Here is a 72,089-nt window from a genome sequence, read left to right as displayed (position 1 = left end):
ACCTCCAGTCGAACATATAATGGGATGAGAAGTGACTCGTGCGACACGTCAAGCAACAACTCTTTCAGAACTACGTGAATAGGTCGAGCAGGTGCGCCATAACGTGTCACAGGACAGTATTCGCCACCTGTACGATCGATTGGACACCAGAGTCAGCGCCTGCATTGCCACTCGTGGAGGCTACACCACGTACTAAAATGAGTGTTTCAGCAAGGGTCGATACCTGATACCTCAGAACCGCTTGTGTCGTTGATCTCTAAATGAGATCATTCCATGTACTTCATATACACTGTTACAAAAATAATCTTGTGTGAATCGGTCACAGATAGTAATGTGACATAAAAAAGAAAATTCATTTCAGAGATGATTTCAAGAATACACTACGCAACTATATCCGAGCGCCAAACTACGCTGGATTTTCGAAACAGACATGTTCAGCATATCGACAGACATACAGATAAGAATTCACTACTGTTAAAAAATGACAAGGTGTCCGTATCAAAAGGACAGAATAATGCTACAGAGGTTTGGGAACGTAACTGTGAACTCCAACCACAAACAAGCTACACTGAGTGCATCTGTTATGTCATACCTCAAGGATTATCTCATTGTAAGCTACAGAAACTACCTGATGTGTACCTTGACCTCACTCTTGTACAAAGGAGTATTGCGAATTGCTGCTGTTTTGGGTGCCAAACAATGCCAACCGCCTTATTAGTCAGGTTGATATACTTTTCAGACCAATGACGTATTATGTATGTGTTTGTTGGTACAACTATCAAGATGGAACAAATTAACGCACTGGCTGTCATGCGTATCAAAGTGATACACAAGGTGCCTTCCCTGGGCGGCCATATGTATCAAACTGATACACATACATATTTCAGGCTGTGTGTACAGTTCGTATACACAGCTACACTGAATTAAAATAGATGTATAATTGTCCAGGCCTCCTGAAGAGGCCTGCGTTTTGGCTGCGAAATTCATTGACGGACCTTTCCATGCTTGTCACGTGATTACTGACACCTCTTTTCAAGGTGGGTAGCTATCTGTAAGGATTGCCCTATTGAAAAGTTCATGTGCTCGGAGAGTCTTTTCATTATTCACACTTGTAAAGTAAAACACACAACCTATTAATTAACACAAGTATGTTGTACAGCCTGTGAATTTGTAAACAACCCGTTGCAGTATTACAGATTCAGCGTTTATATTATTTTTTCTCTATTCTTACAAAAAATTAAAGGTCATTCGTCTGAAATGCTGAAAGGCGTCTTGTTTTGTTATTATAAGTGCTGCACAATTTCTATACATATGGCCTAGCAGGTATGATATTACAGAAATTAACTTCACAGGCCATGTGTCTAACAATTAAACACGCCTGGAAAAGGCCTCAGCCTGGTACATAATCTTGGGTGATTCTGGTCCGACAGCCAATGTGTTACCCATGAACAAATTATTTACTCTTAAACTTACTGGTTCCGAATATTTAACTGCGGGCCTGACGATCAGGCAGAATACATATAATAATATAAAATTTCTTGTTATTTAAAATTTCTTGTTATTCTTGTATATTATGAGCAATAATATTTGCAGAATTAAACACAAGCAAAGTCTCACAATGTATGTCAAAATGTGGCCGCCGCCGCTGAACGATTCCATCATTAATATACTTACAAAAACGTCGCAAAGAAAGAACTTACAGATACAAATACAGCAGTGGCCACGACAATTGTCGACTGCTATTCGTGCCATGGTAATTTCCGCTCGGGCGATTGCGAAAACCGCTATCGAAGGGAACGAAGAAATCCATTCTTATTCTGGAGACAAAAATCTAGGTGGTCTTCAACTGCAGCTGCAAGCATGCTTGCTTCTCAGACACTGACTAAATAGGAAAGCCGAACGCTGATTGACACAATGATGCAGAGTTCGCACTTTTCAAGTGGCTCACGTTAACGCTAATGACGCCAGTTTTCGGAACGGTATCATTATATTTTTTTATATTTTATTTTTAGTAAGGCGTAAGTTGTAATATTTCTCGTGGGGCAAATGTTCCAGAACGTATTTGGCGGTATAAACATCTAAGATGCGGCCGTTTGAAAGTACCAGTCATCGAGGGTTCTCAAAATAATGCTGAAATGTTTGTGACTTAACTTGGGACAGTGGCACACAGTCTAGTCCTTTGCAGATGTACGCGAACACACCTTCCCTCCGTCTTGCAAAAGTTCATATCTGTTACTTCCGGGCCTTTTCTGATGTGTAGCCGGAGCTGTACGAGTTTCACGACGTCAGTCCCTGTTATTCCACGTTGAGGAGGCATTACAGCACGTGAAACACGAAATAGCTTCTGCGATATTTCGGCAACGTCGAACGAAGCGTTTAACCAATAGGAGGCAAGAACTTGGGAGATGGCATATTGGATTTCGTCATTTTCTGTTGAAACCTGTTTATTGAGTTTTGTAGTATAACTTGCGTCCTTTGGATGTATGTCGTTTCAGAGCAGAGCAACAACACATTGAGGATATCTCGAAAACGTGTCGTTATTGGTACGATTCCTTGTAATAAAACGGCAGGAAACGTTGTATGGATAGTTAAAGAACTTTCGTCTTTGTATATTTTCATATTATAATTTGCGTGTTGTGAAAATATCCCGTTTCAGAGGGAAGGCAAGTTGAAGATTCGTCACAGATGGGTCGTTCTTTGTAGGATTTGTTATAATTACGTGTCAGTTAGTGACGTACTGGCGACTGAAGTCTTCAGCAGATATTAACATAAAAGACATGGTCATATGATACACAGGTTCAGCGAAGTGTATCGGATGGATTAGTGGAGTTACAAAGTAATGCGCAACTGAATCGTGTTTCGCTATAACCAAAAACGTTTTATTCTTCTTCTAAAAGGTTGTGGGAGTGTCTTATTAATTTCATGTAAGTATGTTCTATTCTGAAGCATTCAATGTTACCTAAATACAAGAACCCCCTCTCTCTCTGGAGTTAGTTTATTTGATTTTGAGAAAATGTCGAGGAACATGAATCAACGATTTCTAAGATTGTTTTCTAGTCATTGACTGATTGGATAACAGTTCAGTTTTCATTTATTCACCCCAAGTGCAAACATACACACATAATGTACAGAAAATCCAACAGTAACACCGCAGTAAATCAATGATTTCTTTTCTGGCACATTCTTATTTCAAGTCTTCCGTTTCACACGTTCTAAAAATTTGGCTACTGAATACAAAGAGTGTACAAATAAGAGTGACTTTTAAGATTTTACTATAAAGTGACAATCACGAAATAATTTTATCTTATGTGGAAGAATATTGTAAATTTGTATCTTACTATTTGTTATACACTCCTGGAAATTGAAATAAGAACACCGTGAATTCATTGTCCCAGGAAGGGGAAACTTTATTGACACATTCCTGGGGTCAGATACATCACATGATCACACTGACAGAACCACAGGCACATAGACACAGGCAACAGAGCATGCACAATGTCGGCACTAGTACAGTGTATATCCACCTTTCGCAGCAATGCAGGCTGCTATTCTCCCATGGAGACGATCGTAGAGATGCTGGATGTAGTCCTGTGGAACGGCTTGCCATGCCATTTCCACCTGGCGCCTCAGTTGGACCAGCGTTCGTGCTGGACGTGCAGACCGCGTGAGACGACGCTTCATCCAGTCCCAAACATGCTCAATGGGGGACAGATCCGGAGATCTTGCTCGCCAGGGTAGTTGACTTACACCTTCTAGAGCACGTTGGGTGGCACGGGATACATGCGGACGTGCATTGTCCTGTTGGAACAGCAAGTTTCCTTGCCGGTCTAGGAATGGTAGAACGATGGGTTCGATGAAGGTTTGGATGTACCGTGCACTATTCAGTGTCCCCTCGACGATCACCAGTGGTGTACGGCCAGTGTAGGAGATCGCTCCCCACACCATGATGCCGGGTGTTGGCCCTGTGTGCCTCGGTCGTGTGCAGTCCTGATTGTGGCGCTCACCTGCACGGCGCCAAACATGCATACGACCATCATTGGCACCAATGCAGAAGCGACTCTCATCGCTGAAGACGACACGTCTCCATTCGTCCCTCCATTCACGCCTGTCGCGACACCACTGGAGGCGGGCTGCACGATGTTGGGGCGTGAGCGGAAGACGGCCTAACGGTGTGCGGGACCGTAGCCCAGCTTCATGGAGACGGTTGCGAATGGTCCTCGCCGATACCCCAGGAGCAACAGTGTCCCAAATTTGCTGGGAAGTGGCGGTGCGGTCCCCTACGGCACTGCGTAGGATCCTACGGTCTTGGCGTGCATCCGTGCGTCGCTGCGGTCCGGTCCCAGGTCGACGGGCACGTGCACCTTCCGCTGACCACTGGCGACAACATCGATGTACTGTGGAGACCTCACGCCGCACGTGTTGAGCAATTCGGCGGTACGTCCACCCGGCCTCCCGCATGCCCACTATACGCCCTCGCTCAAAGTCCGTCAACTGCACATACGGTTCACGTCCACGCTGTCGCGGCATGCTACCAATGTTAAAGACTGCGATGGAGCTCCGTATGCCACGGCAAACTGGCTGACACTGACGGCGGCGGTGCACAAATGCTGCGCAGCTAGCGCCATTCGAAGGCCAACACCGCGGTTCCTCGTGTGTCCGCTGTGCCGTGCGTGTGATCATTGCTTGTACAGCCCTCTCGCAGTGTCCGGAGCAAGTATGGTGGGTCTGACACACCGATGTCAATGTGTTCTTTTTTCCATTTCCAGGAGTGTATAAACTTTATAAGCTCAAGTTCGTGCTGAGTGGCTCTGGAAGTATCATTTTACATCAGCAGATGTTCATGAACACTGAAGTTTTTATTTGTGTATACAGCAGACAAAACGTGACTAGTGTAAGGACAAGGAAGGAAATGTGCATTTTGAAAGAGCTGATGTAGGAATTTTAGAACTCTCAATTTTCGTAAGCGAACGTAATTCGTGAACCAGATACAGCCGAAAATTGCCGCCCGGGAATTCTGCTGTCACAAATAACGTTAACTAGCACGTCCAGTGTGACGCCGGCGCTGTGTCTCGCGCAAATGGCTTTAGCGTTCACGTCCACGTTGACGTCAGCTGCCTCGTGCGGCGTAAGGACGTCCTAAGGTTTCACTTACATCTCTAAAATTTTCTTTAGATATTCGATGACGTGCCCAAATCAAGACATGAAGTATTGAGTTCACTGTGCAGGACAGGCTGAGCTGCAGAACTGCTAGATAAACGCTGCCGAGTGAAGTGTCACAGTGTACATTCGGCACAGGTCTTTCATTCGGAAGGAGAGGATTTCATTCACCGCCAACCAATCAGAATTTGAGTTTCCTGTCGTTTCCCTACTTTGCTTAAGCCGAATGCTGCGATGATTCCTTTGAAAATGCCTAATTCCTTCTGCATTCTAGTCCATGCCGAATTGTACATCACATCTAATGAACTCGTTGACGGCAAGGCCTCGAATGACAAGATGATGAAAATTCTGAATTCTCCCACTCCCATCCTCCCTTTTTTTTCCTTACCTCACCTGGCCCCTATACTTAACGCAAAGCTGGTGAGAAATCTGTGGTGTAATTTCGCCCATCTATTTCAAAATTAGTTGGTGGGTGCAATAGGTGACGACCCGGAAATTTTTAGCTGCTTTACTTGCTCAACTACTGCAGCCTAGTAACAGGCGATGGAATGGCACTAAGGTTTTCCTCTTACATGCTGCAAAGATTGCAAAAGTAATTAACTCTACAAGGTCAGCCATTAATGAAGATTTGCAAACAACGCTGAATAAGTGCTTTACAAATGGACGTAACGCAAATGTACTATCACCATCAAGTTTGAGAATGTCCTTGTACTGCAAACCTTGAAATGAAATAGGGTAGTGATGAAATTATGAATACCTTAGGTAAATCCGAAGTGCTACATATCAGTCGCGAGTGATATACTGCAATGTCCATGCTAGTCAGATGACTAAAGATAGGCTGTGGCTCCCATAATGTTCCAGACACTGTAATGTCGTTGAGTGGCGTTTGAGAATATAGATTTCAATTGTCAATTTGTTCCATCGGACATCCTCAGCAGTAAATTGAAATTTTGCGCTATCATTTAAACACTATTCAAAAAGTGGCCTTCAAAGAATAAATATTTTACCACTGCTACGCATCTCCTTAATTTATTTATGCATTTGCGAAGCACTATTTTTACGGCTGCCTGTCTTTCCGGTCCTCACATTCCCCTATACGTCCAGTCGCCTTCCTGAAGCTTTATACCGTTGGCATAGCATAATCAATATCATTCTTTCAGCTACTTGCAAACTTCCACGTTTTAGTCTTGCTTTGGGATTCCATATCTTATACAACCTTTTTATCTTAACCTAGAATTCACGTCTTGAGATATCATTACTTTTTCTCCGAAAAATGTAAAGCAAGGATTTTGGTTTTCCTCAATTCTCATATTCTTTCTTCCTTGAGCTCGAGCAAGGTGATGCATTGATTAGAATACCAGACTTACATTCGGGAGGACGACGGTTCAAACCGCTGCCCGGACGTCCAGATTTACCAGATTTACGTTTCCCGGGATTTTCCGAAATAGCTTCATACAAGTGCCTGGATCGTTCCTTTGAAAAGACACGGCCGATTTCGTTCCCCATCTATTCGTAATCCGAGCATGCGCTCCGTCGCTAACGACCGTGCTGCCGACGGGACGTTAAACTCTAATCTTTCTTTCTTCCACCCTCCTCACTTGAATGTTTACTACCTTTATTTGTAGTCATCCTTTTATTATGCTTTGACATCTTCGTAGTAAGAAAATAAAAGTTAACTTCCAGAAATTGGAAAAACAAACATTAAGATCCTGGAACTCGAGAATTAATGATGTTTGGATATTTTCGTACTCTTTCGTCGACTTACCGTCAGTCAAATCACAGCAGTTTGTGCTTCCTTGGACATAATACGCCCCTTTCTTACGTTTTGGAATGTGTGTGTGCAGATGGTCAAGCCACGGACCCATACTCGTTTAACATTCGAGATGGCATAGTAAGCAGTTTGATGTAAAAATTACGCTGTCTATGATGAATCAATCATGCGCGAAATTTATTCTCCACTTACAGTGTTAAATTTTTTCTCCAGCTGTCATCTGCTTCTGACACTACCAATGAACCCCGATTCTTTAATGAATCCGAACTCAATAGCCTCAAACGTCTGATTGTTTTACAAATTAGTTAATGCATTAAATATTTGACGTTAAGCGTGTGAGAGAGAAAAAGTTTAGAGGTGCTTGAGATATTCATTAAAATCTGTCGGAAAGTAGCTCTCATTCTCAAATACTAGATAGTGGGCCAATCTGAACGTAATAAGCTATGCTCCCTCAAGACACATACATAGTCTGTAACTATAATTTTTGTTTTACTGTGTTTAAACTTTATGAAACAATTCTACCTCTTAACGAGTTCATTATTACAGCATTTAAATTTTTTAATCAGGTCAATAATTATATGAAATAATGAAAATCAAATTTTTGTTACTCCTGGCAGCCGTTATGTAGGCAACCTGCAACGACTTGTTATGAAGCATCGAAGAATCAGTGACGTAAGTGCTGTCAAAACATAGAAAACAACAGTTTCCGGAATAGCAGTTCGACGTGAGCTGCAAAAGTTGAAGATCCACGGCCAGCTTCAGTCGCATGCCTCTTTATCACCGTGAACACGTTAGTACTTGTAGGGTGTAAATGACGTTAAGACCGAGCAACTTGGACATCCTCTGGAAAGAAATAATGTAGATCAGTGACAATAACGAATAATATTTTGTAACGAAGGATACTGCAACTGCTTATTTCAAGAAATGGTTATTTTCGGCGTCTTAGTTGCATATATTCTAAATTTTTACTAGTTACAGTCATTCAATGAACATACTGAAAGTCGTCTGCTGTATTCATGCTCACATCGATAAGTACCTATCTGCTTCAAAGATGATGATGAAGTCCCATACTCCTTGACAGAGCGTAGGGGACGATGCGGGAGACTCGCGCCGCCGTACTAGGCAAGGTCCTGATGGAGGTGGTTTGCCATTGCCTTCCTCCGACGGTAATGGGGATGAATGATGATGATGAAGACGACACAACAACACCCAGTAATCTCGAGGCAAGTGAAAATCCCCGACCCCGCCGGGAATCGAGCCCGAGACCCCGTGCTGGGGAAGCGAGAACGCTACCGCGAGACCACGAGCTGCGGACTGCCTCAAAGAACCTATACTCATTTATCTGTCTGCCAGAGTAGCTAGTCTATGGTTGGTAATTGCAAGAATATTCTCTTTTCTTCCTCCTTGTTCCCTGAGGCTGTGCGGAGCTATTTAGTAAAGGCGCTTTGTCTTGCGATGAAGCAATGGGCACACCTGAAACGGCATCAAATGGCTCTGAGCACTATGCGACTTAACTTCGGAGGTCATCAGTCGCCTAGAACTTAGAACTAATTAAACCTAACTAACCTAAGGACATCACACACATCCATGCCCGAGGCAGGATTCGAACCTGCGACCGTAGCAGTCGCGCGGTTCCGGACTGAGCGCCTAGAACCGCTAGACCACCGAGGCCGGCGCGGGTTTGAACCGTCGTCCTCCCGAATGCGGGTCCAGCGTGCTAACCACTGCGCCACCTCGCTCGGTGAGATGGTTGGTTGCTTACTTGCTCTACATCTGCATAGCTGTACTTCGTGAGACATAAGATTTATTTACGAGGGATGGTTTGCAGTCGTATTCAACGCGGGCCAGTATTCGTCCTCCGCAGTTTCGTTAGAACACGTGGGAAACAATATTCAGTTTTTATTCAATCATCTGGGATTGTACGTTACTTATTCCACAGATTTTCCACTCACTAAATAATATAATTGCGCATTAATGTGATTATAGACTGATTTTCCCTGTCGTTTGTGAATGTATGATCGTGTAATGTGAACTGGTCCATTGAAGGACGCTGGTATGTGAAATATGAGACTTTGTATTCATTTTTTGAAGAATATAACAGATAACTCAGTATTCATGTAATCTGATATTCTTACGAACTGATTATTCACTCCTCTGATCTTTATTCAGATCATTACATGTGTACAGTTAGGAATTACGATCTCCAATAATGTACGTTTTGTTTTCACTATATTTAAAACATAGAGGGAATAAACTGTCTTCAGCAGTGACGGCATTTCCTCATTTTTAAATCATAATTTCAGCTAACCAAGTAAACTCGTGTTGCTGTGGAACTACAAGGGACGGTCACTTCGATATTTTGCTATCAACTGTATCTAATCTTTTCAGTTTATTAGGTGTTGTATGCAGGGTGTAAACACGTCTGCCTAGAAGGTGTAGTTCACATAGGCATATAGTGAGTACTGTAGTTGTTTGAAATCTGTAGTTGGGATTATAGTTTCAGCCCTGTCTTGGTTATCTTTGTTGAATCCCTCTTTCACTATTCCGTCTTGGTTTAGCTTCTGTTTAACTACTCTTTAATTATTCAGCTAAACTATGAGAAAGTTCCTAGTCACTTCGAAACCTAAAATGAAGTTTGACCGCCTTTGTTCAGCTAAGCGTCGTATTTCACGTAAAGCTGCACAGTTTCAGGACATCGAAAATAATGTCACACTCTTTTACTAATTCACAGGTTAAACTTTAAAATAACGAATGGCTTGCAATATAGAGATTTACAACAATATAAAGTAACAATTAGTGCTTGTCGAGAAAACATTTGGAGAAATTGTAATTTTGATCTAGAACAAATAGACCAATCAGAAATTTTTAAAGAAAAGAATTCAGCTAGATGTTATAGATTAGACGAAAATTCTACCATATTGGACTCAAACTCTTCGTGACAGTTTCTGATGGAAAGGGCGAAGAGACCTAGGAGGACGGAGAAGCTGAAGAGCAAAACGGGCACGTGCCGGACGGAGTCTATGGTATTAAATTAAAAAGGAAATCATACTCGAAGAACAAGACAAAAATTTAAAAGTAAAAAGCAAATTTTCATGAGTAAAGTTTGTAAGTAGGCTGTTTAGGTTTCCTTATTGGTAACGCCACGTAGTGCTCTGTATGAAAATCATTGGCTGTGCTGTGTGCAGTCTGTGGCTAGTTTGCATTGTTGTCTGCCATTGTAGTGTTGGGCAGCTGGATGTGAACAGCGCGTAGCGTTGTGCAGTTGGAGGTGAGCCGCCAGCAGTGGTGGATATGGGGAGAGAAATGGCAGACAACAATTCAAACTAGCCACAGACTGCACACAGCACAGCCAGTGATTTTAATACAGAGCACTACGTGGCGTTACCAATAAGGAAACCTAAACAGCCTACTTACAAGTTTAACTTTTGAAATTTGATACTAATACTCCCATCCGCTTGTCATCTCCAGTTTCCCTTTTCCCTGTTTAAATGGCTGAAGTAATTCAGCAGGAGTACGTACACTTTGGTGGGACATGGTTGTACTTTACGACGAATGCTGCATACACTTTTCACCTACAAACATAGCACTGTTACTACCTGCAGAGTCAAACCAGACGGTGCACAGACGCAGAGCCGGCCGGTGTGGCCGAGGGGTTCTAGGCGCTACAGTCTGAAATCGCGCGACCGCTACAGTCACAGGTTCGAGTCCTGCCTCGGGCGTGGATGTGTGTGATGTCCTTAGGTTAGTTAGATTTAAATAGTTCTAAGTCCTAGGGGACTGATGACCTCAGCAGTTAAGTTCCATAGTGCTCACAGCCATTTGAACCATTTGAACAGACGCAGACAGGCTTGCAGAGCGCTATCTGATCACCTATGACCATAACAAAAAAATCACCAACACCACAACTACTAAGTATGCACGTATAGTGCTTGAGGGTGTTACAGTTTTTTCACGGCAGCGTACTTTCTGCTGTTATAAATCTTGTCAGGTTAATTCTAGGGGAATTGGCTCGTTTTTCAGGCTTAACTTATAATGTCAGTTGTTAGTTTAGCATTTTATTTGTAACAGTTTAGGCATGAATACAACATTTGAGTTTACAGTCATGTTTTAGGTATCAGTCTGTAGGATATGTGTGTATCTGGAAAATAACATCGCAGTACATGATGTACACATTGCACCTTTTTGCGACACTGACGTATTTTTGCAGATGTTTTAGGACAACCATAATGGATGTGAAAAATAATTAATTTGAGGCTCTGTGGAGTCTTAAACCAAGTTCGGTATTCAGACTGAGGTATGAACACCACCACCTGTTAGTGATGACAAGCAACAGGAGCTTAAAGCAGTAATGATTTTATTTCAAGTTTTTGAAGGTTTTCGGAATAGTACTTAAAGTAAACTCATCCTCGACAACTACATATTACTAAATAATTAATTACACGGCCTAAGCGAATGTCGTTTTTAACTATTTATGGAAAAAGCTCTATGCTTGTTTCATATTCCATAAGATGTTTACCTGCCTGTTTAGCAGGCAAAAAGTTTCACAGCATTTGGATCTCTTGGAGCACCATTTAAAGTATTAAGAAAGACGGCAAGTCAGACACTTATATTTGGGATAAATGTGTGTGTGTGTGTGTGTGTGTGTGTTTGGATGTGCGCGATCGTGTGTGTGAAGAAAAGGAACTGAAGCGTTCCATACACAATTAGTGAATTATTTTGTGGATTTTCTCTACCTCGTGATGACTGGGTGTTGTGTGTTGTCCTTAGGTTAGTTAGGTTTAAGTAGTTCTAAGTTCTAGGGGACTGATGACCCTAGATGTTAAGTCCCATAGTGCTCAGAGCCATTTGAACCATTTTTGAATTATTTTGTAAGAGAGATATCATGTGCAGTGATCGTAATTTTTTTAAAAATTGATTTTATTTATTTATTGTAACTACATTCTAATTGGGCTGCCTCATTTTAGTACTACGCTGTGAGAAGCTGGAGAGGAAGGGAGTACAAAGCACAACTGGGATAACTACGTTGATTTTAAAAAAAATATATTTTATTTATTTGTTTACTGAAACTATGTTCTGATTTGGGTGGTCATTTTAGTAGAACGTTGTGACTGGCTGAGAGGGGGAGGGGGAGTGGGAAAGGGATGCTGCTTATTGTTATTAATTTTCCCTCTAGTACAATTGGGCTTGTTTCATTTTAACACTACGCTGTGATTGGTTGAAGAGGGGGAGGGAGAGGCGGGATGGAGTTAAGGGTAGGGTTAGGGGGAGAGAAGGAGTGTGGTTTGATGATTTCATGAATGCATTTGTCAAGTTTGTTGCTCCTATCCCTGCCCGTACACGATATAACTGACAATGGTCAAAGTGAGGCAGATAGTTGATAGTCATGCTGGCTGGCGTGGTTAATGTGTATATTTGGATTGTTTATGCGTTTTGGTTGCTTACCAACATGTAATTTCATAATCACCAGGCTACATGCAGCTGCGGAGTATTACAGCTACAGCGTTGTTTATGCTTGATAGAAGAAGAAGCTGAACAACAAGAACAAATATAATTTAGTAATACGTTTTACGAAAAGTATAATTTATTAAGTTTAAAATTAAACCGTTTCAGAGGACATCTCACGAAACACAAACCAAACTCGTTGAAACATCAACTACAGTTATGTAAGATAGTATAAAAGCTGCCTCTTTGACATACTGCCAGTAGACACCTGACTTTTTTGCACCAATGTAGTCTTCCTAGATGAGAACAAATGAAATCTCTCAAATATTCGCAATTGAAAACCCCGTCTGCACCGCTCACATCTCGTTGGAATTTTGTTGGAGTGTTTATCAGTTTCAATTTATTTCTGTAACACTGTCCAGTGAATGAGACCAATCTGTGACAAATGGCACTGCTTTCCTTTGTTCTGTATACTCTCAACTATATCTGTTGGTATAATGTGAAATGGACCCGAAACCTAAGTAATATTTCAGTATGGATAATAAAAGTGTGTTATGGACGATCCTTTCCTTAGACACATTCCAGCGCCAATGTGTCAGCGTTGAAACGAAACTCACTTTTGGTATAACCTTGTTTGAAATATTTGCAGTATTTTTCCAGTGATATTCCTGAAACGCCCTCTCTTGACAGAGCTCCAACTGGAAGCAGTGGCTGCTTTCAGTAGTGGTATGACGAAGATATAGATGCATTTGAACACCTCTCCTACCAAACACAGTTACCCAGCTCGAACGTGATTAACGATCCACGATGGAGGACTCCTGATCATTGCTGAGAGAATTAAGCGGTGCATTACGTCAATGGCTCAATAATCGTCCACAAATGGCAGTCTTATGCGGCTATTCCGAAAGAAAAGCAGCTGTACGACACGCTAAACATAAACGGACACTGTTTTATCAAGCGCGTTCAGGTGATTTCATCATCCTAATAATCACATGTCACAGTGACAAGCATGTGCACGGCATCTGGTTGGAGATTTAAGCTAAGAGAGCGGCTGCCGTTTGTGAAAGAGGAGAAATACTAGCCGTGCCATTCTTGATTATAAGAAGCACGCAGAATGATCTAGACCTTAATGTTACACTTAACTCTGCTCCTTTTTATGTTCACCTCTGAAGTCACTTAACTGCGATTCCATTAACGATGAATTATGGCTCATTTACGTACAAACATTGCAGTTTCTTGGAACTTAGCCGTTAGGCATGGACGGGGAAGTCATATTTACTGCATAGCGCCTTCATTTGCTGTAGGCAGCAATTCTGGTTTATAGTTTATAAATCTTGGGGCGTTTTGCAGGAATTTTCCAATCAAAAATCAATTGCCCCTGGTGCTCTTAATTTTCTTTCCCCGAAACTGATCTGACTCATAACCTTCAGTATGTGGAAGCCGTTAAGAGCGGGTCAAGGTGCTTGATTTACATCAACCTAGGTATCAGAATAAATAATCATCCTTTGTGATACTATAAACGTATACGTATTTCCAGTAAACTTTAGGACTAGGCTCTATCTATTTTTGCAAAAACACACATTCTTCTTTGTGGCCGACTCATAAGTCGGTTGACGCACCCATCTAGAGTCCCGTTATCAATATCCTATATTTTCCTGCATTATTTTTTTTTTTAACCTGAGAGCGATATCCTTACCTGATTGTTATCTGTGCCGCTGTCTCTTTTCAGGAACAATAAATATATAAGAACGAAAAACATCTGAGACAATCATATCACCTCCATGGTGATTGGTAATGCAAGATGACGTCGCCATTGAGATTATAAGAAATTTTAACTTTAAAAAATAAAGAAATGCTTCATATTTCGTCGTCATTTTTTTACTATTCAAGCTACGTTTGTAGAAAATTGATGAGGGGATGTGACATTGGTTTGTTAAATATTTTAGGGTGGACACGAATGGATAAACGAAGTGAGTTCCATATTCTGTGTTTTCTTGATCGGTGACGCTGATGTACTGGGTACCTCTCCTCGCATATCAAATAACTATCATAATACGTTCAGCGTCTTGTCTGTACCCAGCGTCTTGTCTCCTTCTCCATTTCACCCACACGACGTAGGAACAAACTACCCATAAATATGCTCTGAACCTGTACCCCACTGTGTTAGAGACGAGATTAAAGTTCTATCTGTTATCATTGGTGTAACTCCCCACTAGCCACATAACAACATTCTTCACCGTGCCATCAGCGAACAACATTTATGCCACTTTATTCCAGCTTCCCTCATCCTCTAAAGCTTCCAACCGTCTAAAGCCATGCTCACACGGGACGTGTTTCCTATCTTTGAGCACACCAGACTGGTTTGCGTCGTCGTTGGAGCGCGGTTAGAAACGAGTTGGTTCATGTGGAACGTGCTCATCATCATCATGATTTACGACTGCAGAGCTCTCCAGTTGTTGGCTGTATTTGGCTCGCAAATCACACTTTCTTTTCGAAAATGGACGGGCATAAACTTCCTACTTTAGGAGAATTAAACGCACATTTTCTCTCTTGTCAATATCCTTGTCTTCTTCAGTATCTATGAATATGTTATAAAGCAGAAAGGGAAGTTCCAAGTCCAGTACGGTAGGATATTAGCTTAAAAAGTTCTATCACAAATAGTGCGGTACAAATTTACAACAGTCTTCCACACACGATGGAAATTATTTTATCATTGTCAGTTTTTAGTAAATCCTAAGGGCACACCTCAGTTTCTGTTCACTTGCATAACTTCTAGGACATGTGAAATACAAGACTTGAAACAAGAAACTGCAAAATGTCCTCCGTAAAGTTGTCAAACTTGTAGATAAAACAAAAAGATGATTTATTTATTGCAGTATTACTGTTGCTTTCCCCCCCATGAACCATGGACCTTGCCGTTGGTGGGGAGCCTTGCGTGCCTCAGCGATACAGATGGCCGTACCGTAGGTGCAACCACAACGGAGGGGTATCTGTTGAGAGGCCAGACAAACATGTGGTTCCTGAAGAGGGGCAGCAGCCTTTTCAGTAGTTGCAGGGGCAACAGTCTGGATGATTGACTGATCTGGCCTTGTAACATTAACCAAAACGGCCTTGCTGTGCTGGTACTGCGAACGGCTGAAAGCAAGGGGAAACTACAGCCGTAATTTCTCCCGAGGACATGCAGCTTTACTGTATGATTAAATGATGATGGCGTCCTCTTGGGTAAAATATTCCGGAGTTAAAATAGTCCCCCATTCGGATCTCCGGGCGGGGACTACTCAAGAGGACGTCGTTATCAGGAGAAAGGAAACTGGCATTCTACGGATCGGAGCATGGAATGTCAGATCCCTTAATCGGGCAGGTAGGTTAGAAAATTTAAAAAGGGAAATGGATAGGTTGAAGTTAGATATAGTGGGAATTAGTGAAGTTCGGTGGCAGGAGGAACAAGACTTTTGGTCAGGTGATTACAGGGTTATAAATACAAAATCAAATAGGGGTAATGCAGGAGTAGGTTTAATAATGAATAGGAAAATAGGAATGCGGGTTAGCTACTACAAACAGCATAGTGAACGCATTATTGTGGCCAAGATAGACACAAATCCCATGCCTACTACAGTAGTACAAGTTTATATGCCAACTAGCTCTGCAGATGATGAAGAAATTGATGAAATGTATGACGAGATAAAAGAAATTATTCAGGTAGTGAAGGGAGACGAAAATTTAATAGTCATGGGTGACTGGAATTCGTCAGTAGGAAAAGGGAGAGAAGGAAACATAGTAGGTGAATATGGATTTTGGGGAAGAAATGAAAGAGGAAGCCGCCTTGTAGAATTTTGCACAGAGCATAACTTAATCATAGCTAACACTTGGTTCAAGAATCATGAAAGAAGGTTGTATACATGGAAGAATCCTGGAGATACTAAAAGGTATCAGATAGATTGCATAATGGTAAGACAGAGATTTAGGAACCAGGTTTTAAATTGTAAGACATTTCCAGGAGCAGATGTGGATTCTGACCACAATCTATTGGTTATGAGCTGCAGATTGAAACTGAAGAAACTGCAAAAAGGCGGGAATTTAAGGAGATGGGACCTGGATAAACTGAAAGAACCAGAGGTTGTACAGGTTTCAGGGAGAGCATAAGGCAACAATTGACAGGAATGGGGGAAATAAATACAGTAGAAGAAGAATGGGTAGCTCTGAGGGATGAAGTAGTGAAGGCAGCAGACGATCAAGTAGGTAAAAAGACGAGGGCTAATAGAAATCCTTGGGTAACAGAAGAAATATTGAATTTAATTGATGAAAGGAGAAAATATAAAAATGCAGTAAATGAAGCAGGCAAAAAGGAATACAAACGTCTCGAAAGTGAGATCGACAGGAAGTGCAAAATGGCTAAGCAGAGATGGCTAGAGGACAAATGTAAGGATGTAGAGGCTTGTCTCACTAGGCGTAAGATAGATACTGCCTACAGGAAAATTAAAGAGACCTTTGGAGAGAAGAGAACCACTTGTATGAATATCAAGAGCTCAGATGGAAACCCAGTTCTAAGCAAAGAAGGGAAGGCAGAAAGGTGGAAGGAGTATATAGAGGGTATATACAAGGGCGATGTACTTGAGGACAATATTATGGAAATGGAAGAGGATGTAGATGAAGATGAAATGGGAGATAAGATACTGCGTGAAGAGTTTGACAGAGCACTGAAAGACCTGAGTCGAAACAAGGCCCCGGGAGTAGACAACATTCCATTAGAACTACTGATGGCCTTGGGAGAGCCAGTCATGACAAAATTCTACCATCTGGTGAGCAAGATGTATGAGACAGGCGAAATACCCACAGACGTCAAGAAGAATATAATAATTCCAATCCCAAAGAAAGCAGGTGTTGACAGATGTGAAAATTACCGAACTATCAGTTTAATTAGTCACAGCTGCAAAATACTAACGCGAATTCTTTACAGACGAATGGAAAAACTGGTAGAAGCGGACCTCGGGGAAGATCAATTTGGATTCCGTAGAAATGTTGGAACACGTGAGGCAATACTAACCTTACGACTTATCTTAGAAGAAAGATTAAGAGTAGGCAAACCTACGTTTCTAGCATTTGTAGACTTAGAGAAAGCTTTTGACAACGTTAACTGGAATACTCTCTTTCAAATTCTGAAGGTGGCAGGGGTAAAATACAGGGAGCGAAAGGCTATTTACAATTTGTACAGAAACCAGATGGCAGTTATAAGAGGCGAGGGACATGAAAGGGAAGCAGTGATTGAGAAGAGAGTAAGACGGGGTTGTAGCCTCTCCCCGATGTTGTTCAATCTGTATATTGAGCAAGCAGTAAAGGAAACAAAAGAAAAATTCGGAGTAGGTATTAAAATTCATGGAGAAGAAGTAAAAACTTTGAGGTTCGCCGATGACATTGTAATTCTGTCAGAGTCAGCAATGGACTTGGAAGAGCAGTTGAACGGAATGGACAGTGTCTTGAAAGGAGGATATAAGATGAACATCAACAAAAGCAAAACGAGGATAATGGAATGTAGTCAAATTAAATCGGGTGATGCTGAGGGGATTAGATTAGGAAATGAGACACTTAAAGTAGTAAAGGAGTTTTGCTATTCAGGGAGTAAAATAACTGATGATGGTCGAAGTAGAGAGGATATAAAATGTAGACTGGCAATGGCAAGGAAATCGTTTCTGAAGAAGAGAAATTTGTTAACATCGAGTATAGATTTAAGTGTCAGGAAGTCGTTTCTGAAAGTATTTGTATGGAGTGTAGCCATGTATGGAAGTGAAACATGGACGATAACCAGTTTGGACAAGAAGAGAATAGAAGCTTTCGAAATGTGGTGCTACAGAATAATGCTGAAGATAAGGTGGGTAGATCACGTAACTAATGAGGAGGTATTGAATAGGATTGGGTAGAAGAGAAGTTTGTGGCACAACTTGACTAGAAGAAGGGATCGGTTGGTAGGACATGTTTTGAGGCATCAAGGGATCACAAATTTAGCATTGGAGGGCAGCTTGGAGGGTAAAAATCGTAGAGGGAGACCAAGAGATGAATACACTAAGCAGATTCAGAAGGATGTAGGTTGCAGTAGGTTCTGGGAGATGAAGAAGCTTGCACAGGATAGAGTAGCATGGAGAGCTGCATCAAACCAGTCTCAGGACTGAAGACCACAACAACAACAAGAACTGTTGCTTTTTCTGTGCATCATGTAAGTGTGTGTGTGTGTGTGTGTACATACATGATTGTGCACACAATCATAAACAATATTTGTACAGGAATTATATATCGCAGTGTCTATGATGTTTTGTGGATGAATAAATAAATACAGAATTGCGATCGAATGAGGTAGTGAAGTGAAATCCAGTTTTGCAATTAGTGTTGGTCCATGTTCCCTGCATATTTAAAAAAAAAAAAAAAAAAAAAAACCGAAGAAACTCATTGCTAAGAGGGAGTGCTCTTAACTTTACATAAAATAGAGTATTTCAGAACATACTTATACTAAAGTAATTAGAAAGTCGAGAACCTTTTAGAAAACTCGAAGAAGAATAAAAAATATACATATACAGTACGATGCAAACCGTGTATAACTTTATAACACTGAGCGTCTATTCACTACACTACACAATCCCTGTAACGAACGACTTGAACGTTACCATCCCCTGAACGCTTTAACCGCCAGTGTGTTAATAACTGACATTTAATTATAACAAATGATTCAAATGACTCTGAGCACTATCGGTCTTAACTTCTGAGGTTATCAGTCCCCTAGAATTTAGAACTACTTAAACCTAACTAACCTAAGGACGTCACACACATCCATGCCCGAGGCAGGATTCGAACCTGCGACCGTAGCGGTCGTGCGGTTCCAGACTGTAGCGCCTAGAACCGCTCGGCCACCTCGGCCGGCTAATTACAACAAATCGAACCAAGAACAAAGCGTTTTTGATATACCTTCCGTGTGGTGTTGCCTAGGAACGGCATACTTTCATAACTTCCAAGTAACGATACGAAAATGACTCACATGACGTTCCCGGCATTTTATTACAACAAACAGAAGTTGGACTGAAAACGACGAACCCCAGTATGGGAACTCCCAAGTTCTGGTTAGGGCATGGAACGTGATCTCGTATCACATTGGCCACATTCCTCTTGCACTTGTTGTGAGTCTTTCATGTTAGGCAACGCAGTGGAACATGGAATTCTGCGCCGTGACGTTACAAAACTCGACCTTCTCCTCGTCCACGAATGCTTTCTTGTCCTGTGTGGGGACGGCTTGAGGGTGGCTTCTTGGATTTAAGAAAGCACCTGAAGGCTCTAAGCTTGCACTAGAAACAATATAATTACTAGTTGATTACGTCCTGTGGAACCTTCATTAAATGGTTGGATAGCCTGTCACAATTTTTTCGAGGTACTTATCGTCAAATATACGTTCCCTTCGTAAAGACTAAGACAAAGAAACACAACACTTGATGATTTTTCTTTGCGCCCGACTATAGTAAGAGAATAGACGAATCGTTTTTGGAGAAACTAACGAACAAATAACATTGTATTCAATAGATTAAGGCTCCAGTGATGATGCCACAGATGACCTGAAACTCAGAGTAAACTTAAAATTAGGAACCTGTACTTATAAACGTCAACTCAGGTTCAGTTCCACGCAAGATAATGAAGGGAAAACTAGATCTAGAATTCCAAATAGCGGAAGCACTGATGATGAAAACAGTTTTAGGTATAAATGTGAATTACTTTAGTTCGTTGTCGACGTCTCTTCAGATATGTGTGATACGGGTTGACGGGTTGATGAACCGAATACGAACGGCGGCGTGGATATGGAAAACGGGAGTGGTGAGGGGGAGGGGGGAGGGGTCAAGGTTGATGAAATTTGAATTTAGTTGGAATTTAGAGATACGTACGCTGATGCTTTGTTCACACATTTGTCTTGTTGTGACCGTTACATCTTTGCTTTTGCCTTTTTTAAATGTCACTTTCTATAGTCCTACTTATTTTTGTTGCTGTCATCTCCTTTTCCTTAATTGGTGTCTACTTTTTAAGGAATGAGTTTGTTAATTACATTAAATTTTATTTTCTTCTACCCCACACACATCTACTATCGTTTCAAAGAAACGAGTGTAGAGTGAAAACTACTCTTGTGTTGGTATTCGCAGATGTGGTCAAACACTAACACCAGATACGTGCAAGCTTTGTTCCTGAAATATATTACAAAGAGGCGGTTTGTTGGCTCTACTAACCTGAAAATATCTATCGGTGAATAAATTAACAAAATGCAGGTGCCTTTAAGAAGTGCCTCGATTTGTGTTCGAGAGAACTAGAACTTCAGCACTGAATATTCGTTCTATAGTTTCGTATACTTTTAATTCCACATGGCATAACGTAATGTCTTAATGTTGTATCCAGCCATTTTCGTCTGATTAAACTTAAATCGTTTTTGCCAGAAGACTTACCAGGCGAACTTTGCTTGCACAGACTCTGGTTATCTGTCACATTTCAAAGTGAACATGCCTGTTGCCAGTTGTGAGACGGCGCCCCCCCCCCCCCCCCCCACAGTTCTTTCTCTGTCATTTGTTATTTTGTCAGCATGTGCATAAGATCCAAGCACATATCGACAGTAGTACGACTAATAGACTAATACGCAGACTGTTACGTGATGCACAGGTCCTGTTCTATGAGCACAAGGATGGTTTAATGCAAACAACGTGAAAATAAATGAAAATAAAACACAGACGGAGACGTGTAGCCACAGTGATACTGAGGAACGGGAAATTTTGAAGCTTTCAAACTTCCCGTCTGATTCATCAACAGTAAAGTAGCTTGGAAAGAGTACACTGTAAATGAGTGTGTCCTCTATCTTCTGCGGAAATTAAAACGCTTTGTAACAGAACATTACCTACTTTGCCTCATTTCACAGCCAAATCTGCTATGGTCCGCTGCTATTGAGCCACTCTGTAGGGTGGAGGAATGTTCTGCTCTTACAAAAGAAAGTTCACTTCTAGCGTAGAAAGGGACCGTTGTAAATCCATCTTCGTTAAACTAGCAGCTGCGACTGCTAGTGGCCGCGCGGTTAGAGGCGTCATGTCACTGACGGCGCGGCCCCCTCTCGTCGGAGGTTCGAGTCCTCCCTCGGGCATGGGTGAGTGTGTTGTTCTTAGCGTAAGTTAGTTTAAGTAGTGTGTAAGTCTAGGGACCGATGACCTCAGCAGTTTGGTCCCTTAGAAATTCACAGACATTTGAACTGATTACAGCCAATTTATGTTCCACTGTCTCATTAGTATGAAGCAGGATCATCAGACATGTAGCAACAGGAGGAGTTTATCAAAACAAAACTCCTCGTTATCGAGCTGTTCACACCATGGATCCTCAGCCGAGAAACATAGCGCAGCTGACCACAGCACTGCAGTCGGCACGGCTCCATATCCCTGTCGTTACCTTCCAGAACCTCGCTGACTCTCTTCCCACACGTCTCGCGCTGCAGAAGGTGTTTTTCAGGCTTCTGACATGTGCTCAGGTGACTGGACAGTGTAATTTCAACCTTAGGCGAACTTACTTTCACTAAACAAACGAAAAGCAATTCTAAAGATGAAGAATTGTGTGAGCACATAGTGGTTATTGGATGCATCTAACGTTACTAAAATTCAGGCGGGTATCCTAACACGGTATGCCCAGAGGACGGTCACTTGAAGCTTGTTGCCATCTTTCGGACTTGGGGAAAGGCGTTGGAACATTGTACTGATAAACTGAAAGATAGTTGGCTGTAGCGCAGTGACTGCAGCGCCAGTGGTGGCGAAATGGTCTCAGGGCAAAACTGTAGCAGCAAGGGTGGACATGGGTTCTGCCAGAAGGCTCTGACGATTAGACGGGTGACAACAGCTGAAGCCTGGGCAGAGGTTAGACCCAAAGGATCTCCACGAACCGCCGGGAACAGATTACTGGAAACTGGGTTAGGATCTCGAACTGCTATGCGACGTTCGCCGCTGACATTATACCATAGACAGTAGCCACTTGCACGGTGCATAGAGAGTGTCAGTTGGGACATTCAGAGGCGTAGAGTGATGTTGAATGATGAATCTTGCTCCTGTTTGTGGTAGTAAGGTCGACGGCAAAGTGTCCACAGACGACAGAAAAGTTACAGGAAGCAGTGACTCGCGAGGTCCGTAGCTCTCTAATTACTGGAATCTAGGAGAGCGGACTATTGCTTATGATGACTCGACTGATCGTGCTTCATGGTGCAAGAATTTCCATTTCCATTAGCAAATGAGCAATTACAGTTTATAAGTCTACTCTCACACATATCGCAACGCAACTGAAACTATTCTGGAGGTACGTCTGTTGTCAGTAGCCTCCCGTACACGAATTCCGTCCATACACACTTAGGTACGCTTTTATACAGTAACTGTACTTCCGACAAAGTTATTACACGGTTTTAAAGGTTCGCATGTAAAACTCTGGAAATTTTATAGCTCCCCCGTTACAGATTTACGGAAAGCTGCAAACACTACCGTAGGAAGCGGCGTATGCACAGTAGCGGGTGCAGCGCGCCAGGGTAATGTGCGGCGACCCCCCCTTCCGGCAGGCGGGCGCCCGCGGCGGTGAAAGTGCCGGCGCGGCGAGGCGAGGCGCGCAGGCAGGTCGTCCGTCTGTCACACACTGCGGCGGGGGCAGGGGCGTGAACGGCGACGCGTCACGCCGTCTCCTTGCTCTTTTGTGCATCTGTGGCATGCACTTGCAGGTACAGCTAGTGGTTACGTAAGATCATAAAAAATTTCATCAGGCGTCTCTGTGGAAACCGTCAGAAAATACCTTTTCTCCTCGACAATTGACTAACAGCTCTATCAAATTTTCAACATTTACAACGACATCTCGAAAGACTCAACGCATCCTAATTTTTTTTAGCTGGTTGCTTAGTTACTTACAGTAGGTGTTGTATCTAAATAATATTCTTTTATCTTTCGAAAATACAAGTGTGGTGTCATACTTCATTTTTATTTCCATTGTTTCACGTCTCAAACATCTATTATGTATATATTCAGACTAAAGCGACGAATGAAATTTTTTTTATTAAGGCCAGGATTCAAACGCGAATCTCATGCTCACTAGGCAGATCCATTAATCACCACGGCAGCCTGTCATAGTGGCATTCTCCTTGACGCCTCAGCGCTCTTGGTATTTCTTTAGAACTGGAACAGCATTGCAGAGGCTCTCCACTTACATTGGAATAGCACCTGAGCATCGAATGAAATGGAAGATCCAGCCTGAACTATAAATTTTAAAATAAAGCTCCAAGAGGGACAGTAATACAAATGTAAATACCTCGACTGAACACATGCTCCTTTTCCTGTCGTGTTTACGTCACGTACAAATTCAAATGGCTCTGAGCACTATGGGACTTATCATCGGAGGTCATCAGTCCCCTAGAACTTAGAACTACTTAAACCTAACTAACATAAGGACATGACGCACATCCATGCCCGAGGCAGGATTCGAACCTGCGACCGTAGCGGTCGCGCGGTTCCAGACTGAAGCGCCTAGAATCGCTCGGCCACACCGGCCGGCTTACAGTCACGTACATGTTTGTACATTGAAGTAAGGTAAAATGGCATTTGGAAGTTAGCAAGTGCAAAGTAGATGGAAAACAATGTTGCTAACAGTGGCAAATTTCTGTAATAATTTTAATACTTATAATTATAATACCATCCCTAAAAGTCTACTTATAAAGTTTCAAGAACGAGTATTAACTGAGGAATCTAAGGAAATGCTGTGCTGTTTCTTAAAATTACAACACCTTGAAAGAGTGGTCAGTATCACTCCAAATTCAGAGGACGTGTAGAACAGTGCAACCATGATTATTGATTAATATTACGGAGAGATTGGCGTACACGTAGGTCCAGCAATGCTCTCTTTTGTGTGGTCGGACATGTCACTGTTATGCCACGCTCAGTCGGCGCAGAGCCGTCAAATGAAGTGAAAACTTGCAAGCAAGTGCAAGTATGCCTCTTCCACATCAAGCGCAATATCGTAATAGCAATTATCTAGAACAGGGCAGAGTGATTGGTCTCTGCGTAATGGCTTTGTCGTGACGTGACACTGCGGTTTGTACGGCGAACGCTGCTACCACTGTGAAACCTGTGTGGAGCTAGTGCACAGAAGAGGGTCATACACAGTAGCGAGTGGGTACTTGACCTCGCAATGTTACCACTGCGCAGTCGGCCGTGGTAGTCGAGCGGTTCTAGGCGCTTCAGTCCGGAACTGCGCGGCTGCTACGGTCGCAGGTTCGAATCCTGCGTTGGAAATGGATGTGTGTGATGTTCTTAGGTTACTTAGGTTTAAGTAGTTCTAAGTTCTAAGGGACTGATGACCTCAGATGTTAAGTCCCATAGTGCTCAGAGCCATTTGAATCATTTTGAACCACTGCGCAAATGGCCGCCATCTTGTCCACTTCGCATAGCCGCAACCGATAGGACAGCTTCTTCCACAATATTAGCTCTACGTTGGAGGACTGTAACGAATGTGGACTTGTCTGAGCCAACAGTTGGTTGCCGTCTGCTCATCGCTGGATTGGGAGCATGCATTCCATAGTGTCAGCTTCCACTGACCAGAAATTTCCAAGTCTCAGATTCCAGTGGGCACCTCAATGCCGTCGTTTGCGTGCTGAGTGTCAAAATGTAGTGATTTTAGACTAATCCCTTTTCAGTTCGTCCTACAACGACGGCCGCGACCGTTTTAAAACGTTAACCGCGATGGACGCAACCGGGCAGAACGTATTTTTGAGTGCCTTAGCGGACAAACGCTAAGTTTGATGGTTTGTAGCGCCATTAACTATGGGAAGCGATTTCGACATCGCGCACTGAACGCAAACTAACAAGCAACCGCTACATCGAGGATGTTTAGAGCCCGAAACACTTGCTCTCGTGCAGGCAGCTCTACAAGCCAGATCTGTGTAGAATAATGCCCGGCCACATTTGGCAAGGAATGTGCAAGACTTCGTCTGAAAACGATGGAAGCAGTGCTTTCCTTACCTTCGTGTTCGTCTGACATGTCGTTCACCGGACATGTGTGACACATGGTCAGCCGACAACTTGTTCTTTCTGCTTCCCCACTCACCATTGTCGATGGTTTGTGGACGGCCTACAAACTGCGCGACAGTCCGTTCCCCAGCAGCATATCCACGCTCCCTTTGATTCCACGCCACGACATCTGGATTGCAGTACGTATTGGTTTCATACCGGACTGGATTCTCACAGTCAAAGTGCGTATACAGTTCTGTAATTCCAATCATTTGCGTATTGTCACTTTCCTAATCTGTGAAATAAACGGCGTTGTAATCACATGTCCTCTGCTTCGTGTTGCACTTTTTACAAAGTGCACTACACTGTCGGGTGGCACTAATCTGACACCTGTCACCCGGCGGCTGTGGCCGAGCGGTTCTAGGCGCTTCATTCCGGAACCACGCGGCTTCTACGGTCGCAGGTTTGAATCCTGCTTCGGATGTGTGTGATGTCCTTAGGTTAGTTAGGTTTAAGTAGTTCTAAGTCTAGGGGACTGATGACCTCAGATGTTAAGTCCCATAGTGCTTATAGCCACTTGAACCATTTTGACACCTGTCTAAAACCAGAATAACCATCTTTTGCAGCGCGGGCCGCTGCGAGGCGCTCAGTAAGAGAGTCGGCGAGGTCCTGGAAGGTAACGCCAGGGACGTAGAGCCATGCCGACTTCAGCGCCGAAGCCAGCAGCGCTACGTTTCTCCGTGGAGGATTTAACACGATCGAAGTGGTCCCACATATTTTCGGGTGGGTTTCAATCCGGCGAGTTAGGGGACATGGAGAGTACGGTAACCTCATCCAGGCTCTCTTCGTACCATACATGTCCACTGAGAGCCGTGTGACACGTTGCTTTGTCCTACTGCTAGATGCCATAGTGTTGAGGGGAAAAAACTGGATGTAAGGATGGAAATGGTCCCAAAGGATACACGCGTACTTGCGTTAATCCACTGAGCCTTCCAGAATGGCAGGATCACCCAGGGAGTGCCTTTAAAACGTTCCCCAGACCATAACGCACTAACCTTCGGCCGGTACCCTTTCGACGAAAGTTGCAGGTTCTTTACTTTCAATCCGATGGATTATAAAACATAATTCATCTGGGAAGACCATCTGTCGAAAGTCAGTGGACGTCTAGTTGCAGTATTGGTGTGCAAGTTCCAGGTTTCGTCGCCGATGAATTGGAATCAGCATGGATACTTATATGCAGCAACATTCGCTGAACAGTCTTTGAGGGGAAACTGTTGGTAGCACCTTCGTTCATTTGGACGATAAGTTGCTGAGCGGTTCCATGCTCGTACACATCTACGCAACCGTCTTTCAGTCCTGTCATCTATTGTACTCCGCAGTTGCCTCGGCGCCACTTGTGGATAGCACCATTTTGCCATCACGGTATACTGTAACCACAACGGCATGGGAATAGTTCACAAACCTAGCTGTCTCGGGAATGCTTCTACCCTTGATCCGAAAGCCACTGATCATGCCCCTTTGGACGTCAGATAAATCGCTCCGTTTCCGCATTACGACAACTAGACTGTTATCCGCGTCCCCCGACATGCTTTGTATATCATCCAATGCTAGTACTGCGACATGCCGTCTATGAGCGGTTACTCTATGTTGACGTCGAAGACAAGCGGTGGTCACATCATTTTGTTTGCGTCGTTTATGAACCCTACATACTGCTCCAGTCAGGAACACTAGGATGGGATTAAACTAACTACAGCTTGCACAGACTCACTCAAGCAGTCATTCTTCTCGCACTCCATAAGAGCACGAAACAGGAACAATTTCGAATACGTGGCACATTGGGGCGTGCCCTCTGCTACGGACACCACAGTGGTTTTCAGAGTCTAGGTGTCGATGGAGACAGCAGTGATGGAGGTGGCGCAATGGGCTGAAATCGCGTTCAGGAGGACGCTGGCCCGAATCGCCGTGCAGCCATCCAAATTTCGGTTTCCGTGATGTCCCTAAATGGTGACCTGATGCAGTTGGTGAATTGGTTAAAAACACTGTGAATTTCCTCCCCCAGACAGGGCTTGTGCTCCGTCTCTAATGAGTTCATCGTCAAGGGGACGTTAAACCCTAATCTTCCTTTTATACCGACAAATCTGAACGTGAATAGCCCAGTTCGGGATTGAAAACCGCAACAACTAAATGGGAGTCCAGTGTCTTAACCACAGAACCATTTCACCCGATTCAAATAAACTAAGGACCAGCAAACATTTCATAGAAATACTTTTGCAAATAATGTTCATGAGGTTTCTACAGGGCTGTTTCTCCATAGATCTGGTATTGTCAATTTGCCTGCGAAGCAGTTTCTGCCGTGTCAACGTTATTCGTCTCACCATTCGTTGCGTTCAGTGAAACAGCTTCGGATGTGAAAAATGCTGTCAAATGAGCTTTAAACTCCCCTGAAGGTTTCTGTTCATAGGTGCGCAGGAGAGCTATCCATTGTCGTTCGACAACCGATCTAGCGCTACCTTTCACGTTGTTTATTTCTGCCTTTCCTGTTATCAAATACGTTCAGTGTGAAGTACTGTGCTTGATTGAATTTCGGCTGTTTACCTTTTCTCATGATCAAAATTCTCATCTTCTACAACTTACTGATCATGTTAATACCTAGTATTTCAATTATGACTCGCGTTTTAGGGACTATGTAGAATTCTAACAGGCAGTAAACTGGTTGCCTTTAAATTCCCTGTCTCAGAACTGATCAAACCACTAATATTTTGATTTAAATTACGGAAATTAATGTAATGAGAGATAAAGTACATCTGCAAGATATTTGTGTACCTTACTGTGTGTTGTATCTCATTAATCCATACAAATTATAAAAATGAATGTACGTATGTATGTATGTAAATATGTATGATCCACATTTCCTCCGAAAACATGTACCGATTTCACCCAGACTTGGCACACGTATCACTTGCTGTCTGCAAAAAATCACTGTGGTGGGATAAGAATCACCCACTTGTCAAAGGGATGGGGGTAGCAGTGAAAACGCAGTGTAGGCCACGACGCGAGAATACCCATATTTTATTCATCCAGTATTTGAGAATGAGAGCACATAGGAACTTTGGACGAACTGTACACGTAATTTCAAACCTTTACGAAACTTTTTCTCGCTGACAACCCACACAAAATGAAAAGGGAAAAGTTCCTCGGTTACTACGTTTTTGCTGTTTATACAATATAACTGCCACATGAAGCATGGCGTTTTTATTTATTACTTCTTTAATACTCACTGTATTCGCGACAAATCTTGCAGACAGTATTCGCATATACCACTGAATGTACCAGAAAAATTACATCATTGTACGGCACTTAATGCAGGAGATACGACTTCATGAACGCTGAATGTGTGGAAAACTACTGCAACATGCAAGACGTATAAATTAGTTACTTTATTGCTAATACCTCTATTCGCAGTAATTTTCTCACACAGGATCCCCATTTGTCGCTGAACTCATCTACAAAAATATATCGTCGTCCGACACGTAGGTCTAAAGATATGACGTCATGATCACTGAGATCATGTATGACATTTTAATTTATTTCGTGTTTTATTCAATTCACAACACATGTCATGCCACAGACAGTAGGCACATGTATCACTGGATGTACCCGAAAAATTATATCATTGTCCAGCACATAGTTCAAGAGAGATGGCGTCATAAACGTCAAGCTGTGCGAAAATGAAACTGCAGGGCGAAATTCGCTAGACATGCAGGTGAAATAAGTGTACAAACACGTAGGAAATATGTTAAATATGTGTGAAATAAGTTTTAAAAGCACGTATGCGAGCAAAGCCACCTTAAGTAGCTCATCCTAAACCTCTGGAACGATTTCAATCAAATTTTGTGCACATATTACTTACAATCTGGAAAGAAATATTGTAGGGGTAAGAACCATCAGCCTCCTATTGCGTTGAGTGTGATAACGTAGAGAGAGAAGGGAGGACGAGGAGATGGAGAGACAGTGAGGGGGAAGGAGGAGACAGAGATAGAGAGGGGAATGGACAGAGGGAGGGGGGAGGAGGAGGTGGACAGACAACAGAAAGAGGAGAAGATGAACCGAGGTGGAGAGGAGAGGGGCAGAGACAGAGAGAGAGAGATGAGGAAGGAGGACATGAGCAGAGAGAGGAGAGCATAGTAAACTGACAGTGTAAGGGAAGAGGAGGAAACAGACAGAGAGAGGGGAGAGGAGGAGATGGACACAGGAAGGAGAGGGGAGGAGATGAATAGGGAATGGAGGAGGAGAAGATGAACAAAGAGAGGGAGAGAAGGAGATGGACAGGGAGAGGGAAAAGAGGAAATGAATAGAGAGAGGGGGAGGAAGAGACGGGCAGAGAGATGGGAGAAGGAAATGGACAGAACGAGGGGCAAGAGAAAGTAGACCGAGAGGAGGGGATGGAGGAGGTGGACAGAGAGAAGGATGGGTGCCGACAGTCGACAGGCGCAGCTGAGATAGACAGAAAGAGGATGGAGGAGAGGTGGATAAAGAGAGGGCGGTGGGTAGAGAGAATGGGAGATAGACAGAGAGAGGAGGGAAGAGGAGTTGTATTAATGGAAGACCGGAGTAAATGAATTCTGGGCAATGCCGGGTTCTCAGCTAGTTATCAATAACTAATAGAATATAACTGAGAAAAGGACGAAAAGCAATAATTTTTATGCTGAGGATGCAAAGCGCAGTAAATTGTTTCTCAAATTGACTCATATGGACGAGGATGAACACATCATTCCTTTTAAAAAGTACGTGAATGCAACAAGAATGTAGGAAACTCCTTACCAAGGGAAATACATCTCAGGTACTATAGCCATATTAATTCGCAGTTTGCGAGCAGTTATCGCTTTGCAGCTGCCGCATTATGTTGCATGAAATACAAAATCCTATCTTCTTTTACTTTGTTACTTGTACTATAGAATGTTTTTCGTATGACAGTCTGGGTGCTTACTAAATCAATGTGCGAATTTACTTCATGTGCTAATGACCGTTAATAATTTAGCTGGCAATTGATATCTTTCGTAACATTGTTCAGTATCTGTATCGGTACAAGACGAACGTTGCAAAAATGCAGTTACAGATATACTAACGATACTGTGGAGCATTGTCACGCAACGGTTCATATGTCACGTTACAGGGTTGTTTGCTATTGCAAATGTAGTGAACCTCATTATATGAAGGAACTGCTACTTTAACAGTTTAGTACTTAGCCTTTATCTCCGTGGAATATTGTTATGCACTGCCTAAGATACTGGGCTCTTATGAGTGCCGAGTGTGATCACATTACCGTCTGGCAGTCCTCCTCACATTTCTGGCGATTTCTCCAAACATCTTGTGGCGCATTCTCGGATCGTTCCACGCTTATCTTATCCAAGTGAACTTAAGCTCCGTCTCTAATGACCTGCATATCGACACGTTAAACTATAGCCTGCCTCCTCGTCTTAAAAAAGTCGGTTACCTGCTTTGCTCTTAACTTTTTTCTTTTTATTTATATTTTGCCATCCATGTCGTATACGTGTTTCCCTTTGAACAGGGCACTCCTGGCGGTAGTTTCATTAGCAACAGTACAGTGCGAGCACCTCTTCTGTGAAGGAGCAGAAGAGTAAGTTTCGCAGAGCTGCTGCCTGACGCTGGCAGAAACGTCGAGGTGGCCGATGTTTGTCAGCAGGTCGAACATTCTAGAGGCGGAGGCCGGTGTCCCTCGCGCCATCAGTCCGCAGTGATAAGTTACCAGCAGCTGTCCGCCCTACCGGCTCCAAGGCGGCAGCAAGGCGATGCTATCTCGCGCTACACAACTGCTCGCGTTGGAGGCCACTACGAGCTCTTCTCCAGGGTCGCCTTCCAAGGTGCGACTGGGCTGGCCGAGTAACGCAGTCTGCCAGCCGACTTCACAAGAGGGATTCAACCAGCCCATCTCGAGAGAGATTCGTCACTGAGTCTCTGCTGAGCTGTTAACTTGCAGCTACGTTCCGAGGACTTACGAAGCCTGTCCATTTTAGTGTCAATATATGGTCTATACCACTGTTAAGAGGTTCAGTGGAAAGCTCGACTATCGATTCCACGACCTGAGCTACCTAGCAGAGTTCAGTAAGTGTGGAACACATGTTGGCGTTCTAGGCTCGCCGAAACTCCTACGTGTCCCCCTCTTACCTCCCGCTCGCCTTTCCCCTCCCACCACCACCACCCCCCCTCCCCCCGCTAGTAGAACCAGCATCATATAAAGCAATTACTACACTGGATACCAAATGCGGAGAGTGAGAATCTCACAATAATACGAAAAGTGTTCAACAAGTAATGCAACACTTTTTTTTTGAAGGAGGTTTGATTTGATTCAGGAATCCAACGTACCGTATTATTTCCTAATCTTTCGGTTAGAAAACCGTTTTTTATCAGCAAAATCTGCGTTCAATGCTGCGGCTTTACGCCAGCTTACTGTGAGAGCCTGTATGCCTGCATGGAACCACTCTACCAAAGTCTTGCTGCATCATCCGCGATGTTCGACAAAAAATTGTCACGATCAGCCTCGTAGCGAGCGAGAAATTCCTCACACATGGTTCTTCGTTGCTCTTTATGGTCTTCTGTTAGGCGGCGAGGAACCTAGCGGGCTCACACACCTTTGAGTACCCCAACTGGTGGACGACTTTGTCGACACTACCAACGAGACTTCCAGTTGTGCATGGCGTTGTTTGAATGTGATTCACCAGTCACGTCGAATGAGAGTGTCCGCACGTTCCAACACTGCAGGAGTCACAGTCCTGTGCGGCCGGCCGGCACACGGGAGATCGGACAGGTCTGTGCGACCTTGTTGCGATGATGACAGACGCCTTGCCCAACAACTCACCGTGCTTTTGTCCACTGCAGCGCCTACATTCTCCAAGCCCCTATGAATATCTGTGATGCTCTGGTTTTCCGCCAAAAGAAACTCCATGACATCTCTCTGCTGGGAACGCACTTTACAGACGCAATTTTGAAAGCTACGTGAAACGTCGCCACCTATCGGAATTTCATAAAATTACAAGAGCTGAAGCGGGAATAGTCCACGATGTCCCACAACAAATTCAGCATTTTCTGAACCGAAACTGGCCGAAAAACATGTGGCCGAGCGGTTCTAGGCCCTTCAGTCTGGAACCGCGCGACCGCTACGGTCGCAGGTTCGAATCCTGCCTCGGGCATGGATGTGTGTGATGTCCTTAGGTTAGTTAGGTTTAAGTAGTTCTAAGTTCTAGGCGACTGATGACCTCAGATGTTAAGTCCCATAGTGCTCAGAGCCATTTTTTTGCATTACTTATTCAACGCCCCTCGAAGTTGTTCACTGCCGCAGTATTCAGATTAAAGTCCTAGAACTCATGTATCTCTTAGAAACCAGTCGCCTGACACCATTCTAGGAACTGAGAGTTGCTTGAATTGGGAAACAGAGGACAGGAAAATTTTCCACAGCATGTGGAGCGTATATCAGATGGATACATTAGATTCCCCAGGAAGAGGACTGTTTATACCTACAGGCAGAAATGTTACGTCTAACCAGGTCCAAAATATTGTCGATTGCGAATTATTATCAACAAGGGTAGCAGTGGTCGGCGGGTTAGACTAGGACTCGAATGTGCCTACCGGTCACCAGAATTCGACACATCAGCCTAAATTCGACAGCACGAACATATCTCAAGCTTAAGATAGTAGTAGGTTGTGACTTCAGCCTGCCTAGTATCGGCTTGGAAAGTGATGCATATTTCATCGGCGGTAAGGACGAACTTCCTTGTGAAGTAACACTGAATATATTGTCTCGAACAATAAATCTCACAACTCAGATGCGAAAGGAATACTTTAGACCTCCTGGCTATCTATGGAACCGATCTTTTCGAGAGTGTCGCCAGTGAGGGAGGGATTATCCATTATAACGGTGATCACTAAAGGCAAAAACGTCATGAAGAAAAGTTTCTTTGGTGGAGGTGATGGAGACAAACTTGTAGGAAAGTTCAGAGAAATAAGAAACCGCGGTCTAGACAAATACGTTCCGAAAAAAAGGCGCAAAAATCAATCTCATTTTACAGCTACCATTCGGATAATGTCTCGAAATCAGAGACTAATTCACGGTAGTCTCCTAGGGTTTGCTGCCAGATACTAAAATCAACCAGACAAGATATTTCGGCGATCAGGACAAACGCTGCTGCTGCTGCTGAGTCCCGCTGAAAACTGATGCCAGGGCTAGAAACCGTCGTTCAATATACGAGTAAATCCCAGAACTGTACACAGTGCATGCGCCGCCCACCACAGATGCTGCCCAAAAACAGATCTTGTCTCACCGCGCCTGGTAGAACGCCGGCGCCAACGACGTATCGTATTCAGAGACTATCCTTAAATATGCAGGGCGACCGTACCAAAGAATGTTGTGTTCGATTAAAGACAGTAGAGCGTTTCACGAGCTACTGATAGGAAACTTTTTGTCTATATGAGTCAAACTGTCTGCCAATCTAATTTCAGTTGCCTCTTTATAAACACTGTTCCAAAAACTGGACGTACTATTAAGTATTGGGATCTTGTCAGATTTCATTCCGTGCCTTTCGTTTAAACAATGTTTTGCCGCCGGCGGATTTTTTGGGTGTTATAGGCTAGTGTGACGGCAACTGCCCTGAACTTTGCGAACCGACAAGTAGATTTAAGCCTTAACAAACTAACATGGGATTTCGTATATTCCAGGCTTCTTGAATCCAAAATCACTCTTGACAGCGCATCGTAGTGACCTAATCTTGGCAGGTGGATGGAACAAATTGTTAAATCTTCTTAAGTTTTTCCAGGCTTTAAGGACATTTCCCCTGCATTAGGAATGAAGACCACACAGAAGTTCTTATCTTTCACCGAAAGTTTACCGCCTGAACAGTAAGTAAGGTACGGGCAGATTTAAATTTTCGTTAAACATTGCTTGGATATGTCAGTTGGTTAGAGCTCGAGTTTGTGTTCGGCTATCGGTTCGGCAGACGGTTCCACCGTGTTAGGGAGGTTTACTACCGAGCACTCACTGCAAATACGTGACATTTCAGATACATGACGGATATTAGGTGACTGCAAATTGTGCTGTGGTGCGCGATACAGTTATTCCGGCAAAGGAAACGGACCGTGCAGTGGCGCCGAGGAGTGGAGCGCAGCTGGTCGGCTCTTCCCGCGCCGCCCTTAACCCCGTTTGCGACCAGACCAGCAGACCAGTCCCGCGGAGACGGCCGTCGCTGCCTCGTCCGTAGCTGGCGTTTGGACGGCACCTCGCAACCCGCCTTTCGCCGCCATTTAGCCTCCTAGATACAAAATTGCATTTGGCGCTCGCTAGATCCACCAAAAATGTGGTCAGACGGGAGATGTTTCGATGTCACCGTGTCCTGTCGTACGGGAAGTAGTTAACTGATTTCTTGCAAAGCGAAAAAATATTGAGGGAAACCTGTCCAAATGACCATACTGAGTTGATGTGGTGGATGCCAGCTTCTTTCACGCAGATTCCAGTTGGCGTTCGTGTGTTTGTGGTAAACGCTACAACCTAGAGTTCCATAACGATTTTATAAACCAACATATCCTCCAGTTTCAACTTCCGTCTTGGACTTTATGCTGGGATGAGGACAGCTAATGTTCCTGACACAAGTTAACAGCAACCCCTTGATCAGATCAGACAATAAGGTGTCCGGCATGTTCCCAAATACAATTTGGTTCCTAAGCTGCCGTCCTCAGTCATGCCCACAAAATTTTCCATTAATGAGCTGGGGATAGTGGGGTCCTTAGGACGCTAGCAACTCCGTTACCGACGCTGGCAGACTGCGAAAAGAAACTGAACATCTGAAGTCTGTGTTCAAACAAAATTGCCATTCTGATAGGCACATTTGAAGCGCCTTGGAGTCTGGACTATCACCGGAAGCACAGGAAGGATGATGTAAAACTGTTCCTTTCGTTTCTTATTCGGGGGGCGTATCCTCCGAAACTGGGAGAAGATTTATCACCAAGACTTTGTTCGGTCTGTCATCCAAGACTAGAGCAGTCTCTGTTAAGAATAATTTGGGACCCAGGAAGCCCGGTGCCTACAAGAAAAACTGGACCGTTTCAGGTTATGTGTGTAGAACATAGCAGCAACGAAAAATTTCAACAATCGGACAAAACCAGCCGAGGCCGAGCACTGTTTAACTGAGGGGCACTATTTGAAATATGGCGATACACACACACACATGCGCACACACACACACACACACACACACACACACACACACACACTCACTCACTCACTGCGCAACACAGTAAAGATAACTTTTTGAAACGCCTTAATTGTCTCCCATAGCGAAGTAAGAGTTTGAAATTTGGTTCAAAGGAACGTAACACCTTCCTCTGTAATGATGTAAAAGCGTGGCGCCCTGCGAAGTCACTGTCGGGCTTGGCGACGCTTCAAACAGGAAGGTCTTGAGACATGCGAAAAAAAGGCAATAGCCCAGAAGTTGATTTAGCGTGTAGTATGGCTTATTGATGTCACAATAGCAGTACATTTTATCAAAACTCTGCCCAACACCACTTTGGACGTGTCATACGATGGGTCGTCACACCCTCTTCTATTCGCAATTCGCCCCTTCTTTTGACACCTCTGCCCAGCGTTGAAATTACGCGGTTTTCTTATGAGTGGATGAGGAAAACATTTCAGATACACCGCAGCTCAGAATCGACACGAAAAGCCCTTAGGAGGTGGCAAAAAGGTTATCAGTGAAATCACGTCTTCTCTTGGGGAGTTGATTCCCACACATTTAGAGGTCGAAAACGACAGTTCGCAATGCGATGAGCAACAGGACGAGGCTCTTGACAACATCTGACGCTACTGACAACCCAGGTGTTTGAATACCTCTCTAAGGGCAATGTAGAACTGCATCCCCATTCAGTGTGTTACGACTCATTTGGAGTGCAGCGCGACCGCAATTTTTGTTTTGGTATACAGGTTGGATCGTTACGGACGTTTCAAAACCATTCGACGAAATTTGAGTGTGATCCGAAGCAGCAAAGGACGCTTATGCTCTTTCAACCCTCATGTCTGGCGTCCTCCTGTGGCGTGATTATGGGTGAAAGGGTGGGCGAGGGGGCGCATCGACACATTCGCGAATTAAATGGCAAAGGGTACCGTAATAAGTCCATTTCGGCAACACCTCGGTGGTACCCCGCCCACTTTAACTGAGAATTTTAAAAATGTCCCTTTAGAAAGACAGTCTGTGAAGTTGTCCTAAGCGGGTGTAGGCAGGCAACTCCTTGACACCCCTCTGAATTTAGATACCTGTCCGTATTATGACAGATACTTCCCCTGTCACATAATAACTGAAACATTCTTACGCTTCGCAAGCTATTTCAACACTTCAACAGTTTTGTTTAATCCGATTACTTAATCTTTAATAACCATATACGAAGGACATTCTTATGTATTTTAATGGGCAAGCATTTGTGAAACTGCATTCTGTTTTGTCGGGAAACTGTTTTATTGCTTTTGATAATATATCATCTGAGTTGTGTGGCAGCTTCTCTACAGCGAAAGTCTATACCGGTGAGAGAAAAAAATTTCACTTTGTAGTAAAGATATACGAAGTCTTCCTGCAAAATGACATGTCTTCTATTACTTATTAGCCATTCCTTGCTCCTTAAAAGAAACGTAAGTCTTCGCTAAATGTCTCTAGGTTACAAGAGAAGAGTAATTAAGTGGTGTCATAATGTGATGCCTCGGATGGGCATTGGGAAACCTAAGGAATGAAAAATGCTGTATCCTCTTTACGTTATTGGTGCACTTTCTAGCGGTACATATGCTGCTATTAGTAAAATTCGTCTTACAAATACAAACAATGGTATTCACGTTCATTGGATACCGTGTCCACAGTGTAGTTTACTGACTACATGGCGTGCTTCTATCGCATTATAAAACAAAAAAAGGAGGAGTGTCACGACTGTATGCGTGAGACAGTGGTGCAGCCCTGATAAAGCTGGCGTAGCGTGGCTCTTCAGTGCAGTGGCTGTGATGGCCATGGCCGGCCGGGGTGGCCGAGCAGTTCTAGGCGCTACAGTCTGGAACCGTGCGACCACTACGGTCGCTGGTTCGAATCCTGCCTCGGGCATGGATGTGTGTGACGTCCTTAGGTTAGTTAGGTTTAAGTAGTTCTAAGTTCTGGGGGACTGATGACCTCAGAAGTTAAGTCTCATAGTGCTCAGAGCCATGTGATGGCCATTAATCTATTATTACCTTGTATTTTCAAAATAAAACTAATAAAGAGTAACTACAATTGTTATTGGCTTACCAGTTACGAAATAATTATCTGTTGTTCTCTGAACTCCCTATTAGCGGTTGATCAATAAAGCATTACTAGTCCTGCACATTCTATTTGTTTTTCTATAACACGCGTCTCAATGCCAGTAACGCACCTTATTGCATGGGAAGCTGTTCCTCCCAGGTTATGCGCCATTCTCCAATTCCGTGTCAGTTTTTTCTCTGGGAAAACAGCAGATTTGACAACTGGCATTACAACTGTTTACTCACTGTTAATTTTTTTCTAACCACAAGACTAACCACAAGAAAAGCGGCACCGTATGGGCCGCAAGTGGGATATACACTAAGGTGACGAAAGTCATGGGACAGTGATGTGCAAATATGCAGATGGCGGTAGTATCGCGTACACAAGACGTGAAACGGCAGTGCATTGCAAACAGGTGATTCATGTGAAAAGGTTACCGACATGATTACGGCCACACAACGGGAAATAACAGCCTGTAAATCCGGAATGGTAGTTGGAGCTAGACGCATGGTGGAGCTAGACGCATGGGAGATTCCATTTCGGAAATGGTTAGGGAATTCAATTCAATATATATATATATATATATGTGTGTGTGTGTGTGTGTGTGTCAAGAGTATTCCGAGACTACAAAGTTTCAGGCATTGGCTCTCACCACAGTCAACGCCTTTACTTACCGACCGAGAGCAGCGGCGCCTTGCTTAGGGTGTGACAGTGCTGACAGATAAGCAACATTGCGCGAAATAACAACAGAAATCAATGTGGGACGTACGACGAACGTATCCGTTAGGACAGTGTGGCGTTAATGGGCTGTGGCAGCAGACGACCGACGTGAGTTCTTTTGCTACCAGCGCGACATCGCCTGCAGCGCCGATCTTGGGCTCGTGGCCATATCGTTTGAACGACTGGAAAACCGTGGGCTGGTCGGGTGAGACCCAATTTCATTTCTCAAGAGCTGATGGTAGTTTTCAAGAATGGCGCAGACACTACGAAGTCATGGAGCAATGGTGTTAGGTTAGGTTAGTGTTGTTTAACGTCCCGTCGACAACGAGGTCATTAGAGACGGAGCACAAGCTCGGGTTAGGGAAGGATGGGGAAGGAAATCGGCCGTGCCCTTTCAAAGGAACCATCCCGGCATTTGCCTGAAGTGATTTAGGGAAATCACGGAAAACCTAAATCAGGATGGCTGGAGACGGGATTGAACCGTCGTCCTCCCGAATGAGAGTCCAGTGTAGCAATGGTGTCAAAAAGGCTTTGTGCAAGCTAGTGGTGAGAACATAATGGTGTGAGCTGTTTTTACATGGAATGCAATGTGTCCTCTGATTTAACTAAACCGATCATTGGCTAAAATGGTTCGGCTACTTGAAGGCCATTTGCAGCCATTCAACGATGGAATTTTTATGGATTTCAATGTGCCACGTCACTGGGTCACAACAGTTCGCGATTGGTTTGAAGAATGTTCTGGACAAGTTGAGCGAATGATTTGCCCAACCAGATCGCAGGAAATGTATACCATCAATCATTTTGGTATATATTCACGAGGTCTATTCGTACACAACATTTTGCACCGGCAACACTTTCGCAATTATGGGCGGCTATAAAGGCAACATATCTCCGCATGGGACTTCAGATTACTTGTTGAGTCCGTGCCGCGTCGAATTGCTGCACTACGCTGGGCAAAAATAGGTCCAACACGGTATTAGGAGGTATCCCGCGACATTATTTCATCACCATATACTTTCAAGTAGTATCTAAGACTGTTTCGGTAAACTGAATTGTTCAAAAGAAAAACTGGAAGAGGGTGTAAGAGAAAGCGAAAGAAACGTCAGCTATTGTTCGTAACATGACGCAACAGTCCTCGAGGAAAAGGAAATCCCAAGCTGGTCATGCACTTGCAAAACTTAAAATAAATACGTTTTTGCGCCAGGAACCCCGTACTGGTGGTGGTGGTTAGTGTTTAACGTCCCGTCGACAACGAGGTCATTAGAGACGGAGCACAAGCTCGGGGTAGGGAAGGATTGGGAAGGAAATCGGCCGTGCCCTTTCAAAGGAACCATCCCGGCATGTGCCTGAAACGATTTAGGGAAATCACGGAAAACCTAAATCAGGATGGCTGGAGACGGGATTGAACCGTCGTCCTCCCGAATGCGAGGCCAGTCTGCTAACCACTGCGCCAAAACCCCGTACTGACTACAACTCTTGCAGAAGTGTACATTCTGACCATGTTGTTGTTGTTGTTGTGGTCTTCAGTCCAGAGACTGGTTTGATGCAGCTCTTCATACTACTCTATCCTGTGCAAGCTTCTTCATCTCCCAGTACCTACTGCAAACTACATCCTTCTGAATCTGTTTAGTGTATTCATCTCTTGGTCTCCCTCTACGATTTTTACCCTCCACGCTGCCCTCCAATACTAAATTGGTGATCCCTTGATGCCTCAGAACATGCCCTACCAACCTATCCCTTCTTCTAGTCAAGTTGTGCCACAAATTTCTCTTCTCCCCAATTCTATTCAATACCTGCTCGTTAGTTATGTGATCTACCCATCTAATCTTCAGCATTCTTCTGTAGCATCACATTTCGAAAGCTTCTATTCTCTTCTTGTCTAAACTATTTATCGTCCACGTTTCACTTCCATACATGGCTACACTCCATACAAATACTTTCAGAAACGACTTCCTGTCACTTAAATCTATACTCGATGTTAACAAATTTCTCGTCTTCAGAAACGGTTGCCTTGCCATTGCCAGTCTATACTTTATATCCTCTCTACTTCGACCATCATCAGTTGTTTTGCTCCCCAAATAGCAAAACTCTTTTACTAATTTAAGCTTCTCATTTCCTAATCTAATTCCCGCAGCATCGCCCGATTTAATTCGACTACATTATTCCATTATCCTCGTTTTGCTTTTGATGATGTTCATCTTACATCCTCCTTTCAACACACTGTCCATTTCGTTCAGCGGTCTTCCAGGTCCTTTGCTGTCTCTGACAGAATTACAATTTCATCGTCGAACCTCAAAGTTTTTATTTCTTTTTCATGGATTTTAATTCCTACTCCGAATTTCTGACCATATACCACACTAAAAGTTTTTCAAACGAAATTGTCACTGGAGAATTCGTTGAAGTAAGATTACTGACAGAAACGAAAAACTTATTCGACGCTTGTGAGCACGCTCGCCAGCATTTACGTAAGGAATTTTCGCTGGTTATACCAGTACGGCTCACTATGTCGTATGTGTTCCTAACCAACTTATCCTGCTGTTATTCAGACATTTCACAGATTATGCACCGCGGCATCGTTGCGTGATCCTGCTTCACTTGATAAATGGAGTTGATTCTACTCCTGCATTTTCCTTTCCCAGCCGTTATTCATAAGCGACTGTGATGACATAATGTGAATTTCTTGTGGCTCTAACTGTTCCTTTACGGGACTTGTAATTTCGAACCTCTCTGGTACTTTGCGCACCAACTTGGGTCAACTCGTGCATACAACTGAGAGCAACGTACGGAGAAGTCACTTTTTCTTGGTCAGTCACGACGATACTACACGAGTGCCATAAACTTTCACCATCCATCACCTTCGCTATCGACAAAACGGCTTTTCCTCTTCTCAGTGCACATTTACTCTCTTTAACGCACACTCCAGACAGCAGTTTTGCCTACAATCACGTAACGACATCAGAGGGTCATCGCATTATTCTCAAACGTATCTTAACAGGATTTGCAAATGCCTTTCATTGAACTTTTTTTTTTCCTTTTTGGCTTCTACAAAGGCAGCGCTCATTCAGCTTGCTACCAGAATTTCATTCAGGAGATTCTGGGTAAAGGCACATATCAGTCCTGTTTTCAAAAAGAATCGTTACAAGTATGTAGTTAACTGAGGACATGTATCGCCGACGTTGTAGTATTGTGGACTACATCTTGTGTACGACTTTTTTGTAGAGTAAAAAATCTTCTATTCTGAAAATCTGCTGAATCTTCAATCACGAGGTCCAAAAAGTAGCAGATAGCGGCGCCTGTCCTGATCGTGCTATAATGTATTCAAGAGAATTCTGAACTGTCACCTAGTGAACTGAATACAAATTTTCAGAATATCGGACCAGCCTTATGACTGGATCTTAGCTTTGTAGCGGTTAGAAGACAACTTAGGGTGCAGCCTAAGGAGTGTTACACAACAGTTGTTTATAAATGATATGGTAGGTTCGATTATACTGTTGGTGATAAGCAGGTCTCAACTGTAACAACTATAAAATCGAGGACTATGGGAGTGGAACGACCTTACATGAAAGGACCGCATGAGACTAGTCGCAGGAAAAAGCAGTGTTAACTGAGAGCGCTGGAATAACGTTATAGAAATATCACTCTCTTACAAAAGAGGTAGCTTAGGAATCTCTCTTTTGATCGGCTGTTGAGTACTGTAGGATCCATACCACCTGAGATTGATAGAGAAGGTCCAAACAAGAGCTGCACGTTGCGTCACGCTTTCAATTAGCAGCCCCGAGAACGATAAAGATGAAGACTAACAAGGGGTGTAATGCACCATGCAGAAGTTTACTTTTAAAATTCCGAGAGCGTACGTTCCAAGCAGATAAAGCTACATCTTACTTCTTCCCATACACATTTCGCGAAATGACCACGACGGGAAAATAAGGGGAATTAGAGCTCAGTCAGACGATAACCGACTGTCGTCCTTCTGGTGCACCCCTTCCAATGAATCTCGAAAGGGGGGAAATACTGCTATTGCAAATGCCTTCACATCATACCGTATGTGGCTAGCGGGTATTGTTGCTAGATGTCTTGATTTCTGCGGGCGAACCCAATTTTATGGAGTCTCATGACCCAATCCGCGTTACGTTTTGCGTGGGGAGCCAAAGGTCCCGACTTCTGGGCACTGCTAGCAATTCATAACGCACTGACGGGGGAAAAAAATCGCAACACCAAGAAGGAGTTGGGCGACATCAAAGAAAGTTGGTAGGCGAGTTTCTTCATCTTAAAGGTGATGTCCATTCAAATTTCGAGCCAGTTGCATAAGAATGGCGCTAGTAGCTCGACTATGAGCACGCAAATAAGGTTTGCTTTAGATACATGCCCTAACATTCGTGACCGTTAGCTACCTTTTGAGATTGGACGTTGTGAGTTGATATTAGTCAACAATGCCTCAAGGCGAAAAAGATGCCATTAATCATCACCTCACTGTGTTTGAACGATGTCGCGTAATAGGGCTGCGATATTGCAGAAATAATTGGCAGGAATGTAGCCGCTTTACATGATTGCTGGCAGCGATGATCACGGGAATGGACGGTCGCCAGAAGACCGGGCTTTGGACGGCCACATGGCATATCGAGAGGGAAGACCATCGTGTTCGGCGTGTGGCTCTGGCGCATCGTACTGCATCTACAGCAGCAATCCCAGCAGCAGTTGGAGCCACAGTGACACAACGAACTGTTACAAATCAGCCAAACGCCACTGACCCCAAATTATCACAGTTTGCGATTTCAGTGGTGTCGAATGAGAGCTCATCGGAGGGCAGGGTGGAGGTCAGTCGTGTTTTCTGATGAAATGTCGTTCTAATCATCTTGAGGTAGAAGCTCTTTTCTCCGTGTTTTCTTTAACAAAACATATGTTTTTGGATGGGGTCTGTCTGTAGCAAAACAAAATTTTGTGTTTGGGATAAAAAACAAAATTGTGTTTTGCATCCAAAAACATATGCTGAAGAGTTACATATGAAATATGGTTCTCTCACAATGCCTGTGATTGCCACGTGTTGGATCGAAAAGGACTGGGTGAGCGCATGCAACCAACCTGTCTGAGGCCTCGGAACACTGGACCTACACCTGGAGTTATGGTCTGGGATGCGTTTTCGTGTGACAGCAGGAGTTATCTCGTAGTTAGCACAGGCACCATGCCTGCTAATTTGTACGTTTCTGGTGATTCAACCTGTTGTGCTTCCATTCATGTGCAGTATTCCCGGGGGTGTTTCCAACAGGATAACGCTCGCCCACATACCGCTGTTACAGGCCAACATGCTCTACAGTGTGTCAAAATATTGCCTTGGCCTGCTCGACCACCAGATCTGTCTCCAGACGAGCACGTATGGGACTTCATCGGACGACAACCCCAGCATCATCCACAACCAGCATTGATCATCTCTGTGCAACAGCCGTGGAATTCCATCCTACCAACTGACATCCGGCACCTGTAAAACACAATGCATGTACGTTTGCATGCTTGCGTTCAACATAATGGTGGTTACAGCGGTTAGTAATGCATCAGCATTTCAGATTTGCAATGGATTATCTTGGCTTGTATTAACTTGTGATCTTGCAATGTTAATCATTTAGATATGTTACTTAGACAAATGTATTTCCGAAATTTCATTACTACATTAATGTTTTTTGGAATTGCGATTTTTTCCGTCAGTGTATAATGCTCATTCATTTTAAAAACAGTCGAATTTCGGAAATGAGTTTCTGAATACGTTCATGGCGGTAACGAAGGAAATTATAATAAGGTGCGCAGGAGGTCGCAGTCAGACGATGAACTCGTGGGACACCACAACGCAAGCCCGAGCTGTGCGTTTCGGAAATACTAAGTTTCTCGGACTGCACTGCTGTGTTGTTATCACTGCTCCCCTGTTATCGCAAATGTTTCAACATCTCTGCCACCCACCTCTCGTTCACTCACTGGCCGCGTCTTCTATTGGAGTGCCAATTAGCACATCAATTCCACGGGTTGACCACCCTCTGCGCCCACCGACCGGTTTGCTTAGTGCTTTCGGTTGTAGTGAAAAACAAAACGCGAGAGGCAGGTGACACCTACATATATTCATAGCACCCGCCAACTTTTTCAATCTACTTAATCAGTGTAAATACGACTGATAAGTAATTTATAGAATATGAGCCTATTTCGAAACACAGTAAATACAGTTTCAGTGAAGTTACACGTTAATTACGCATACGAAATAACCACAGTAACAAGCCTACACGTCTGCTACAGTGAGTTAAAAACCGGTTTCCATGAGCGCATACCCATTTCCCACTGATAGTTGTATTTCTTTTGCGCGTGTGTTCAAAGCGACCTAAAATGTCTAAGGTTGTGCAGTGAGAAAAGCTCCCATGCGTCCGAAGCCTAACTATTGATTTTATCTGTTAGGAGATGATTGTTCATGTTTACAGGTCATTCTGACATGCAGACGCATGTCGAAAACTTTCTGCAACCAGCCTGAAGTTAATGCTTCTGATGAACAGGTCAGTACTTTTAAGTACAGTTGTATGAATGTTCTAACTTTATTCGGAATGTAAGGAAATATTTATCTAATGATTGAAAATTTACGTCAGTTTTTCTTTCTTTATGTACCGATTCTTACGTCGTTGTTCCACCGATTTATATGGGTCCAATACCTACGTCTCGATTTTCTACGAACTAGACCGGGCAACACTACTTGCGGAGTACACATATCATTGACTTAATAATCTCAGGAATCTCAGTGCGACGATTTTCTATCACTACACGGTACTCTTTTTATAGAGCGTTTTAAAAACTGTCTGATACCGATTACTCAGAAAGATTGTGACAAATGGTGCTTTGTACGTTGTTTTAATGGATCGACGACGCGGTTACAAGTATCACACTTAGCTTATTCTGCAACAAAAAAGTATTCCTTCTATTTTTTTAAAAATGTACCACAATACACTCTGGTATGACCTTTGCAAATACTTCCTCAGAGATAGGTGTTGAACGGATCACCTGTGGCTGATCATCTCAAATTCACAGTACTTTCAGTAAGTTTTCTGGGCGGACTGCATCACTTTTCCAATAGGTACATTACGGCCATGCCACAATTAGGCGCGGCTGCAGTCCTATTCTTTTGATTGTATGACAGAAGATTTTGGGTACGGTTCCTTATCGTTCGGTTTTAACAACTACTACTCGTAGTAGTTGATACGCAATGACTCGAAAAAAAAGCTGTGAGTCGTCATTGTGACACTAATTTTAGGAATAAAGTACGAGAAATAATAATAAAGTGATTGCTAAATTATTGATATTTAAATAAGTTTTTCCTGCAAGTATTTGACTGGAAGGAACACGGAGACGGGCATAAACATGGGAACACTAAAAACATATTACCATGCCCAGTACGGTGCAGGAAACTCGTTAGAATTCAATACAGCTTCCATTTGTCTCTGGTTGCCTAAATATACTACTTGCATGTTTCTCAATGGAATCTTATACCATTTTTCCAGGAAAATAGTGGCACGTTCAGCTAAAGATGTTCAACCCAGAGCACTTATCTCCAAAGTAGACCACAAAGGCTCTATAATATTGTGATCTGGTGCCTTTAGTAGCCAAGGGAGATGCGAAAGTTCATGCTCGTGCTCACAGCGCCAGTAATAGACGAACTATGTGAACGGGGGCCGTGTGGTCTTGGAACACAGTATCACCATTGGTGAGCCCGCCCGGTTAGCCGTCGGTCTAACGCACGGCTTTCCGGATTGGGAAGGAGCGCCTGGTCCCCAGCACGAATCCGCCCGGCGGACTTGTGTCGAGGTCCGGTTAACCGGCCAGTCTGTGGATGGTTTTAGGCGGTTTCCCATCAATCTGCCTCGGCGAATGCGGGCTGGTTCCCTTTATTCCGTCTCAGCTACACTATGTTGGCAATTGCTGCGCAAACAAATTCTCCACGTACGCGTACACCACCATTGCTTTACCACGCAAACGTAGGGCTTACACTCGTCTGGTGTGAGACGTTGCCTGGGGGGGCGGGGGTCCGCCGGGGACTGAACCGCACAATAACCCTGAAAGAGTGGTTCGGTGTGGGGCGGCGGAGGGGTGAAGTGGACTGCGGTAATCGTCGTGGGGTTTTGGAGTCCGCAGCTCGTGGTCGTGCGGTAGCGTTCTCGCTTTCCACGCCCGGGTTCCCGGGTTCGATTCGCAGCGGGGTCAGGGATTTTCTCTGCATCGTGATGACTGGGTGTTGTGTGCTGTCCTTCGGTTAGTTAGGTTTAAGTAGTTCTAAGTTCTAGGGGACTGATGACCATAGATGTTAAGTCCCATAGTGCTCAGAGCCATTTGAACCATTTTTTTTGGGGGTTTTGGACCACTGCGGCTGCGGCGGGGACGGAGTCTCTCCGTCGTTTCTAGACCCCCGGTTAACATACAATACAATACAGTACAATAAAATCACCATTGGGGAACAAATACGTTTTGGACCACTGCGGCTGCGGCGGGGACGGAGTCTCTCCGTCGTTTCTAGACCACCGATTAACATACAATACAATACAGTACATTACAATCACCATTGGGGAACAAATACGGCTCATGGAATACCACGATATGGGTGCCCAAATCATCAACAAACCCCCCATCATGTTTCACTCTTGGCAGCAAGCAGTAAGCACAGCACAGCAACCTTTATCAACCGAGATGATGCGACAGTTTCAGACAGAGGACTAACCTCCATATCTCCTCTTTACTTCCACAGAATATGTCCTATGACAACAAACGTGGTATATTCGTTGCAAAGACTGTATCAATCACGTATTAATAATCATTCATGTGTATGATTCCAGGCCGCATGCATTAGGAATGGCTTGTTTGTTTTACTCATTTACTAGTAATGTAACACTTTTACTCAGTTTGAAGTTAGTGTGAGAGATTATCTGTTTATCGTTTTAAGTATTCGACTTCATTTACGTATGCCGTAAGCAATAAGAGAATAACACACCGCAAATAAACGTTTTCACCTGTTTAACTAACTAATTAGCAGTTTGGCATTGCGGCTGTGGGCAGCTTAGCTCATAACGCAAAATGAAACGACCATGAGTAGTCACAGTGCAGTGTTGTTTTGCTTACTGTAGCTTTCGAAGCGTGCAGACACCGCCAGTGGTTTTGTTCTTCAGCGGGTGGACAAAGGCGAGGCCCAGAGGCAAAGGAGGCCCTCAAAGATATAAAACCGATAGCATTTAAAACCGAAGGCCGCTCGCAGAAAGGATTTCCTTATGGAGTACAGCTATGAAGTCACTCCTCATGTCTGTTTCACTAACAACACTAGTCAGAAGCCATACTGTTTAAAGGACTGCGGTTTTGTTTTTCATCAGGTTAAACTTGATACAATAATACGCAAGGTCAGAGGTTCGAAGGCTGATATTCGCAAACGGAGAATGTGTGTGTAAAGCAGGCTGCCCCAAACTTTTGAGGTCACAGTTATGCACATGGTATTATAAATTGAGTATTTTGAGATAAGGAACCAATCGGCAGAAACTGATAATTCAGGGGGTTTGATGTCATGAACGAGCAATGCGTGTGAAGTAAATGTTCATAAACTGCTTATATTTCGTAACAAAAACATCCACATCGGTGCTGATGCCGTGTTACAATAACAGACAGTCATGAGGGACGAGCCCCGGTGGAATTCACGACAGTTTACGATTCATAATTGTTGTAGAAGAATATTATTCTTATGATTTAGCGGTCCACGTCGTCTATTGTTCGTTTAAGACGTGATGTCACAGTTATCAGACGGTGCCACTTGTCGGCGGGAAGTTCGGGTTTCTACATAACAGTGCACCTTTTTCCTTCGATATTCTTGTCCATGAACGCCTAAAGAAACTCATCATCTAGTTAGAGTGGGTGGTTCGGTACGATGACCAATGCAATCACCGACTCTCACTCTCACAATTGGTTTCCTTCAAGGATAGAAGGAGATGTTAGTGTATGAACCCCAGTAGAAACTGAAGAGAGGTGGTTAGTAGGTTTCTAGGTATCAGTATTTCTGTAGAACAGACAACAAGTACATTTGGGAAGCTATGGACAAATTGTGTGGACCTCTGTAACGCATGTATTGAGACTGACAGTCGTCACTTTGAATAGTTGTAATGTGCAGCTTGTTTTAATACAAGCTAAATATTGAACTGCCTTCATAAGCTCCTTATCTCACAGTTTACAGTGAAGGACCATAAATTATATATATTTTTTTAAAATTTATGAATCTGGCCAGCTATGGACCGCATACAACTTAAGACTTATGGTGTTTCTTTTTCTTCCCTACTTCCCAGTACTTCTTCATTTTCTCGCCAACTGCTCGTCTCTGCTCATCTGTCCACACTCTCTTGGGTCGAGATTTTGGCTCATCATTCTTCATAGTTAGCGTTTTCTATCAGTAGCCTGAAGTGTGATTCCTGTCACGTATTATTACTTCTGTAACACCTATTTTGTTGGCGTCTTTCTTTACTGCTTCTATCCATCCTACAGTTTTTTCCTAAATTATATATATATATATATATATATATATATATATATATATATATATATAATTTTGACTCTAAACGTTTGAGAGGCCCAGCATACGGCCAAAAGTCACCCGGTAAACACAAGTCATTGGTACGGAGACGCCAGAATTGTAAGGTACAATGCACTTTGAGCTCAGAAGTTCTATTTAGCAGTATTGTTGCGTCTAATTTATGGGGCGGGTTGTCCACTACGTTTCGATGAAAACACGCTTCCATTTTTCTGATGAACGCTGAAAAGTTTTCGCTGGAGTTTTAAGCAAATTGATCTTGTTCGCAGCTGACCCTGTTGTACACCCAAAATATGCTCGGAGGCATTCAGACACAGAGAGGTTTGAGCAAGAGAGCCCAAAAAATCTACCAGATTTCCTTCGAAGCACTTGCCTCGTGGATAGCAACATTGTTATGCCGATAACAAATAATGTCTTGTGCTGGAAATAAGTTTCTGTCTTGGATGTGTTCATAAATAGATGTGTTCCTTTTCTTGGAGAAACAGGCCCATATCATTACACTAGCTTCATCGAATATCCCAATGGAGTTTGAGCCATCTATTTGCCATAAGATCATAATTATTTCACTGCCCGCCAATAATTGCACTGCTTACACCACACTAAACGATATCTCACACTCGTTATTCTTTCCAGTGGCCTTAGGATATCTATAGGACAATCAGCCTCGATGGTTCGATGTGTCTCTGCGCTTGACCTACAATGGAAGTCCTTTGCAGTAGTAGACTAGGGTGCGTTATAGAAAAAGAGGAGGAAGTTCCAACTCAGCGCGGAATGAAAATTCGTTCTGAACATTGCACTGTGATGACAAAAGTCATGGGATAGTAATATGCATATATACAGATGGCGGTAGTATCGCGTACACAAGGTATAAAGGGGAAGTGCATTAGCGGAGCTGTCATTTATACTCAGGTGATTCATGTGAAAATATTTCCGCCGTTATCATGGCCGCATGACATGAATTGACAGACTTGGAACGTAGTTGGAGCTAGAAGCATGGGTCATTCCATTTCAGAAATCGGTAGGGAATTCAGTACTAAGACATCCTCAGAGTCAAGAGTATGCCGAGAGTACTAAGTTTCAGGCATTACCTCTCACCACGGACGGCCTTCACTTAACGATTAAGAGCAGTGGCGTTTGAGGAGAGTTATCAGGGCTAACAGGCAAGCAACACTGCACGAAATAATCCCAAAAATCAATGTGGGACGTACGACGAACGTATCTGTTAAGACAATGTGTCGAAATATGGTTTTAATGGACAGACTTTGGCTGCAGACGATCGACGCGAATACCTTTGCTAACTGCACGATATCGCCTGCAGCGTCTCTCTACAGCTCGTGACCTGTCGGTTGAGTCCTAGACGATTAGAAAACCGTGGCCTGGTCCGATAGGTCGTGATTTCAGTTGGTAAGAGATAATGATAGGGTTCGAGAGTGACGCAGACTCCACCAGGCCATGGACTGAAGTTGTCAACAGGGTACTGTTCAAGCTGGTGATGGCTCCATAATGGAGTGGACTGTGTTTACATGGAATGGAGTGTGTCCTCTGATCCAACTGAATCTATCACTATATGCGAGTGCAGGCTTTCTCGGCGAATTTCACATATGAAGTCTTCACGGGTTATCAGCCGAGTAGCATCGTCGTCTCGTAGCAACGTTTCGATGGAATGCGTCTTCATGATCTTCAGGCCGATCGAAGCGCATCGGGTGATTCCGCGGGCTCGTGATTGGCCGGCCGCGGGAAGCGGAGAGCGGTCCAGCAGAGATATAAGCCCGCGACCGACGATATCCCGATATTCGTGCCGGGGTGCCACAGGGATCGGTCCTGGGGCCCGTATTGTACAGTTTTTACACTGCGGACACTCCAACGGCCCCCCTGGTGCACATTGCACAGTACGCTGACGATACAGCCTTCTACACCAGAAACGCGAACAAGGACCTGGTCATCCGTAGGCTACAAAAGGTTTTAGATGACACAGAAACTTGGGCCGTCGCTGGCGCATCACCATCAACTCCGAGAAGACGCAGGCAATGCTGATTACCCGCAGGCTCGGAAGGCGCGAACCTCCTCAACGTCCCCCCCTCCACCTTCACCTAAATGGAACCCAACTCCCCTGGCGCAGAACCACCAAATACCTTGGCGTAACATTGGACTCTCGTCTTACTTGGAAACCCCACATAGACGAGGTCCACAGGAAGGCCTGCGCCAGAATGTCTATCCTATACCCTATCCTGAACACAACCAGATCCCTTCCCTGACCAGTAGCAGTAAATGTTTACCAGGCCCTGATCCGGCCAGTAATGGAGTATGCGTGCCCTGTCTGGGGATACGCGGCAAAGTAGCACCTGGACAAACTCCAGAGACTGCAGAGCCGCGCCCTCAGAAGGGCACTGCACCTACCTCTTGGATTCCCCACAGACGACTTGCACGCCGCAGCCGAAATCCCACTCCTGAGAGAGCGTTTCCAGGATCTGGCAAGGGCCTTCTATGAGGGTTCTTCCAGATCCGGAAACGCACTCATCCACTCCCTAGGTCGGTATGACATGTCCCGCGATAAGCATAAGCGCCCTATGACGATCTTCGACGATTAAGTCGAAGAGAAAATCCCAACACCCAATCCATCATCCTGTTCCTTCCCATATAACACCAAACTTCTCGCCTACATCAGGCAAGTACCAGACACACTCACAACAATCATCACAAATCACAGACACCAAAAACTATAGAAAAATCACAGACACACGTTCACAGGGGAGTAAAAGCCGAAAGGCTACAGACTCCCCCTCACACTTCCCCAAAGAGGGGAAAGCAACAGATGAGAGCAGCAGGCGATATCCCGACACTTCGCCTGAAGATGATGGAGACGCGTTCCATCGAAACGTTGCTACGAGACGACGACGCTACTCAGCTGACAACCCGTGAAGACTTCCTATATGAATCTATCACTGACCAAAAATCGTTATGTTCGGCTACTTGGAGGCCATTTGCAGCCATGACAATGCGCCACGTCACCGGGCCGCAACTGTTCGCGATTGGTTGAAGAATGTTCTGGACAATTTGAGCGAATGATTTAGACACCCAGACCGTCAGACATGAATGCAAGTGAACATTTATGGGACACAATCGAGAAGTCAGTTCACGCACAGCATCCAGCACCGGCAACGCTTTCGCTTTTGTAGATGGCTATTGAGGCAACATGGGTCAGTATTTGTGTAGGGGGCATCCAACGACTTGTTGAGTCCATGCCAAGTCGAATTTCTGCACTATGCCCCGCGAAAGAAGGTCCGACATAGTATTAGGAGCTACCACTTAACTTTTGTCACCTCGGTGTGCAGTCAGCTGCAAATGCTGTTTCTCTGAATTTTCTCAATACTGTTTCGTGAAAAAAAAAAAAAAAAAACTAAGTCTTCCTTCCATTGACTCCCATTGGATTTCACTGTATTACCCTTGTGTTGAGCGAACCTACCGGTAACAAATCTTACAGCACCCCTTTGAGTTCTTTGGTGTATTTCTTTAATATGATCTGATGCGAATTCGGAAACTCGAGCATACTCGAGGATGGATCGCGTAAGTGTACTATACGCAATTTCCTAAAATTCTTCCAGTAGAAGGATGTCGACATTCGCCTTGCCTACTACCGTCCTTACGTGCTCGTTCCATTTCCTATCGCTTTGCAACGTTACGTCTCGATATTTAATCGTTGTGACTGTGTCAAGCAGGACATCACTTATCCTGCATTTGAACATCACAGCAGTGTCTTTCCTACTTACCTGTATTAAACTATATTTTACTACGGTCGCATGTTCGAATCCTGCCTCGGGCATGGATGTGTGTGATGTCCTTAGGTTACTTAGGTTTAATTAGTTCTAAGTGTAGGGGACTGATGGCCTCAGATGTTAAGTCCCATAGTGCTTAGAGCCATTTTAACCATTTCAAACTATATTTTCCTACATTTAGGGCAAGCTGCCATTCATAGTAGTAAATAGAAATCCTTTGTATTTTATTTAGCGTATGGCTAATACAGACATATCATGAAATTACATATACATATGTACATATTGACACACAAGAAACTTAAGTTTGTAATCCTTTGTAAATCACCCAGTACGACAATGATTTTCCGTATACTACAGCGCCATCAGCAAACAGTCGCAAGTTGCTGTTCATCCTGTCCGTGTCGAGAAGAAGAGCGCTGTTATCACACTTGCCTGGGACACTCCAGACGGTGCCATCGTCTTTGATGAACATTCCCCGTCCAGGGCAAGGTACCGTCCTTGAGCGACTCACATATTTGGGAACCTATTCCGTAAACTTGGACCTTGGTTAATACTCTGCAGTGGGGCACCAAGTCAAACGCTTTGTGGAGATCTCGGAATATGGAGTCCGTTGCTTTCATCCACACTTCGAAGGATATCATGTGAGAAAATGGTTGCCTGAGTGACGCGTGAGCGATGCTCTCTAAATCCGTGCTGATTTGTAGACTGAAGATTTCCTGTCTCCAGGACATTTATTATGTTCGAATTTAAAACATATTCAAGAATTCTGCAGCAAACCGGCATTGAGGTTATTGGTGTGTAATTTTGCGGGTCATTTATTTACCCGTTACCTGCGTTTTTTTCTAGTCACTTGGGAGATTGCGCTGGACGAGAGATTCGTGCTAAATGCAAGCAAGTAAGGGGCCAAAGCGTAATACCAAATTGGGATTCCATCCAGACCTAGGGACTTTTTAGTTTTCATCTCCTTCAGATCGTCCCTATGCCGGGGACACAGTGTGACTGTTAAGCGTCGATATGTCTGTACGATCCTCCTGCATGAATGGTTTCTTAAACGCGGAAGTTAAAATTTCGGCTTTACTTTTGTGTCTTCTATAGCCTCACGAGACTCCTCGACTAGTTACATGTTGTTGGCAATGAAATGTAGGCACTTTCCAGCAGTGTTCAAGTTCTTGTAGTGGTGATCGAGCAAGGACAGATATCAGGAAAACGTTTCCAATATTACGGGGTCTCACAACAAAATTAGTCTATCACTAGACTTAACATTCTGTGCTACTGAGATTAATACGTGTATATTGCAAAGGCATAGGATAAATCCGAGAGAGTTGGATCCCTTTTTCTACAGCATACCATTTTGGGGGTTATTCAGCCTTTTTTGACTTCTGGCAAGTTGTTCGTATAGAGTGTCATATAAAATTAAGTGCAGTATTTTATTAAGGCACTGCCACTTAAAATGCAAGGGATATGATAATATGGAAATATACATGAGTGGTCGATTTTACGCATGAGTTTATGGGTGAGATGGACTAGTGTACTGTGGAGAGATGAGTCGTATAAGAATGGGTATAAATGAAGAAAACAGGCAATTAAAATTACATATTTTTGTTTGAAGTATGTTGTAATGAATACAGAATTATGCTATTAAATATTTTATCAGTTTATTATAAATCTTGACTGTACTTGGCCTTTTTAATGAGCTGCTGGTTTTGTTCAAGCATTAGCCTGTCTTTCTCTCTCACAGTAATTACACTTATTACCAAATGTTGAACAGCATTGTTCAAGCATTAGCCTGTCTTTCTCTCTCACAGTAATAAGACTTATTACCAAATGTTGAACAGCATTCATGTTACTATGTGAACAGGAAACAAGCTGAATCCAGTAATCGTTTCTATTAATTTCGTATTAGAGTTCACCACACCCAGCATATTCATCTTCATCCCATACATCAAAGCTATTGTCTTAATCTTCTGCAATGCCTGCATCTGTTTTTACAACGAGCTCTTCGCAGTATTTTTCTTTTTTAGCTTCTTCAATTTTTTTTCTCTTCACTAATAATTCCCTTTGGTGCTATTTCTGTTTCTTTTCTTTTCTTAGGCCTCTTTTTCTTTACACTTTCAATATTTTCAGAATAGTTTAGCTCTTTGGATACAGTTGCTGCCTTCCTCCTAAAATTGATGATTTTATCAATAGAAGGAATGGGTGATATTTCTTCTATAAGTTTTGTGTGTGTTGGCTTGGGAGCAGTCAGTTTTAAGGTGGTAATCTTGGAAGTTTTGGGTTTAGTAGGTGTGGAGTGCTGAAGCTGTGTCCTTGAAGGAATTTGACTAGAGCAGATAACTCTTCTCTTTTGATGTGCTTGGGATCTCTAGGTCTCTTGATGAGCTTCGAAGTGGTTGGTTGGCCTGTATGTGAGATTCTATCCCTCCATTTGATGGTATTGACGTATCTTATGACAAATAAGCACAGTCTGGGACTGCACCCATATTCAGTGGGATTACTGTACATGCCTTCAAGCTAAATTTAACAAGTAATTAATCTCTTCCAAATAACTCTGGCCAGTCTTCACCAACCATCTGGAAGAGGTGGGCCACTCTGACTAATTTATTCGACACAGTTCTTGCGATTAGCTCTGTGTCCACAGTACGGTTCTGTAGTGAATGTTGATTAACCTTGTTTGTTTGTGTTGTGTAGTTCTCCATGCTCTTTAGTATGGATAGGGAGTATGATTGCTGTGTGCACTTGAGAGCCAAATTGGTGACCCTCTGGTCTCAGCTCCAGGCTGTGATGGCTTCGGTTACACAGCTTGAAGCTGTAGTGTGTGGGCGTCACTGTTGTGGGCCACCCATGGGTATCCATCACGTCTGAGTGTGACGATTGGTCCGCACCAGTGGCCAGCCCTGTTACTGCTCGCACTGAGGTTACCCCCACACCCATGGTCAAATGTGGGGTCGCCTCGGGGCGTTGCAGGTGGCGAAAGACTTCCCTGGGGGCTGCACATAAGGCCTCCCTCCCTGGTTAGTCTGAGAAACAGGTTCCAGCCAGATGCAGCCGCTTGTCCTGTCTCAGTGAAAACCTCTCAGTCTGCAAGATATGGACAGTCACAGAGGGTAGATTATTGGTAGCTGGCAGCTCCAATGTTGGGCATGTTATGGGGCCCCTTGCAAACATGGCAGCCAAGGAGGGGAAGAAAGCCCGTGTGCATACCGGGTAGAGTCATTCCCGACGTAGAATGGGTCCTACCAGATGTCCTGAAGGCCTCAGGTTGCAGCCAACTGCAGGTGGTACCTGATGTCCGTACCTATGATGTGTGTCACTTTGGATTGGAGGAGATTCTCTCTCGTTTAGAGCCGCTAACAGAAGTGGTAAAGTTTGCCAGTTTTGCTTGCAAGACGAAAGCAGAACTCACCATTTACAGAATAGTCGATCGGACTGACTGTAGACCTCTGGTACAGAGCCGAGTGGAAGGTCTGAATCAGAAGCTCAGATGGTTCTGCAACTGTAGAGGCTGCAGATTCCACAGGGTGGTCGGGTTTCGGGTTCCACTGAACAGGTCAGGGGTCCACTACATGCATGATTTGGCTACACTGGTAGCAGGAGCTATGTGTCGTGGACTGGGCGGTTTTTTAGGTTAGACGGTCTCGAGGAGACACAAACAGGGCTTCAGTCTCAAATGGTGCAGGTGAACACAGGAATAACGTAGATCCAGAAATCATCGGTATAACAGTTTTAAATGGTCGTAGCTGTGTTGGGACAGTATCAAAGCTGCAAGCACTAATAGAAACTACTGATATTCAAATCGTTATAGGCCTTGAAAACTGGCTAAAGTTGCAAATAAGTTCAGTCGGAATTTTGGCTAAGATCCTAACGGTGTTCCGAAAGGATATGCCAAACACAGTTGGCGGATAGTGCTTGTGAGTTAGTATGAGCAGAACAAAATAATAATTGGAGCCCTTTACTGACCTCCCAACTCAGACGGCACAATTGCTGAAAGCTTCAAGGAAAACTTGAGTTTAATTTCAAACACATACCCGACTCATACAATTACAATTGATGGTGATTTTAATTTAGCCTCGACATCTTGGGACAAATACATGTTTAAGTCCGGAGGAACGCATAAAACATCATCGAAATTGTGTTAAACGCATACTTTCAATATTATTTCGAGCAGTCAGCTCATGAACCGACCCAAATAATAAACGGATGTGAAAACATACTTGACCACAAATAATACTTAGCTAATAACGAGCATCGAAATGGATAAAGGGATGAGTGAACATTGGGTTGTCGTAGCGAGACTGAATATTGTAACCCCCAAATCCTCAAGAAATAAACGAAAAATTTATTTATTCAAATGCAGATAAAAAATACATTTGACGACTTCCTGAGAGACAATCTCCACTCCTACCAAATTAACAATGTAAGTATAAACCAAATATGGCTTGAATTCAAAGAAATAGTATCGACAGAAATTAAGATATATATACCAAATAAATTAGCAAACGTCGGAGACGAACGGAAAATCTCCAAGACTGCGATCTTTTACAGAAGCTCGAAATTTAACGCGGATGCTTATAGTAGTTTCCACAACGAAACTTTGTCTCGAAACCTGGTCGCATGTAAAGTATGCTAGCGGCAAGACACAGTCAATGCTTTGCCTGTCGCGGTAACAAGGGAAACACCATCGACGACAGTACTGCCAAAGCAGAGTTACTAAACACAGTCTTCCGAAATTTCTTCAGCAAAGAAGACGAAGTAAATATTCGATAATCCGAGTCAAGAACACCTGCCAACATGAGTAACTTAGAAGTAGATATCCTCGAAGTAGTGAAGCAACTTAACTCACTGAAGTCTTCCGGTCCAGACTGTATACCAGTTAGGTCCCTTTCTGAGTACGCTGACACAATAGCTCCGTACTTAATAATCATATACAACCGCTCGCTTGACAGAAGATACGTACCCAAAGACCGGAAAGTAGCACAGGTCACACCAATATTTAAGAAAGGTAGTAGGTGTAATTCATTAATCCACTGAATTACAGGCCCATATCATTAACGTCGATATTCATCAGGATTTTGAAACATATATTGTGTTCGAACATTACGAAATACCTCGAAGAGAGTGGTCAACACGGATTTAGAAGACATCGTTCTTGTGAAACACAACTAGCTCTTTACTCACACTAAGTGTTGGGTGCTATTGACAAGGGATTTTAAATTCAACCGTATTTCTGGATTTCCAGAAGGGTTTTGACACTTAGGTAGCGTACTCGGCTGCCATTTTAGCTGAACCTCGATAGTAAAATTATTTAAGTACACGATAAATTTTTCAGCTTACCGGACAAAGAATGTGTATTTTCTCCAAAACTAACTCGAAAATGACAGAATCACTTTAGCACCACGTTTGTTCACAAAAGAGCTTCCTCGCATGTGTCGTAAGTACTGGGAGCTGCTCTGCAGCGGCGCATATGTGAAATACGCCGCCACTGTTCCGTCTCACCCAGTGGTCCAGCTCTCCCGGACTCACCCTGTGGAACTCCAAAACATTTTTTTGTGGGGAGAGTGGGGGGGGGGGGGCGGGAGGGGAGGATGGAGGATGGGGTGTCCTTAGTTTGATAAATTACCACAAATGTTGGGTGCCTCTACAAGGTCTTCATTTGCAGTAAAAGACATTATCAGACAATCAACACAACATGTTCTCCCAAAAGTGCACAAATGCATTATAGTTGACGGTGGGATATTCGAACGTTTATTGCGAACTGTACAATAGCTGTATGTGACGTGAACGATTATAATTACAGATGAATGTGATAAAAATTCGTATTTTTCAATTGATACTTTCTAAAACGCATATTGTAATGTTTACTAACTGTTGTACATGTGTAACCTTAGAATTTATAGAATAATACAGAAAATAAATAATGATGTACATGTGTTCTACCTCGGAAACCATCCGGAATAGGGCATATGTCCATTATTATGAAGTTTCTTGCTTAAAATGATCGTTCCTGTCTTATCCATGAATACTGATCATTCCTCCTGGGTCAACCTGTATAAGGCACCAACTTTCTGCTTCGAAATGATGTCTAGGTTATAAGTTAAAATTAAAACTGGACATACTTGACGTCGAAGTAAAGAAGATATAAAATGTAGACTGGCAATGGCAAGGAAAGCGTTTCTGAAGAAGAGAAATGTGTTAACATCAAGTATTGATTTAAGTGTCAGGAAGTCTTTTCTGAAAGTATTTGTATGGAGTGTAGCCATGTATGGAAGTGAAACGTGGACGATAAATAGTTTAGACAAGAAGAGAATAGAAGCTTTCGAAATGTGGTGCTACAGAAGAATGCTGAAGATTAGATGGGTAGATCACATAGATAATGAGGAGGTATTGAATAGAATTGGAGAGAAGAGAAATTTGTGGCACAACTTGACTAGAAGAAGGGATCGGTTGCTAGGGCATATTCTGAGGTATCAAGGGATCACCAATTTAGTACTGGAGGGCAGAGGGTAAAAATCGTAGAGGGAGACCAAGAGATGAATACACTAAAAATATACAGAAGGATGTAGGTTGCAGTAGGTACTGGGAGATGAAGAAGCTTGCACAGGGTAGAGTAGCATGAAGAGCTGCATCAAACCAGTCTCTGGACTGAAGACCACAACAGCAACAACTGAAATGTTTCCCATCATTTTTTAATGTGGAAAACTGAACGTCAAGGACTACGATTCGTGCAAGCAGTCTATACACAAATGATCTAAGTATTCTTGCATACGCGGTTTTGGCTTCTTGTATATCCGAAGCGTTCACCTGTAATTTCATAAGAGGTTACAGAAAAGCAATTCATAAACACGTGGTAGCAGATCGACATGTTACATGATCGATTGTTAATTTGGGAGCAACGCTCGATCCATGTCTGAGGTAAATCGGTGTAACCAGAGAGGGGAGTCGCTGCGGCGTCGGTGCCATTGAACGAAGGAACCAAGAAGAATGACTGAGTTCGTTAACTGCAGCAGATAGGGGTAGCGCTTTCTGTCCAAACAATAAGTCATAAATTCGTAAGGCAACATCAACGTATAAAAAAAAGGCTGCAGCAGAACCAGAAGAAAGGAACGGATGTTTTATGGAGATGGAGCAACCGTCAACCGGGATATAAAGCAGTCGCTTTGTGAGCAGTTAAGATACTCTTCTGACGTAAACCACCGAAATACGTATTTGTACACTAGCTAAAATGTAATTAGACCAAAAAAAATACCAAGTCAAACTCCTGATACTCATTTAAAAATATCAAAGATATTAGTTGTATTTCATAAAAAATGAAAACAGTCTGTTGTAAAAAATAAAACAAAAAATTAAAAATAACATACTCAAATACCAGCACAAACAAACGAAGTGCGTAATTTCAGGAATGAAGAGGAACTACGTGAAGTACTTCCTTCCTTTTTCATACTGTGTCGCATATCTGACAGGAAAATAATTCCCAGTTATCCATTTTGACAGCAAAAAAATGTTATTCAGTAAGTTCAATTAAGAGTTGAAAGTAAGCCGATTTCACCCACAGTGTGGTTACTGAACCACCACCTCATCGACCAGGATGGACAGTTTCCGTCAAGGAAAAGAAACTGCAGCAAGCAGAACTCCACGTAGCACAACTAAAAAGATTTCGCTTAAGGGAATTTTCATTTCTAGGTCTCAGACCAATTGTGACACTTCGCAAATGCAGTAAAAAGATCGTAGTGAAAGAACACAAATTAAGGCACAGGATGTTAATTATTTCTTGCTATGGGTACTACAGACTTCACTAAAATTCCCAGGCATCACAAAATTGGCAGAAAAAAGAGCATAAATACATTGAAAGTATGAGACAGGCATTTGGCCTGTGAGGGGTACACCGTGATTGCTTGTCCTGCTTGGGATTGATGCTGTGCCTGCAAATAGTTGGCACAGACTGTTGAACATTTTTTTAGGTGGAATGTGACACTGATGATATCGTTCGGCGTAGATGACACGTGTTTGTCGATTACTGCCGTTGGCTAAACCATAGCTGAATACTATGTCTGCCATTTCCAGGCTAGAATAATAGGATATCAGCTCACTGTTTATACTGTTCACACTCCACAGGATCATTACTCTTGTTCAAATGCCAGCACGGTACATACGGAATGGCTGCCATAGCAGACAGTTGTAAATGGTATGTGTGACTGCAGAATCGCAGTCAGAGGTCTAAACAGTAAAAGACTGGATACGTCACTGAGTACTGAGCAGGGTGGAAACAAATATAATGGCCCATATTTACATGTTCTCAAACACACACTGGTGGAAAAATGCAGCTCCCTCAAGGCCTGCGTTCAGTGGCACCGGGGTATAATATGTGCATAGTGAAGGGCTCTAGTGTTAGTGATTCATTTGTCACAGTCATCGGCGATCAGATGGCTTTCAGGAGGCCCGACTGTGCATTTTCTGTTTTGACTCTGAAAGCAGTAACTATGCTGAGTTTAGAGGTGTATAGTGTTTGCAACATTGGTACAACCATGCCCAGCCAACGAGTGCATACTCCTGTTGAAACCTTCACGCATTAAAACGGGGTAATATAACGAGCCTATAGGAGGTCGGATAGACGTAGTGACAGACTGCTGCACATGTTGGGCGCAATGTATAGGTGGTGTGTCTCTGCTTTAAACATTGGTCTGTGGAACACTGACGCACCCGTAGACCAGTTTATGGACGTCCGCGTAGTGCAGAGCGACAAGATTGACGTAAAGTGCGCACTGGTGGCCGACAGAACATCTACCAGAGAAGAAATCCGGGCTTATCTTGTTCCTGCTGCTGACTTACCAAGGGACATCGGGGATCGTCCATTTGCAGCAGGACTAAAAAGATTGGTGCCTCTGGTCAGAGTAACACCGAAACCACGACACCGTCAAGCACAGCTACTCTGGTGTCCTGAAAGAATGGACTGGAGAGTAGAATGGGGCTCTGTAATCTTCAGTGGTGAGAGTACGTTCTGTGTGTATGGGAGTCATGAACGTACATGTGTACGGCGTCGACCTGGTGAGGCCAGAGAGGTGGAGTAATGGTTAGCACACTGGTCTCGCATGCGGGAGTCGACAGTTCGGATCAGGTTTTCCGTGATTCGCTCCAGGCAAATCTGGGATTGTTCCTCCGAAACAGCACTGCCCATGTCGTTCTCCATCTTTGAAACAATTTTAGTTTGTGCTCCGTCTCTAATGACCTTGACGTCGGCGGGACGTTGTACCCTAATCTTCCTTACACCTGGTGAGCGCTCTGTTCCGGAGGGCATTTGGCCACGACGCGCAGGTCATACCCCCGGTTTTGTGGTGTGGGGATGGGGGAGTGGGGGGCAATCAGTTGCAACTCGCGGTCATATTTGGTGTTTCAGCATGGTAAAGTAAACAGTGCTTTTTCTGCAGGATAATGCACGTCCGCATAAAGCTGCTGCGATGCAACGCGCTCTTCATTATGTACAGCTACAGGATCACCAGATCTCTCGCTAATCGAGCTCATGTGTGACACGGTGAAAAGATAAGTTACTCGTTGTCCACAGCCAGGTCGTCATTCGGCGTCTTTACGGGCACCCTATACTGTGTGACACGTGAGTCCATTTGGTCTGAATTTTTTACCATACAGTCTCAGAATGACGAACAATCTCTCGCATCACTTGTCAATAAAATGACCTTGTTCTTAGAGAATTGCATTTTTCCAGCAGTGGATGTTTGCATTTTTTTCCTATTATTAATCAGTTCTATCGCCTGTAAGAACACATCTTTTTTCAGCACTTCGTTCTGTTAAAGCGCAGTACTGTTTTAAAGGAATCTGCCAAAAGCGTTGTCGTGCACATGTGGACGCATGATGGTCTAAGCAATATGCTCAAGCAGCCCACAGGGGCTGGCGCACACCTCCAGTGGGTGTCAAAACGCAAGCAACCAGGTCCACGAGAGTGTTGATGGGGGGTTATGCAAATGAGGATCTTCACATGACCGCAACGTCCATCGACTTGTAGATAGTCCCAGTTGACACTGGAGGAGAACCGCTACGACCATGAATTGTTTTTTATCCATACTCTATATTAAAATTATTTCACTTGTTTAAACAACGTTAATGTTTATAGGTACCAGGCTTAAAGTTTATCGGCGAAGTTGATATCCATCCCGCAGAAGGTCTAGTTGAAAGAATAACATTTTCTTCTGTACGTGATTAATGTAGGCCATTATTGTTACTGTGCGTGGCGTAGGCGTTCGAGGAGTGTTGAGTGTAATACGTGGGGCAAGTTGGAGATTCTACGACATTCTGTTGTTGCTTAGGCTACGCTTAAAACGGTCCTTCTGTTTTATTTTATTTCAATAAAAATAGAAAAGTTCACATTGTAGTTTAGAAAATGAAGCGTTCCCCTTTCTGCATGGTTGACAATTCCGTGCGCATTACTGATTGGCGTGTCGAATACTAAAGACTAATTACATATGGAAACTAAACCACAAAAGACTAATAACGGCACCCAGAAGAAATGAAGTTTGAATATTCGGCACCAGACACCGGGACACACTACAGCATGACTCCACACTCTGCAGCAGAGTGTATGTTGTTTTGAAGGCTGTGTATCAGGGTAGGACTCGAACTGAGTATTTCACATTTAAATGGAAATACTCTCACCGAGTGAGCTATCCAGGCACGATCCATAATCTTTCTGACATCTTCCAATCTACCAATAGCTTTCCGCCACTTTCCAAGCCTCACACATGTTCTAATGCATATGTCTCTGGACAAACGCAACGGAAGAAACGATACTGCGAAGAAATAGCTTGGTCACAGCCTAGGAGATGGTTTTTATGATGAATCTTTCACTCTGCGCTGGCGTGAGTGGTGGGTTTTTGAAAATTCCTGGCAGATTAAGATAATTTTCTACACAGGGTCTCGAACGAGGGACTTTTGACTTTCGTGACACTGCAGTAGAGCTTCCGTGAAGTTTTGAAAGTAGTAGCAAAGTACTGGTAGATTTGAATCTGTAAAGACAGATTGTGAGTCGTGCCCGCATCATTCAATGATAAAGGAGCACTGTCCTCGAAATGCTGGTTCTGCTTTCAACTCCCGTCAGATTTTCCTCGTGTCAGAAATACACCCATTTACACAGTTAATAAACATTAGTTACACAAAATTTGATTAAAACTTAGATACTTCTAGAGCCCTAACAGAGATCTAATAAAAGTAATTCTCTGTGCTGGAGTTTGGACACAGTACACCCTAAGGCATATGCCTAACAGTCTGATATCCTCCGCAGTCGCATTACACATGTCTTCTTTGTCGTAACCCTATCTTGCCATATTAACCCTGGATCTGCCCACTCTTCATTTCAGTCTATTCAGTGACTTCACTGTCAGCCATTCCTTGTCGTAAACATGTGGTAGAGTTTCAGATACTGTTTTCCAGCCAGGAGGAATGGGGTTCTTAGCTTTCTACAGTTGTGACCTGTCAATTTAATCTGTGGTTGTGACGACGTCTGACGTTCTTCGTGGATCTCAATCTTTACACTTGTATTTCATGCCCGTGTAATGGATGAGTTACTACAAGCTCCATTTTCTTCCTTTCCTTGTTCGCAGCTATTTCTCTTCGAACATAATGCGGCTAAATCACACGGGTAGAGTAGATTTTAAACAGCCTGTTCTAAGAATGCATGTGTCGTTGGGGGTTACATACAACTGTTTGGCCTGATCTGAGTTACACTATACAGGATAGGTGTACTCTGCAGTGTAATAAAACAGTGATATTGCGGAAGTTCAAATTGTGTCGGACTACACCACTGTGTACTATGCAGCTTTCTGAGGAGTTTCTTCCTGGTGGAAACTTTCAATTTTGTGTTCATGTAATGCATCTTATATGTTAGAGACCCGTCGTGTATCATTCCTCAGTATTTTGGAGCATCGTACTGTGCCGTTTCAACACCAGATCTCCTTCAATTTCCAAGCGGCTTCCTGGTTTCTCAAATGCACATACTGGTGTCTTAGACAGATTTCGTTTAAGCTGCTTAGCACTGCAGTATATTGACACTCTTTTAAGGACATTAGTGAGGATCTTTTCCACTGATTTAAAGTGTTTGCTGTGTTTTGTAGCAAGATCGAGATCATCAGCATACAAGAAACTGTTATTAGGAGCCATTGGGTGGTCACTTCTGTTCATATGCTGAGCACGACTGTGGCAAGTACACCTCCTTGAAAAAGATGCCTCTTATGTAACATTCATAGGCTGTGCTGTCCTTGAAAGTCAACGCAGAACCTACGATTTTGCAGGAGAATGGCAACGAACCTAGTTACGTAGAAGTCATTGATCAGCTTGTGGAGCTTAGTTAATAGTAGCTGATGGTTGACGGTGTCGTACGCTGCTGATAAATCGACAAATACGGCTATAGTCATCTTACAAGTTTTGAAACCATCTTCTATGTAATGCCTGAGATTCAGGAGTTATCCATAACTTCGACCAGGACGAATTTCTGCCTGCTGACCTATAAGTAAAGGGTCAGTTACAGGCAGAAGGCGATTTAAGCTTATTTCTAGCAGTTTGTAAGAGGTGACACAGTAATGGACCTGGCCTAAAGGTCTTCGGATTGTCTCCTTCTTGACCAGGTTTTAGCAGAACAACTAATCGGCTCTGCTAACATACTTTCAGTATGTGTTATCTGCTAGTATCTTGACCGGTATTATTACGAGTATCATTTCAGGCGCCATTGTGTCTTCAATAACTCCAAAGCATCCACGTTCCTGAAATTTTTGTGAATAGTGCTGTCCACTGTACGAAGCACTAGAAACTGTCCATGAAGTTAAAGTTTAAAAATTTCAGGCCGGCAGGTGCAAATGTCTTAGTGCGTTCATCGTAGACAGTAAAACGAGCATCGCTGTCCAGTTCCCCGATATTATCTGTGATGTGTGGCACAGTACGTATATGTATTGTTTAGTAACAGGAAAGGCAAGAAAAGAAGTTAGCGCCTACTGCCGAACCGTTCACCGCTTCAGCAGCACCTGTTTTACCACGGCAGACCGCTGCCTCCCACGCGACGTCAAGCGCTTATTTATTAGCCGCTAAGGTCAAACGTTTCCTGCACGGTCTCTAACTCGACAACACGGCGTGAAGAATTTGGCGAGCGAACGTAGCCGACATTGACCCACTGAACGCCAGGTTTGTGCGTACAGCATGTGCGTGCGGACACACCTGCGTACTTCAACGTTGGTAATGGATGCCTTTTGTGTACGTACGTGTGTTCGTACGTATGTGTCTTCGTGGGCGTTTATTTGTGAGTGAGCGTCAGACTTTAACATTCAATAATATACATCGGAGTGATGAAGACTTTGCGAACTGTCACTTTGGAGGTTACCTACTAACGTATCACTTCATGTTAATGATTGGAGAAATGGAAGTCTGTTCGATGGAAATAGGCAGCCCAGAAAGTTCATAGCGGATAGAGAGATGAGATACGTTTTGTAAACACTGATAAACACCCCGTTGGAAGCGTAACTGCAGTTTCTGAAAGTCCTTTAGTGAGGCCGTACGATCTGTGTTAATGAAGAATAGAACAGTCGAGCCGTGAGCAGGCTTTCCCGCGTAGCCTCTCTAAATCCGCCACCTTTAAGAAAAATAACATGCAATGACTACGCTGCATGTAGTATTAAGTTTTTAATTGTCGGCTCCAAAAATGAAGTTGCGACCATGAAACGTGGTACTGGCGTTACTTGTTCTCTAACTATTTAGCCTTGAATGTAATACATTTTTTCAAACTATGGATGACTTGACAAAAATCTTGGTAGTAGGAGTCTACACGTCGGCTGTTCGAGAAACGTTCCATCCCAAAAGTCACCTCGTCATCTTTTTGGAAATTCCTTACTCACATAGGTTTCATCATGCAGTAGGATGGTTTCAGTGAGATTCTGGAACGTATACTGTGTTCGAACATTATGAATTACCTGGAAGTCAATGATTTATTGACGAATAGCAAACACGGATTGAGGAAATACCGTTCTCGTGAAACAAGAACGGAGTGCTATCGACAGGAGATGTCAAATTGATTCCATATTTCTAGATCTCCAGAAGGCTTTTGAGACCGTTCCCCACAAGCGATTTCTAATCAAATAATCAAATTGCATGCCTATGATGTATCGTCTTAGTTGTGTGACTGGTTTCGTGATTTCCGGTTAGAAAGGTCACGGTTCGCAGTAAATGACGGCAAGTTATCGAGTAAAACTGAAGTAATATCTGGCGTTCCCATATGAAGTATTACAGGCCTTCTGCTCTTCCTGACCTATATAAACGACTGAAGAGGCAATCTGAGCAGGCCTCGTAGATTGTTTATAGGTGATGCTGTCATTTACTATCTTATTAGTATAGATAATCAAAACCAATTGCAAAATGATCTAGACAAGATATCTGTTTGGTGCGAAGGTTGGCTGTTGACTCTAAATAATGAAAAGTGTGAAGCCATCCACATGGATGCTAAAAGGAATCCTCGAAATTTCGGTTGCGCGATACATCACAAAAATCTAAAGGCTGTAATTCCAACTAATTACCTAGAGATTACAATTACGAATAACTTCACTTGGAACGAACACTTAGATAATGTTGTGAACGAAAGCGTATCAAAGACTGTCATTTGCTGGCACAACACTTAGTAGAAAATGAAACAGATCTACCAAAGAGACTGCCTAAACTACGCTTGTCCGTTCTCTTCTGGAGAACTGCTGCGCAGTATGGGACCCGCATCAGACAGGACCGACGGAGGACATCGAAAAACTTGAAAGAATGACAGTTCGTTTTATATTATCACGAAGTAGGGGAGAGTGCAACTGATACACTCCTGGAAATTGAAATAAGAACACCGTGAATTCACTGTCCCAGGAAGGGGAAACTTTATTGACACATTCCTGGGGTCAGATACATCACATGATCACACTGACAGAACCACAGGCACATAGACACAGGCAACAGAGCATGCACAATGTCGGCACTAGTACAGTGTATATTCACCTTTCGCAGCAATGCAGGCTGCTATTCTCCCATGGAGACGATCGTAGAGATGCTGGATGTAGTCCTGTGGAACGGCTTGCCATGCCATTTCCACCTGGCGCCTCAGTTGGACCAGCGTTCGTGCTGGACGTGCAGACCGCGTGAGACGACGCTTCATCCAGTCCCAAACATGCTCAATGGGGGACAGATCCGGAGATCTTGCTGGCCAGGGTAGTTGACTTACACCTTCTAGAGCACGTTGGGTGGCACGGGATACATGCGGACGTGCATTGTCCTGTTGGAACAGCAAGTTCCCTTGCCGGTGTAGGAATGGTAGAACGATGGGTTCGATGACGGTTTGGATGTACCGTGCACTATTCAGTGTCCCCTCGACGATCACCAGTGGTGTACGGCCAGTGTAGGAGATCGCTCCCCACACCATGATGCCGGGTGTTGGCCCTGTGTGCCTCAGTCGTATGCAGTCCTGATTGTGGCGCTCACCTGCACGGCGCCAAACACGCATACGACCATCATTGGCACCAAGGCAGAAGCGACTCTCATCGCTGAAGACGACACGTCACCATTCGTCCCTCCATTCACGCCTGTCGCGACACCACTGGAGGCGGGCTGCACGATGTTGGGGCGTGAGCGGAAGACGGCCTAACGGTGTGCGGGACCGTAGCCCAGCTTCATGGAGACGGTTGCGAATGGTCCTCGCCGATACCCCAGGAGCAACAGTGTCCCTAATTTGCTGGGAAGTGGCGGTGCGGTCCCCTACGGCACTGCGTAGGGTCCTACGGTCTTGGCGTGCATCCGTGCGTCGCTGCGGTCCGGTCCCAGGTCGACGGGCACGTGCACCTTCCGCCGACCACTGGCGACAACATCGATGTACTGTGGAGACCTCACGCCCCACGTGTTGAGCAATTCGGCGGTACGTCCACCCGGCCTCCCGCATGCCCACTATACGCTCTCGCTCAAAGTCCGTCAACTGCACATACGGTTCACGTCCACGCTGTCGCGGCATGCTACCAGTGTTAAAGACTGCGATGGAGCTCCGTATGCCACGGCAAACTGGCTGACACTGACGGCGGCGGTGCACAAATGCTGCGCAGCTAGCGCCATTCGACGGCCAACACCGCGGTTCCTGGTGTGTCCGCTGTGCCGTGCGTGCTATCATTGCTTGTACAGCCCTCTCGCAGTGTCCGGAGCAAGTATGGTGGGTCTGACACACCGGTGTCAATGTGTTCTTTTTTCCATTTCCAGGAGTGTATGATGCGCGAATTGAGTGGCCGTCATTAAAACAATGGCGTTTTTCGTTGCAGAAGGATCTTCTCATGAAATTTTAGTCACCAAATTTTTACCCCGGACGCGAAAGTACAGTCTTTAAAAAGGATCGACGCATAACGAAGGAAATCGGAAATCGGAATATGTGATGCACATGTACAGACGAACAAATGATTAACATTCCAAAAATAATTGGATAATTTATTCAAGAGAAAGAGATTCACAAACTGAGCAAGGCAATAACGCTTAGATCCACATCTGGTCTTATGTAAGCAATTATTCGACCTGCCACTGATACAGAGTTGCTGCAGGTCCTCCTGAGCGATATCGTGTGATATTCTGTTCAATTGGCGCTTTAGAGTCTCAAACTCCCGAGATGGCTGGAGGGCCCTCCCAACAGTTCTCCGAAAGTTCTCAACTGCGGAGAGATTCGGCGATCCTACTGGCCGAGGTAGGGTTTGGCAAGCACGAAGGCAATGGGACCCTTTCGCCGTGTGCTGGCGGGCATTACCTTGTTGAAGCCCAGAATGGCTTGCCAAGGGCAAGAAACCGGGGCTCGGAATATCATCTACGTACCGCTATGCTGTAAGGATGCCGCGGATGACAACCAAATGGGTTCTGCTATGAAACGCCATTAAAAATGGTTGTCGGGTTGTACAGTGGGCAACAGTCTGGTTGGTATCCCACTGCTGTCCAGGACGTCTCCAAACACGTCTTCGCTGGTCATCGGGGCTCATTTCGAAGCGGGACTCACCACTGAAGATAATTCTACTTTTACCAATGACATTCCAGGCCGAAGAGAGGTCTGGAGAGCCCCAGGACCGCGGCTGGATACCGTCCTGTCTGTCGCCCGCCATATGGTCCGACAACCGGGAGTGATGGTCTGTGGTGCCATTTCTTTTCACAGCAGGACCTCCTTGCAGTACAGTGGTACGTCGGCAATATCTGGGCCTCGTTTTCTTGCCGTTGGCAAGCCATCCTGGACTTACTACTCAGCAAGGTAATACCCACTCGCTCACGGCGATAGTTTTTACTGCTTGTCTTCGTGCTTGCGAGGCCCTACCTTGACCGGCAAGATCACTGAATCTCTTCCCAGTTGAGAACGTTTGAAGTATTATGGGCAGGGCCCCTCCAACCAGCACGGGATTTTGACGCTGTAACGCGCCAATTGGATACGATTTGGCCAGATGTCCCTGATGAGGACATGCAAGAACTGTATTAGACAGTGCCATGTCGAATAATTGTTTGCATAAGGGCTAGAGGTGGACCAACGCCTTAGTGTCTTTCTCGGTTGGTGAAGCTCTTTGTCTTGAATACATCATCCAATTTTCTGACATTGTAATAATGTGTTTATTCATGTACGTCACATCTATCAATTTCCGTCCCATTTGGATAACTCCTTCTTGGTAGTTTTTTTTATGTTTGTCTTAGAGTGTATTTTGTTGACACTCATATACGTAGGGAGAAACGATCATCGTAATAAAATAAGAGGAATGAGAGATTGCGCGGAAAGATTTAAGTGTTCGTTTTTCCTGCGCGCTGTTCAAGAATGAAACGGTAGAGGAAGAGCTTGAAGATGGTTCGATGAACACTCTGGCAGAAAATTGCGAAATGCAGAGTAATCATGTAGTTGTAGATGTATGTACGAGGAAACAGGAAGATGTCAGTGGGTGCCATATCGTGAAAAAGCGGGGGTGAGGCAAACCTGATAGTTCAAAGAAGCACCAAGTGTGGCAGTACCGTGAGCACAATGATGTGGTGAGTTGCAGGGGAGCAAAAACGTCCACTCGGACAGCTGTTTGCCTTGAGAGTCTTTAGTAACCTCGTCAGGATATTTAGATAGTACGGTCCTGTAATCGTTTTGCCCTTAGGAGCACAACCTGTTAACACCACACCATGGCAGTCTCCAAAAAGAGATCTCAGCATAACCACATTGTCTTGGCCACGCTAGCAGCGCTCTGCGCTACAGTGGCGGGCGGATTTTCAGTGTCTACCAGGCATGCAGACAAATGCCTCCAAAAGAGAGGTTAACTGCGCAGTTTCACGTTTTTTGGTGTGATACTTAAAACTTTATGATAACCCCTCGTATTTAACTGCATGACCAGATTCAGTCGTGGAGACTAAAAGTACTATAAGTGGTTTTTAACCGATCTTTTACGAATAAAATAAGTTATTTGGAAGGCTTGGTTTCTCAGTCATGGGTCAGAACGTATGATACAGGTGGTCTAGACGATTATCAAGAAAATGTAGAATAAAGATTCTGAAACTTATTGTATCGCCATACTTAACACCTATACTAACTAGCTGTCTGCTGACGGCAAGCTTTGTTGTAAGTCGAGAAATCAGGTCCATCATAATCCAATTGTACTTTGAGAGTAAAAAATCTGACAACACCATTTGTCAAGGAATGTCCTCAAATGTAAGAAAAATATGTAACTGATATGGTACGGTAACGAGTATTGTTGTGCCAAAAAATTGCTTTCACAGTAACAAAAGCTATTAAATACGCGGTCACTTATCACCTCTTTCACGTCTGGAAGTGATTTGTGTTTATGAGACCCTTTATTAGTGGCGACTAAGTCAGTTCGAAGGTCAGAGGGAGACAAGTTCATTCCACCTCCAACAGGACTACGGGTAGTAAAACACTGTGGCATTCAAATCACATTTCGAGATGGAAGACGACTTTATATGTGCAACAGGGACGGAGAAATGTACTCTGAGGAGACAAAAGTCATGATATAGAGAAAACGGCTCTGAGCACTATGGGACGTAACATCTGAGGTCATCAGTCCCCTAGAACTTAGAACTACTTAAACCTAACTAACCTAAGGACATCAGACACATCCATGACCGAGGCAGGATTCGAACCTGCGACCGTAGCGGTCGCACGGTTCCAGACTGTAGTGCCTAGAACCGCTCGGCCACCTTGGCCGGCGAAGATATAGCGATACTAACATATACCGAGGGGAGGTAGTATAGCGTGCTCAAGGTATAAAAGGCCAGTGCACTTGCAGGGATATAATTCGTACGCAGGTGGTTCATGTGAAA

Source organism: Schistocerca serialis, chromosome 2 (genome assembly GCF_023864345.2).
Source record: "Schistocerca serialis cubense isolate TAMUIC-IGC-003099 chromosome 2, iqSchSeri2.2, whole genome shotgun sequence".
Classification (NCBI taxonomy): Eukaryota; Metazoa; Arthropoda; class Insecta; order Orthoptera; family Acrididae; genus Schistocerca; species Schistocerca serialis.
Note: the sequence above shows the minus strand (reverse complement) of the source record.